At 43.0% G+C, this 67,180-nt stretch overlaps 1 protein-coding gene and 1 pseudogene across 1 annotated transcript; both read right to left on the bottom strand.

Annotated features, from left to right (window-relative positions):
• Nucleotides 1-527: 527 nt before the first annotated feature.
• Nucleotides 528-54,147, bottom strand: LOC132016354 (serine/threonine-protein kinase MRCK alpha-like). Its single transcript, XM_059397590.1, has 14 exons — nt 54,055-54,147; nt 50,754-51,002; nt 42,903-43,013; nt 32,161-32,244; nt 29,862-29,967; nt 28,237-28,373; nt 27,232-27,371; nt 14,667-14,748; nt 12,630-12,846; nt 11,304-11,366; nt 8,280-8,876; nt 3,256-3,353; nt 2,130-2,214; nt 528-658 (listed from the first exon to the last, which is right to left on the bottom strand). Exons 1-14 carry the CDS (start codon nt 54,145-54,147, stop codon nt 528-530), a joined length of 2,193 nt encoding a protein of 730 aa, XP_059253573.1.
• On the bottom strand, nt 37,623-37,828 carry LOC132016940 (small nucleolar RNA U3; annotated as a pseudogene).
• Nucleotides 54,148-67,180: the final 13,033 nt, after the last annotated feature.

The following is a 67,180-nucleotide window of genomic DNA, read 5'->3' on the forward strand; positions in this document are numbered from 1 at the left end:
CTGCCATATTATATATTTTTCATGTGATTATGGTTCTTTTGAAAGAATTTGCACCACTTTAGAAATGTTTTTATTTGCAATCCAAAGAAGACCAGCCTATTTTTCCACCTATTCAGTTACAGAGATTATTGCCAAGTAGTGGTTCATTACCAAAGGTTATCCTAAAGTCAAAGCAATACACACCCAGAGTCAGAGAGTAATCAATCTACATGCATACACAGTACTATTTATTTGTTTACAAAATGACAATGAGACATACCTTATGATGTGTTCCCTATGTTATATGGAGGCTTACATACTGAATTTCAGTTATTTCACACTCACAGAGAAATGAATCAACATTACACTTCCATTTATACTTACTACGTAAAGGTTTTTTTGAAGTGTCACAGAGAAATAAACATAACACTGATGTGAACAGAGATTTCTGCCCGAGTTTCAGAGATTTATTTCTTTTTCTTCCAAATAACATCAAACAACGTGTGGTTCTGGAGTGCTCCCTCTGGCCCACATGTGAAGGGTGGTGATCAGAGCCCCATGGGCAGATGCCCCTTCCTTCTGGGAACTCTGAAGGAATATCGCCGCTTGCTGTGGAGGTGCCGGACCATTTGTTTCTGATGATTATCTGATGTTTGAGGAAATACCATCTCTTCTCCATCTATATTTGTTTTAAACAAATAAAACAACAGCATCCTTTAAACTGTTAAAATGCATTTCCATCCATTAATTTCATATTAATCTTGCAATTAAAGATCTGCACAAATATACTACTCTAATTTTTTAAATTTGAAACTGGATGCTTATGGCATCCATTATCCATTATCAAGAATATGAAGGGAGCATTAATGAACAGAATTTAATGTTCAGTTTAACCATTAACTGAAGAATAAATCTGTGCTGACTCATATCTGTAAAGCAACATGGCTTCTTTAGAAGGAGGGAGCTGTTGCATTGGTCTCTTTCCACTTTGATTGGCCTTCACATGTCTGTGCTATTTTCCTCCTACCACATTTTTGTGGTGTAAGAGCATTATAATATTCTGTTGTGCTGCAGGGTGAAATGTGATGGGTGAGTCTGTCTATAAATAAAAACAATTACTGTAAAAAAAAAAAAAAACCAAGCTTTTCTGAGGTCTACAATAGGAGAAAGAGGTACAGAGGTGGGGTAAACCCCCCTTCCCCCTCCCGGCCCCCAGCCCACCTCCCCTCTACTGGAGGTAAGAATTCGCCTCTGCTCTCTCCCTGTTCTAAACCTGGCAGAGGATGCAACCCTTCTATAGACCCCTAGGAGACCAGGGCCTACCCTATTTTAGTTCTCAATATCTAGAAGTAAATAAACTGTCACCCAGAAACCATCAAAAAGAAAATAGGAAAGCTTGCTACACATTAAATTGAGGTTCCTCCTAAGAGATTAAATGTCCTAATCTCCAGTACCTGTGAATATGACCTTATTTGGAAATAAGATATTTGCAGATGATCAAGTTAAGATGAGGTCATTGGCGTGACCAACCTGGAGCAGGTTGTCTCTCAACAGCCTTCAAAAGGAACAGACCCTGCTGACACCCTAATCTTAAACTTGTGGCCTCCAGGACTGCGAACCAGTACACTTCTGTGGTTTAAGCTACCTACTCTGTGATACTTGGTCATGGCAGTCCTAGCAAACTGATACTTAGTTAGCTACATGATGTATTCCATCCTATCAGTAAAATAGGAAAAAAAGAAATGAATCCATATGGCTTTTTTCTTACTGCAAATCTAGAGTCTAAAAATACAGGTGGGGGAAGCTGAAGTAGGCTTGGGGATTGGGGGAGAGGATGTTACATCTGCTTTCAGTACCTGAACTGTAGCGTTAGTGAGTGAGTCTGCACAGTGAACACTGTAAATGGGGATTACATTGTTTACAGGTGCTTATGTCCAGCCATGCCTCCACACTCGAAAATAACAAGTGTGCCTAGAGTAAATGTTGTATCTATACAGATATGCAACGATGACGGACAATCACTTTTTGCCACCAGCACAGTGAATCAATGTCAGATCTTCTCCACTCGTTTGTTCTCTGACCTTGGGAAGTCAGCTAGAGACATGATCTCTTAGAAGTAGTTCTAAGAGGAAGAAGAAGTTGTTTCTTACATGTCATCTTCTTTTTGAAATATATTAATCTTTTTGTCTCCGAAAGTAAAATATTTAAGGATCCTTCACTATTTAGGGGTCGAACCTAAAATAATAAAAAACAAGATTACCATCTCAACAAATACTTTTTAAAATTAAGCTGTAAGTCTGTTTGCTTATATATAAAGCATTAGTTATTAAAATATTCTAAGTGCTCCCCTCAAAATATTCTCAAAAACCAATGAAACAAGTAAAAAAAAAAAAAAACAGAAAAATACCAGTCAAAGGGATAAAATTTCAGAAATATGAATATCACAGATTAAAGAAATCTGAATATTGGTAACATAGAAATACATTCAATTTTTAAGTTAACTTTTTAGAAATTATGAGTATTAAAGTTATCTTCAGAAGATTCATCTGCCTAAATAAATTCATTTTATCAAATAGTTAATGTTACTCATTCACATTTAGAATGCTAAAAAATTTTCATGTTTAATGTAGTCAGGTAGTCCTTGCAAAAGCTTTTCCCACAGCTGATACTGTTTAAAGCAGGACAAAATCTCACATAATTTGGACTACTTTCTTCATCCTATTCCAATATAAATTTTTTTGATACATAGTTCATCTTATGTATAAATATCCCCAAATTTATTCTTTAATCTTCAGTGATCTTTTCTTACAAAATGGCAGTCTTTTATGTTTAAATTTTGTGTTTGAAATTATTTGTAGTAGAAGTATACTTTTTTATTATGAATTTTATAAAATTCTAATTGAAAATCTTAAACAGAGCTTTGGTTTTGATTTTTTTTTCCCTTGGTCTGTAAAATTATCTTTTTCAGGATACACACGTATACTAAGTGAAAATTAATAACAAGTAAAAGTAACTAAACTGAATGAGGGTTGTAGCATCTATAGCATATGATATAAATGAGTACATATAAATGTACTGTTTGATCATAACAATGCTACTTTAAGTATGAATCACAAAATACTTTTGTACTAATAATTAAATTAACCATTTGGGGTTTTGCTGAGTATTTTCTACTCTCAGTTCAGCCTCCAAATTAGCAGATGTACAAATGAATATTCCTGCTTCCATTTTCAGTCAATAATTTTCATTAGTCACATGATCTCAATGTCAAATCACCTTCTTGAGAGGGACAGTCTGGATCCATTCCATGGAGTTCACATTAAAGATGTCCACTGCATTTTCACTGTACACGGAGAGATATGGGGCATTGTAACCTGGGAGATGGGGAGCAGGTGACAGCAAGTATGGGCTTCAGGATTCACTTTTTAACTGGGTTTTTTATTAAGATAATTATAAATTCACATGCAGTTTTAAGAATACAGAAAGATCTCTTGCACACTCTGTCTAGTTCATCCCAGTGTAACATTTTGCAAAACTAGGATACTGACATTGATAGAATCAGCCTACTCATCCTGGGCAGATCTCCCCTGTGTGTGTGTGTGTGTGTGTGTGTGTGTGTGTGTGTGGTGTGTGTGTAGGTCCGTACAATGTTATCACCTGTGTAGGTTCATGTATCCATAAGTATAGTCAAGATACAGACTATTTACACCACCACAAGTATCCCTCAGGGTTCCCTTTTATAATCCCACCCACATCCCCCTCCTTCCCTAACTCCTGAGAATCAATAGCTTGTCTTCCATTTCTAAAATTTTGTCATTTCAAATATGTTGTATGAGTGGAATCACACAGCATTCATGATAAATTTTATCTGCTAAGCCTTAATACATTTAAAAAAAAAAAGAATCCTTCAGATTGGAAACCTAAGAGAATCTCATACCATTATAATAGTCTAATTATCATATTGCTGCCTCAAATATTTTTAATATGGTTAAGATAAGTAAAAATATAAATGATGATGTATATGGTTTACATTTTAGAATATGACACAGTGAAAGCCTGACAAAAAGCTTTCTAACATTTTCATCTAATGGAAGCTTTACTAAGTAATTGCATAACATTTCAAAGTTTGTGGCTCCTAAACTAATTGAGTTCACAGCACAAACACAGTAGAAGATGAGAACAGTATATGTGGAGAATTATGTTCACGAGCAAAGCAGCGAACACTGGCAGCCACTAGCATCTTTGGAACTTTCTCCGTGGCTAATAATGACTTACAGTTACGAACTTCTCATATGAGCGTCTCTCCATGAAAACAACAGCAATGTAACAACCCTTCCTCTGTGTACTTGTGCCATCTTTCTCCCTTTTCTAAGAGCCGTGCTCTGAAGAGTGCCAGCCACCTTTCTTCCCACTTCCACACCTCAGTCCAAGCAGTCTGACCTGGGCCCTCACTCCTGCATTAAACTGCTCTCACAGCAAGTCGTCAACCACCCATTATTGCTGAAGCCAACACACACATTTTAGTCTGTCTTACTTGACTGCTCAGTGATGCTTGCGGGCTTCTTGCCTCCTGACCATCCCTCTGACATTTGTGATGCTTGGTTTTCTAACCTGTGCCCTCTTAACCTATTTACTGTCCCACTGTCAGTACACACTCAGCATGTCCAGGGAATCAGGCTGACAACATCAGAAACCAGGAACCCATTTTAGTGTTGCCATGAGTAGATGAGCAGACATCACGTGCCCGAATGTGCTTCAGTGGGACATGTACAATACTATTAATGAAGTATTCTTCATAATAGTCTTTAGAGCTTGTTTTCAGTTACAGGAAATTTAGAATATAAAGGAAGATGCAAAGCACCATGAGGAAACATCCAGATTGTGGAGTATCCTGCAGGACAGCAAGTCAGCGGCATGGAAGACCACTCAAGATTAGACAATATCTAAGATGTAACAATAACAAGGAATATGTGGACCTTCAAATTTTGATTCCAAGAAATGCATTGTCAAAAGAGACATCTTTGTGATAATCAGGAATGTTTGAATATGTATTTGATGATAATAAGAACCATGGGTAACTTCTTCAGGGGTGATAATAGCAATGTGGTTTTATGAAAATGTCCATATTTTTAGAGGTGTAATGTAAAATATATAAAGGTGGAATGATAGTGACTTCTGGGATCTGATTTAAAAGATTTCCACACAACAAAAAAGAAAGAAGTTGAATGAGCATAACCTTCATCCCCTGTCCGAATCCACTCTTCCTTTGGTTTTTTTAGGAGATATTGGCATCTGCTCATTTGCACAAGTTCAACATCTGAGAATCATTGCTGATTCTCTTGACCCACCACTTCCACTTCCAACCAAGCGTAAATTTTGTCAGTTATATCTTCAGTATCCCTCAGATCCTCTCCTTTCCACCGTAACTGCCTCTGCCTTACGCAGCTTTAATCCACAATTTCTACAATGACCTCCAAGTTGGTCTCTTGGTCTCCAGTCTCACCTTGCATCATCTTTAATCCAACCATTGGAATCTAGGGGTTTTTCTGAAATTGCAAATCTCACCCTGTGCCTACAGAACAGCTTCTGTGGTGTGGCTCATGAGGACCCCTCCAGCCCTGTCTCTTGAACTGTCATCTTGAACTCCATATCTGAAACACTGAACTTAGAGTTCTTTATGAAGTGCAGTGTGGATGGCCTGTTCCAATTAGGACAGAGCAGCTGATATTGGACATACCCTGCCACCATCAATAATTATAAAACTGGAAAATATATATATAAGAAGTAACTTTTTAGGTATTAGTATACAGCACAAGATTGCCATTCCTTAAAAAAAAAAAAAAAATAGAGAGAGAGGAAGACATGAGGTAGATCCTACATTCCCCTAGCTTTCTACTAGGGAAAATTTCCAAACTGCTGTGCAGAAAAAATGGAGCCCAAGCAGAGAGTGGAAGTTTTGCTGGGCAGAGGAAACAGATACTAATGTGTCTGGAATTTACAAGGCAGGATACACAGAGGAAAGAGCCACAGAAAAGTTGTCACAGGTATGTGTACTCTGGTTCCCTCAAAGTCCCTGGCCAAATCCAAAGCTGCTCATGGACAGAGCAAAACTCCTTGAGACCTGCTCAGAGTCTTGAGGGATGAACAAAAATGTAGTAAGTAGTACTGTGCTGGAGAGAGATTTGATTTCTGACATAGACAAAGTGGAGAGTCAGTGGACACTGAGTGCCCAGAAACCCTGGGCACTCAGTTGAGACCCCCAAAAGGCCATTATTTAGGAGTAAGGACTAAAAGGCCAAAATAGGTCCATCCTAACAAAGTCTAAAGTCAATCCTCAGCAAAAGCAGGGTGACTCATCCATCAGATTAAGATTAATTGCCTGTCAGAACAAAACACAGCCCTCCATGTTATGTATAGTACAGTCCAGAGTCCCTGTGTCATAGCATCCATAACATCCAGCAAAGGGCAAAAAAATAATAAGATGTAAAAAGGCAGGAAGATACCCTTAATTCAGAAGGAAAAAAAGTCAATGGAAACACCTGCAGATGAGCCATATGTTGGAATAATTATAAGTAATTATTGTAAGTAGTTCAGGACTTCATGAAAACATAAATGTATTAGAAGATAGGACAATTTCACTAACTGGAAATTTCCAAAAAAGTTGAAATTATAAACAGAAGAATACAGTATCTGAAATGCTTAATTCCTGGATAAACCAGGGGGAAAAGGTCAGTGAAATTGAAGATGGGGGGTCAGTAGAAATTATCCAAACTAAAGGACAGAAAAAAATATTTTTAAAAAAGTCTCAGTGACCTATGAAACAAAATCAAGAGGTCTGGGGGCACCTGCGTGGCTCAGTTAAGCTTCTGTCTTTGGCTCAGGTCATGATATTGGGGTTCTGAGATCCAGGCCCAATTCAGGCTCCCTGCTCAGTGGTGAGCCTCCCCACCCCACCCTGCTGGTACATGTGCGTGCACACTCTCTCACTCTAAACAAATCTTATTTTTAAAATGGAGAGGTCCGATAAACATGTATTTTGATCTGCAGAAAAGAGAATAAGTTAGAAAAATTTGCAGAAATTTAATGCCTAAAATTTTTCCAAAATTAATGAGAGATATCAGTCTTCAGATCCAAAAAGTTCTGAAAACCCCAAGGAGAATATATACCAAAAAAACTGCATGTAAGCCCATCATAGTCAAATTGCTGAAAACCAAAGATAATGAAAAAATCTTAAAAACTGCTAAATAGAAGACATGGAGGGAACAACAATGAAAATGGTTGCTTTCTCATCAGGAATGGTGGGAGTCAGAAAACAGTAGAATGTGTTTTTAAAGAGTTGAAAGACAAAAGCACTTTACATTTCTTTAGCTGGCCTTCCCTGGCCTACTGTGTTAGATTAGGCATCCCTCCTGTGTGCTCTTGTAGACTGTTCTGCTCCCCTTTCATAGCACTTGCTTGATTGTTGGTCTCATGTCATGATTATAATCTCCATGTGGACACAAACTAGCCTGTTTTATGTTTAATACTGTGCCCTTAACCCTTGGAAGAGTAAGTTGCTTATATTAAGTTCTCTGTACTATTCTGTAAGTGAATCAAAAGGCTGTATTTAATTTACAAAATGATGACTTGTACCAATAAAATATGAAATAAGCTAAAATTATTTAGGAGCATTACAGGTACACTTTACATAAACTAAATCCAAAAAGCAAAAAATAGTAACTGTTTCTTATGACTTATTAATGTGTATGTGATTTTCAGTTACCATGAAGATAACCTGTTTAGGAGCTTACAGAAAACAACAATTTGGATTAAGGATATAAGCAGCGTAAATTTTCCTATGAAAAAATAAAAGATAAAGGCTAAGTTATCACATGTATGACCTAGATATAACTTCATTACAGCTGTTCTACTTGAAAAGACTTAGAAAAATCAGGAAATATCTTCAGTGGTGTTGTTTTCAGAAATAAAACCTGTCACTAACAATAGTTAGCGGAAATAGAAGTAGAATTAAAAAGGCAAGAAAGATGGGACGCCTGGGTGGCTCAGTTGGTTAAGTGGCTGCCTTCGACTCAGGTCATGATCCCAGCGTCCTGGGATCGAGTCCCACATTGGGCTCCTTGCTCGGCAGGGAGCCTGCTTCTCCCTCTGCCTCTAGCCTGCCACTCTGTCTGCCTGTGCTTGCGCTCTGTATCTCTCTCTTCTCTCTCTCTCTCTCTAACAAATAAATAAATAAATCTTTAAAAAAAAAAAGGCAAGAAAGATACAGAAAGACAAGGGAACAAATTGTAAGATAGCCTTACGGCAGTAAGTTGGAGCTGCTGGCCACATCAGCTCAACTGGCCTAGATCGGAGGCCCCTGCTGTCAGTGTAAATGCCAATGCTCTTAAAACATAGCAGATACTCAATACTGGAGATCTCGACGGCACAGAGAGCGTCCATGGGCTCGTGTGCAATAAACGATAGTGTCGGGTCCTGTGAGTGGAGCATCCTGTATGGGACTCCTTCTTTCCTCAAGGGGCATCTCAGGAACCCCGACTGGAATCCTACACAAAGCTGCTCATTGAAGATGGCCATCCACTGGACACTGGTTGGGATCTGGAGCTCTTTAAATTTTCTGTGAGAAATTTTCTTGCTCTGAAACAGCTCATAACAAAAGACTTGGCTTTTCCTTGCTACACAGAGGCATGTGTGGGCCCCTTGGCACACTGTTCCGGAAGTCATTGTCTGACACCCTTTTGTTTCTGCTAGCTTGTGAGTGTCAGTCTTCCGTCCATCCAAAGCTGACATGGGAAACAGCCGCACGTGGTGACTTCTCCCAGAGATCACCGCAACCATCTGGCCATGGGGAATGAGCTCAATCTGATGAATCTTCTTCATGTTACCAACCCGAATAATTTCTACACAAATCAACATGGTTATAAGTCATTGTCAAGTTCAGAATAAATCTGTTTATTTTGAATGTTCTTTTCAGTTTTACATAAAAACAATTGAAAAAGGTCAATAAAAATGATCTCATAAATCTTAATGTTCTGTGAATAAATTCTTTACAAATAAGATGGCCACTCACCTGCAAATTAGCAATGTAGCTTATTTTTATAAATTTTTTAATGAGTTATAATTGAGGTATACCATTATATTTAAGGTATACAATAGAATGATTCAGTATTTGTATAAACTGCAAAATGATCACCATAGTAAGCCTAGTTAACATCCAGCACCATACATAGTTAACAAAATTTTTGTTCTTATGATGAGAATTGCTGAGATCTCCCAGAAACTTTCAAGTAAACAATAAACTATTATTAACTATAGTCACTGTGCTATACATTATGCCTCCAGGACTTACTTTAGAACCGGAAACCTATACCTTTTGACCCCATTCATTCATTTTTCACCCTCCATTCCTCGCCTCTAGCAACCACCAGTCTGTTCTCTGTTATCCATGAGCTGCTGTGTGTGTGGGGGGGGGGGGGGTTGGCTTTTTTTTTAGATTCCACATAAAAGAGCCATCAAAATTGATCTTTGTCTGATTTATTTCACTTAGCATAATACCCTTGAGGTTCATCCATGTTGTCACAGATGGAAAGATGTTCTTTTTACGGCTAAATAATATTTCATTGTATAGAATACCACATTTTTTTTATTAATCCATCCATTGATGGACACTTAGGTTGTTTCATATCTTGATTACTACAAATAATTCTGCAGTGAACGTGAGGGTGTAGATATCTTTTCTAGTTAGTATATTTTTCCTTTGGATAAATCACCAGAACTAGAATTGCTAAGTCATATAGTAATTTGAGGAACTTCCATACTGCTTTCCACAGAGGCCGAACTAGATTACATCCCCAGCAATACAGTATATGAGTTCTCTTTTTTCCACATTCTTGCCAACACTTGTTAGTCCTTGTCTTTCTGATAATATCCATTCTAATAGTTAAGAATGATATTGTATTTTTTATTTGCATTTCCCTGATGATTCAGGATATTAAGAACCTTTTCATGTCATGTTTGCTGTTGGGCATCTATATGTCTTTTTTGGGGAAAAATGTCTATTCAAATCCTCTGGCCATTTTTAAATTAGACTGGAGATTTTTTTTTTTTTTTTTGCTAGTGAGTTGTAGGATTTCTTTATATATTTTAGATATATACCCTTATAAGGTATGATTTTGCAAATATTCTCTCATATTCAGTAAATTGCCTTTTCATTTTCTTGAAAATGAAGCCTTTTGAAAAATGGTTACCTTTACTGTAAGGGGAATATTTTCTTATTTTTAAATTCTCTCCCAATTACTATTCTATTGGATCTAAGTCATGCTCTAATAAAATCACAGACATAATCTCAGGATAGATTTGAGAGGGATAGAAAAGGATAGGAAGGAAAGGATAAGAGATCAAAAATCATATATGTTCAAAAAAGTAATTACTCCAAAGACAACAAAATTACCTTAATAATAAAGTTAACATAATAAAGCATAATAAATATTTACTTATTTATTTTATTCAATAAATTAGCTTAATAACCTTAAACCCTGATAGTCTAGGCAGCAGGCCAAACACCATTCAGTGTCCAACAAATGCTAACATACTACTTTTTTAGGGGGGATAAAGTATCCTTTTTTCTTCTGGCACTACATTGAGTCCTTGATAGTCCTCCAACTATGTGTGGAGTAGTTCCTGTGTGCCCAGCACTGTTCTAGGTGCATGGAGTGCATTGCCACACAAAAAAGAGACCCATTCCTGTTCTCATGCTGGACTCCTGCTTTCATGGCCCTCCTTGGCAGGACTGAGTCACCCACACAGCACAGGAGGCCTTCAACGCAGGACACAGTTGATGCCCTTCAAATGTGGGTTCTCCTCTAGCTAAGCCACCAGACAAGCACCAGACATTCACGGGGACAGCGGTATAGAATGGTATAGATGTTTGACTTCATCTAGTCCTCCATGTTCCCTTCAAACAACCCTGAGCACCCAGACAAGGACAAAGAACTCTGCTCTCTTCTCCAGGAAATACCCAGTTATATGCTCACTGCGGTGCCAGCAGGGGTGGGACAGGCTAGCAAGCAGAACCATGTGGCTTTTTTTTTTTCAGGTGCCAATTCGAAGACAGTAAACTGAGTTCTTAACAGTAGATTCATTACATAAAATCACCCATGAAGATACTTAGACTCTGGGAAGATTATGGATCTCTGGATATTAGAAAAGTCATCATTTGACTTGAAAATATATCAAACCAGATCTGGAAGATTTCTTTTACAGAATGAAAGAACAAATCTAGTACTGTATTTTCAGAGTTATGGCAGAACAGTAAAGACTCTCCTTACCACCTATGGTAACGTGCACGACAAAGAACCCTTCTTCATTTCCCAGAGCGATTCTTTTGTTATCTGTATATGACACATAAATACAACGTCAGGGTTTTTTGGGGTGGGGGGGCGGTGAACATTAAGTAAAGCTATTAGATTAAACTGGACAAATTTATCAATATGGAAAAAGTTTAAAAGTCAAATTAGATACATATTTAGCATATATAAAAATGAAAAACATAATTTGCAACATTTTGCTTTCAGCTTGTAGAAGTAAAAATAAAACACGAATTTTCTCAACAGAAAGATCATTACCTTTATGAATACTTGAAAAGATAGTTTAAGTTATGGTATATTTTTATTTATTTATTTTTAAGATTTTATTTATTTATTTGACAGACAGTTCACAAGTAGGCAGAGAGGCAGGCAGAGAGAGAGAGGAGGAAGCAGGCTCCCCAAAGAGCAGAGCGCCCGATGTGGGGCTCGATCCCAGGACCCTGGGATCATGACCTGAGCCGAAGGCAGAGGCTTTAACCCACTGAGCCACCCAGGCGCCCCAGTTATGGTATATTTTTAAATTTGCTCTCAATAAGCTACTGTCTCATGAATGAAAAAACTGCATTTAATTTATCAGTGCTCCTGGCCTGAACTGTAACGCACTGGTGTGTGTCAGGACATAGCTAGGACTAAGTCTCAGAGTGGAAGTTCAGCACTTAACTGAGCAACTGCCTTGAGTACAGAGCACAGAACTATGTATTAGCTCACTTAATCCCCTTCATAGCTGGAAAGCAGGAACTGTGTGCACTTAACGCATGGGTACGGTAGTAACGGGTTCCCTCTTATACAGCAGTAAATAGCAGGGTGGCTCTAAGGCAAAAAAAAAAAAACTGTTTGGGCAATAAAAATATACTTGTTTATTCAGTACTGATCTTGGCAATTCATTCATTTGCTCACTCATTTTTCATTTGTTTACTGAGTTCTGAGCATTGGGAATACAGACACAAAAGACGGTCTCTGCCCTCGAGATAGGTGGTAGTGCACAATTAGTATACAGGGTCACACTGTTGGTGTGTTAGAGCCAGCTGGGTTTGGGAACTCAGAATTATTCAGACTCAGGACAGGTATTACTGAACATTAAAGAGACATCGTTTTGCATGGGGCCTGGGGAACCATCATAGGATCAAGTATACTAATATTTTTGCAGAGTACTAACAGCAGGTGGGCTGTGGGGAGACCCCACCAGCCTTGGCCGGGTTTGGCTGACACACGAGTAGTGCATCAAGTTACTGTTTTTGGATTTCGAGCTGGAGACTGGGGTGAGGCGCCTGTGTGGCAGGTCTGTACCTATGATGGCAGCTGTCCGGCTGGTTCTGATCAAGGGCAGGCTGCCATCATAAGCCTCTTCCAGCACATAGACTGAGCGGTCTCTGGAGGGGCTTTTTCTCAGCGTCTTGTGCAGGTCCCTCAACACTCGCACCCACTCCCACTTTTCGTTCTCGCTGTCTGCTAGGATGGGTACCGAGTACTGGTTGCGAGGTGCTGAGAGCTGCGATGCCGTGACCTGCAATGATTTAAGGAACATCTCAGTTATCGAAAGCAGAACTCTTCATGCCAGCCCATTCAGCACTTTTCATCAAAATCACCATTGGTAGATGTCACTTCTAATACCGTTACCCTCTACCCGGTTAGTAGAATAAATGACTTGAGCATCAGAACCCAGGCCAAAAGCAAAATGTCAGAATCACCTCTATTGTGATCCTCATAAGAACGCTGGATACTCTGTCTAAATAATACTGAATTTCATCAGTGAAAATAGGTACCGTTTATTGAGTGTTGACTCCACGGGGAACTGCTCTAAGAAATGCACACGTGTTAATTGATCTAATCCCCCATGGAAAAATTCAGCAGGCCGACACCACTGCTCTGCCCATTTTCCAGGTGAGAAGGCAGGCACAGTGGGGAAAACTGCTAGCAGTGTGATGCCAGAACCCCCACTCTGAGCCTCTCTGCTTCTTCACTCCAGACACAGCTGTGTACATTTTGGTGTCTTCTTAAATGCAGTCAGGCAATGTGTCTCAATCGCAGTCATCATAATCAATTCTGCTATTATTCAACATTCAGGGGTTCTTTGTTGTTAAGTCGCAGATACTTAGAAGTGCTTATGCTTTCCTGGCTGCTGCGTGCCTGTAGTATACATCATTACTAGTGAATGACAAATAAAATTTAAACTTAAAAATACATACTTAGCCTAGCAGTGCTCTAAATTTATATGTAAAACCTTCTTTTGTAAACATCAATTAAGCAGCAGTAGCGTAATAAATTCCTGCTTCCTAAGTCAGTGCCAATGGCCAGGCCTTTGTAGGGTTTTTTGGTGGCTGAGTCGAGTCTGCATGGACGTCTCTCCCGGGACTAAGGACCCAGGAACACCTTTGTGCAGCCTTTGTTGAATACAAGAGTCACGGATTGACTGTAACCATCTGGGTCACAAGGGGACCGCAGTCCTTTCCTTTCTCTGTCACTTTATGGATAAAGAATCACTTCCAAGATCACTTTAATTTTGTATATGAATTCTAAAGAGCAAAGTGTTCATTTTTTAAGAGATTGCAGGGCGCCTGGGCGGCACCATCAGCTGAGCATTGGGCTCTTGGTTTTGGCTCAGGTCATAATCTCGGGGTTGTGAGATGGAGCCCCAAGTTGGGCTCCCCGCGCTCAGCAGGAAATCTCCGTGTCCCGCTTCCTCTCCCGCTGCCCTCCCCCTGTGCAAGCACTTTCTCTCTCTCCCTCTAAAATCAATCTTTTTTAAAAAGAGAGATTGCAAAAGGACATTCTTGCTTGATTTTTTATTTTGTACTCTTGGTTTGAATTTGAATGGACTTCAAAAGGTTGCCTCAAAGGAAACATTTTTCAAAGTGCTTCTAGTTTCTAGTTTGGGAAGCCGCACACTCAGCTGCTGCAGGTCCACGACGAACCACTGGTCATGATGACCTTGAAGGAGGTCATCTCTCTTTCTCTGTCACTGTTCCCCCTCTTCATTCGTACTCTCAATACTGCTTTGCTTAGTCAGCCTCTGTTTCAGCTACAGATCTGACACCTGTCCTGTTGGCTAGTACTGTAGAGTGAATGGGCCGCCTCAGGAACGTCTGCATTTTCAGGCTCAGATTTAACTGTGGGGTGAAACCCTGTGGCTCCTGTAAAAAGCCCTTTCCATTATCCCCAAATAGAAATAGGGGAATAGATTCACTGTGGCAGGTGGGAGGTAGGAAGGGAGACATGATCCCCCAGCACATCTGAAACCTCAGCCTCCCGGGACCTTCTGCAGCACACAGGCTGAAACAAGGGGCACCGCCCCCACCCCAGACCCAGGGCAGCAGGAGCGCTTACTGTAAACACACAGGGCATTTCCTTTCTCCTCACAGGAATAAAATTGGAGAGCCAGACAGAGCTGACAGAAAATGCTCCATCCCTGAAGGAAAATCAAGACACTGAAAGTGAGTGGAATCACCTGAAAGTAAGAATATATAAACATAATCATCCATTTTAATTTTGTTGATTTTTTACTTTCTTTCCTGCAGTAACTGATCGCAATCAGATTGTTGCATCAGCAGTGCTTGGCCAGAGCGTACTGGAAAACCCAAGTAGGGGCAGCCGGGGGCTCAGATGGTTGAGTGCTCTCTTTTGGGTTTGGTTTAGGTTGTGATCTCAGGCTTGTGGGATCAAGCCCCACAGCAGGCTCCCCTCTCAGCAGGGAGTCCGCCTCTTCTCTCCTCTGTCTTCCTCCCACTCACGAACTCTCTCTCTCTCTCTCTCAAATAAATAAATCTTTAGAAAAAAGAAAAGAAAACCTCAGGAAACTCAGGCTGACCCCAATTCAGACAGTCCTCAAGGACTGGAATGGGAGCACCTACTGGCTCCAAAGGCCTAGAGTAAGGGCCTTGTGCCCTCAGATGAGATGATTGGGTAGGTTTTTCACCTGTTACCGAGGGGTACCTGGCCTGTAACTGCATGTGTGTTCAAGCGGACAGTTAGGAAAGTTTGGTGTGTGTGTACACCTGTGACGCCATCACCACAAAGTGACGAGCATGCCCGTCCATCACCAGAAGAAGGTTCCTGGGACTGCTTTGTAATCCCTCCCCAGTCAGCCTCTGATCTGCCTCCTGCCGCTGTAGTTTGAATTTTCTAGCATTTTCTATAAATGGAGACACACGATATGTAGTTTTCACGTGGCTGTTGCTCATGTTGTTGCACGGATCTGTCTGCGTTTCCTTCGCTGGTGAGCAGTATTCCGTGGTGTGGCCAGGCCACAATGTACCCGCTCTCCCAGTGCTGGTGTCGGGAGGCTTTCAAGTGTGGGGCTTTTGTAAGTACAGCAGCTGTGACTATCCAGGCACATGTGATTTCTCTTGGGGAAAAAAATTCCCGGGAGGATTTCCAGGTATTCCAGCCTCTCCAGAGAGACAGGATGCTGTAGTAGGCGTGCATTTAACTTCATGACGAGCTGCCAAACGCTTTTCCAAAGTGGTTACTCGATTTACAAAGCAGAGCAAGAATGTTCCAGGTCCCCACATCCTCCCAGCACTGGAAATGCTCAGGGTTTTCAATTTTAGCCTTTCTTAAGGATGTGTGATGGCATCACATGGTGGTTTTATTTAAATTTTCCTAATAATTAAGGATATTGAGTATTTGTTCACATGCTTACTTGCCATATGTGTATCTTCCTTGTTAAATTATCTTTTCAAATTTTTGCCCATTTTTTGAAAGTTGAGCTATTTACTCTCTTATATTGAGTTTTAAGACTTATTTGTACATTGTGTACATTGCGTCCTTGTCAGGAGTTTGATCACCCCCACGCCGCAGCTCATTGCTTCTCACAACAGCGGACTTCAAGGAGCCGAAGTCTTAAATTTGGGTATCATCCAATTTCTCAAATTTTTTTTCTCATACATGTTGTGCTTTGGTGTTATATCTAAAAATTCTTTGTCTTATCCAAGATCAGAAAGCTTTTCTCCTATGTCTCTTTCTGGGTAATTTATAGTTCTACATTCTCCATTTGGTTCTGTGTTCTATTTTCAGTTAATTTTTGCATATGGTAAAAAGTATGGATCAAAGTGGGTTTTTTTTTTACATAAATATCTAAAATTCCAGTACCGTTTGTTGATAGACTTGGCAACTGTTAGAAAATATTGTATATAGTTGATCTGTGAACTGTGTGGGGGCTAGGAGCACTGAGCATCCCCGTACAGTCAGAAATCGCTGTGTAACTTTTAACTCTCCTGAAACTTCATTGCTAGTAGCCTACTGTTAATTGGAAGTCTTTCTGATAGCAGAAACAAGTAGATTAACACATATTCTGTATTTTATAAATGTTACATACTATATTCTTATAATAAGTTAAAGAAAAGAAAATGTTATTAAAATCATAAGGAAAAGCAAATTCATTTATAATACAGTATGCTGAACTCTTCTATTTATCAAAAAAAATTTGTGTGTAAGTAGACTGCACAGTTCCCACCTGTATTGTGTCAGGATTAGCTGTTTATTCATAGGATAGAAAATCCATAAATATACACACAACCCTATTGTGTACACATATGTAAGTATATCTCGTACATTTGCAAATACATTTTGTATGTATGTTTCAAATGTTTTATATATGTATGTATTTGTGTATGTATTTCTGGATTTGTTCTTCTTTTCAAAATTGTTTCATCTCTTCTACCTCTTGGCCTTTCCCTATGAATTTTAAAATTAACTTTGTCATTTTCTACCAAAAGTGAAAATGCCTCCTAGGATTTTGATTATGATCATGTTGAAAATATAGATCAATTTTGGGAATGCTCACATTTTTAAAATACTGACCTTTCCAGTGCATGAACACAGTCATTCTCCATTTATTTAGGTCTTCGTTAATTTTTTAATCAATATTTTATTGTTTCAGTGTACAAGTCTTAGACATCTTTTGTCAGATTGATTATTAACTTTTAATATGTTTTGGTGCTATTGCAAATGCTCTTATTTAATTTCAGTTTCTGATTACTTGTCCTTGTACAAAGAAGTGCATCCATTTTTATATATTGATCATGCATCCTGCCACCTGGCTAAATTCGTATATTAGTTCTAAGAGCTTTTCTATAGATGGGTTTGGATTTTCTTCATAGATGTTCATTTTGTCTGTGAATAACTTTGCCTCCTTTTTTCCAACCTGGATGTATTTTATTTCTTTTTCTTCCCTGGCTGGGATTTCCAGTACAATGTTAAAGAAATCAGGGTGGTGAGAGTAAACATCGTTGTCGTGCTTCTGCTCTTAGAAAGAAAGCACTGAGTCTTTTGCCACTAATTATGATATTAACAAGATTTGCATAGATACTCTTAGCAGGATGAGGAAACTCCCTTGTTAAGAGTTCATCAAGAATAAGTGTGATTTTGTCCAACACATTTACTGTATCTGTTGACATGATCCTTTTTCATTAGTTAATGTAGTAAATTGATTTTGGAACATAATCCAGCCTTCCTGAGATACACCACGCTTGTTCATGATGCAGTGTAATTTTTATGGAACACTGGATTCGATTTACTAATGTTTTGTAAAAACTTCTTGCACCTAAGTTTACAATCAAAGAATATTGGTTTATGTTTTTTTAATATTTTATTTTATTTTATTTTATTTCGTCATGTAAGTGTACTCTTAAATCCCCATCCCCCATTTCCCCCATCCTCCCACCCTCCTCCCCTCTGGTAACCATCAGTTCTCAGTAGTTAGCGTCTCGATCTTGATTTCATTCTCTCTCTCTCTTTCCCTTTGCTTCTTAGTTTCTTAAATTCCACATATAAGTGAGATCATATGGATTTGTCTTTCTCTAACTGATTTTGAGCTCTAACCATGTTGTTGCAAATGGCAAGATTTCATTCTTTTTTATAGCTGAGCAGTGTGCGTGTGTGCGCACTCACACCACATCTTCCTTATCCATTCATGTATTTGGGCTGCTTTCATAGTTGGGCTATTGTAAATAATGTGGCAGTAAACATAGGCATGCGTGTATCCCTTTGAATTAAGTGTTTTGGGGTAAATACCCAGTAGTGCAATTACTGGATTGTAGGATAATTCTATTTTTAACTTTTTGAGGAAACTTTATGCTCTTTTCCATAGTGACTGTACCAATTTGCATTCCTACCAACAGTGTAAGATGGGTCCTTTTTCTCCACATCCTTGACAACACTTGTGGTTTCTTGTGTTTTTTATTTTAGCCATTCTGACCAGTGTGAGGTGGGATCTTTTGATTTGCATTTTCCTTTATGGGTGATGTTGAGCATCTTTTCATGTGTCTGTTGGCTACCCAGATGTGTCTTTGGAGAAATGGCTGTTCATGTCTTCTGCCCGTTTTTAAATTGGATTATTTGATTTTGAGGGGTTGAATTGTATTAGTTATTTATATGTTTTGGATCCTAAGCCTTTATCACATGTGCCGTATGCAGATATCAGTTTTGTTGACTGTTGTTCTTGCAATGCAGAAACAATTTCTATAACTGTTTTTGCTTTTACTTCCCTTTCCTCAGGAGACATAGCTAAAAAAGAGTTACTTCAGCTGACATCAGAGAAATAATTGCCTATGCTCTCCTTGAGGATTTTTATGGCTTCTGGTCTCATGTTGAGGTATTCCATCCATCTTGATTTTACTTTTGCAGATGGTGAAAGAAAGCGGCTCACTTTCATTCACTTTTCCCAGACCCATTTTTTTTAAAGATTTTATTTATTTATTTGACAGAGAAAGATCACAAGTAGGCAGAGAGAGAGGGAAGCAGGCTCCCTGCTGAGCAGAGAGCCCGATGTGGGACTCTATCCCAGGACCCTGAGATCATGACCTGAGCCGAAGGCAGCGGCTTAACCCACTGAGCCACCCAGGTGCCCCCACAACCCCATTTTTTGAACAGTCTTTTTCCTGTTGTATATTCTTTCCTACCTTGTCAGAGTTTAATTGGCCATATAATTATGGGTTTATTTCTGGGTTTTCTGTTCCGTTGATCTGTGTGCCTATTTTTTTTTTTTAAGAGGTGTCAGTTTTAATCTCAGCTCCATGTACCAGTTTTGGGGCTTATAGTAAGTTCACTTAGTCTCTCTGAAGGTCAGTTGTTTTTTTCAAATATAAAATGAGAATATACAATACCTACTTAATAGAGTTCTTGCAAAGGTTTTAAAAGATCTAATTGGTATACTAGTATTTATTTGTGAATATTTCTATAATTCTTAAAATACTGTCTTATTGTTAACATTATTTTTCATTTCTTTTTTTTTATTTTTTATTTCTTTTCAGCATAACAGTATTCATTGTTTTTGCACCACACCCAGTACTCCATACAATCCATGCCCTCTCTAATACCCATCACCTGGTTCCCCCAACCTCCCACCCCCAGCCCCTTCAAAACCCTCAGATTGTTTTTCAGTGTCCATAGTCTCTCATGGTTCACCTCCCCTCCAATTTCTCTCAACTCCCTTCTCCTCTCCATCTCCCCTTGTCCTCCATGTTGTTATCCTCCACAAATAAGTGAAACCATATGATACTTGACTCTCTCTGCTTGACTTATTTCACTCAGCATAATCTCCTCGAGTCCCGTCCATGTTGCTACAAAAGTTGGATATTCATCCTTTCTGATGGAGGCATAATACTGCATAGTGTATAAGGACCACATCTTCCTTATCCATTCGTCCATTGAAGGGCAACTTGGTTCTTTCCACAGTTCAGTGACCGTGGCCATTGCTGCTATAAACATTGGGGTACAGATGGCCCTTCTTTTCACTACATCTGTATCTTTGGGGTAAATACCCAGTAGTGCAATTGCAGGGTAAGGAAACAAAAGAGAAAATGAACTTTTGGGACTTCATCAAGATCAAAAGCTTCTGCACAGCAAAGGAAATAGTCAACAAAACAAAGAGGCAACCCATGGAATGGGAGAAGGAAGATATTTGCAAATGACAGTACAGACAAAAGGTTGATATTGGGGATCTAAAGAACTCCTCAAACTCAACACACACAAAACGGACAACTATATTTTAAAAAATGGGCAGAAGATATGAACAGACACTTCTCCAATGAAGTCATACAAATGGCTATCAGATACATTAAAAAATGTTCATCATCACTAGCCATCAGGGAGATTCAAATTAAAACCACATTGAAATACCACCTTACACCAGTTAGAATGGCCAAAATTAGCAAAACAGGAAACAACATGTGTTGGAGAGGATGTGGAGAAAGGGGAACCCTCTTAGACTGTTGGTGGGAATGCAAGTTGGTGCAGCCACTTTGGAAAACAGTGTGGAGATTCCTCAAGAAATTAAAAATAGAGCTTCCCTATGACCCTGCAATTGCACTACTGTGTGCCTATTTTTATGCCAGTACCATACTGTTTCAATTACTAATACCTTGTAGTATAACTTAAATTCTGAAATTGTGATACTTCCAATTTTTTTCTTTTTCAAGATTGCTTTGGCTATTTGAGGGCTTTTGTGGTTCCATACAAATTGTAATATTGTTCTGGTTCTATGAAGAAAGCTGTTGGCATTTTGATAGGTATTGCATTAAATCCAGATTGCTTTGGGTAGTATAGGCATTTTAACAATATTTGTTCTTCAGTCCAAAAGCATGTAGTATCTTCCATTTCTTTGCATTGTCTTGAATTTCTTTCATCAGTGTTTTCTAAGGGTACAGGTCTTTTACTTCTTTGAATAAGCTTGTTCCTAGATATTTTCTTGTCTTTGGTGTAATTGTAAATGGCGTTATTTTTTTTTAAGATTTTATTTATTTATTGGACAGACAGAGATCACAAGTAGACAGAGAGGCAGGCAGATAGAGAGGAGGAAGCAGGCTCCCTGCTGAGCAGAGAGCCCAGGCCCCTGGGATCATGACCTGAGCTCAAGGCAGAGGCTTTAACCCACTGAGCCACCCAGGTGCCCCATAAATGGGGTTATTTTTTAATTTCACTTTCTACTGCTTCATTATTAGTGTATAGGAATGCAGAAGTTTTCTGTACATTGATTTTGTATCCTGTGACTTTACTGGATTCATTTTTTAACTCAACCAGCTTTTTGGTGGAGTCTTTAGGGCTTTCTATACATAGCATCATGTCTTGTGCAGATAGTGAGGGTTTCACTTCTTCCTTACCACCTTGGACAGTTTGTACGTCTTTATGCCATCTCATTGCTGTGGCTGGGACTTGCAGTGCTGCGCGGTGTAGCAGTGGTGAGAGTGGACGTCCTCGTCTTGCTCTGGGCCTTAGGGGAGAAGCTCTCTGTTTTTCACCATTGAGTATGATGTTGGTCATGAGTTTTTCATATAAGGCTTTTACTATGTTGCGCTATGTTCCCTCCAGACATATTTTACAGAGTGTTTTTTATCATGAATGGACATAGTACTTTGTCAGGTGCTTTTTCTGCACCTATTGAAATGATCATATGGGTTTTACTTTTTCTGTTAGTGATGTGACATATCATGTTGATTGCTTTGTGAATATTGAACCACAGTTGTGTCCCAGAAATAAATCCTACTTGATGTGTACTATATGATTTTTTTAATGCATTATTGGATTTGGTTTGCTAATACTTTGTTGAAGAATTTTGCATTTATGTTCATGAGAGATATTGGCCTGTAATTCTCTTTTTTTGTGGTGTCTTTATCTGGTTTTGGTATCAGGGTGGTACTAGCCTCATAGAATGAATTTGGAAGTTTTCCTTCCTCTTGTACTTTTTGGAACAGTTTGAGAAGAAGGATTTGTACTTTTCTTGCAATGTTTTTGTCTGGCTTCAGTATCAAGGTGATGCAGGTCCCGTAGAACAAGTTAGGAACCTGCTCCTCAGTTTCCTGGAAAATCTGATGTAGAATTGGTATTGCATGTTCCTTAGACAGTCAATCATTAGGGGAAAAAAATACCTCGGTGAAACTATTTGAACTTGGAATTTTCTTTGTGGGATCATGTTTTATTAAAATTCCACTACGAACAGATACGGAGTTACTCAGTTATCTCAAGGTTTGCGTTCGGCTGGTTGGCACAGACACTCTTCTCTCCAGCCCTTCAGGTGGTTCTGTCACTGGCCTCTGGTGGTTTCCTCACATACACACGCTGACCGGTCGTCTGGTGACTCCTCGAATGAGGTCTCCTCCATATCCCCGGGAAGGTCTCTCTCTGACTCGGCACCATGTCTTCAACTCTAGGAGTCCACCTGGCTCTGCCTGAAATTCCACTTCCTGCATCATGTCCCCGAAACTCTCACGAGGCGGTAGCCTGAGGAGAATGCACAGATCACCTCACTTATTTCCACCTGTTAGGGATCACTGCCTTTTATTATCTGGTGTCCAGCACCTTAAATCGGTTTTGTGGTTGTTTCAGAGGGAAGGTTAAATATGGTCCCTGTTACTCCATGTTTTTTTTTTTTGAAGTTATTTCTAATAATCTTTACGCCCAATATAGGGCTCAAACTCACAACCTGAGAGCAAGTTCCGTGCTCTTCTGCCTGAGCCATTCCTGCACCCTGAGCCCCTGTTACTGCATTTTGGTTGAAAGTAGAAGTCTGTGTGATCCAGCTCACTTGCTGATTTTCTGCTCCTTCAACATCTAAAACACACTTACATCTTCTCCTGGGATGATGATTCTCCCTTACAACTTACTGCTGTTCCGCTTTCTTAGTCTTCACGACTTAAAACCTCAGTACATCTACTCTTGTACCCTTTTCTTCATTTTCCTTTCTCTGTGCAATCACCTTGGGCAGGGTTTCTTGTACCATCTCTTCTGTAATTCCCAGAGCCATCGCATTAGTGCAGACACTCATTCAGGCTGAAGAGAGGATGATTGCCTGCGGGACTTGACTGCAGCATTGCTTTCATTTCCTGTCCCCACCACCAAACGTGCTCGCTCACTCCCTCTCTCCCTCTCTTTCGCATAAAAAAATGTCTACTGCCAGACTAATCTTTCAGAGTCCCCTTCAAAATCACCTGGTTTCCTGTGCCAGTTGCTCAGGGTACCATCACATTTCTGACAAGGGTGACATTCACTAGTATGGAGAATATAAAACGGAATTTTTGGGCAACGTATCAAAAATACGACATGGAGACATGGAGACCCAAATAATCTGTGATAGAATGTTCAGGCAGGGCATGTCGTCATGGTGCAGGGGACACCTGGAGCCATGGGAAATGATGGGGAATGACAGGATCACACTCAGTGTGTACAGAAGGGAGAGGAGTAAAAGACCAAGGCAAGATGCCCAGATACACCACGAGGAATGTATAAAGGGGCTTAAAAGATTCGGAACAGGCAGGGGGGAGGAGAGAACATATTACTGCAATTCTTTCAGTAAGATACACTTGCTCCAAGTTCACTGATTGTTACTTAATAGTAAACACTTAGAGAGACATCTGCAAAAATGGCAGAGTAAGGACCTCTGAGGATTCTCTCCTTCATTAAATAAAAAGGGGGGGGGGACAGTAAAATTCAGCAAAATCAACTTTTTCAGAACTGTACAAACTAACCAAACTTTGTGGCAATCCAAGGAGGATTTATTCAAGAGAAACAGGTAAATCTTGGTAGGAATCATGAGCTCTGTGCTGATCTAACTTGCCCTAGTTGCATGCTCCATTTTCTAACTCCTCAACAGCCTTGAAAATGGCAGCCTGCGTTTACAGTGCATCCTAGAAGCCAGGGGCTACTGGGGAGCAGAAAAGAGGAGGAGGTGTGGGAAAGAAATTGCCATATTGGACTTAACTCAGAACTCCCAAATTTGAAAAATCTATCCACAGGGGGCACTTATAGAAAACAATGGCCTAGAAGCATCTCAACTACACAGCTGCCTCAGCTGTGTTTAACAACTAGGGAAAAAAAGAGAAGTCAAAAATGTTGAAAAGATAAGATAGGACGTGAGATGTCCATAGGGCCTTTGAGCAGCTCAGGCATGCTGCTAGGAATCGAGGAGTCGATGCACATGTGCAGGTCTGTGAACATTCCTGGGGCTGTGCTATTCTCAGGAAAGACCTGAGAAGGCCCTAAGTGCTCCCTTCTTGATGCCTTGGATGTGTAGATTAATGTTTTACATTAAATTGGGGAAGTTTCCAGCTATTTCTTCTTCCCTTATTCTTGAGGACTTGTACGGGTAGAAAGTAAGGCTAAGACAATATTGTCAGCTGCCTGGCTGAGTGCTGAAGGAGCGCCCCAATTTGCACACAAGTCCTTTAGCAAAGACTGGGAGATATACCCGGTCCAGATGCTTAAAAAAAACCTCTGTACGATCATTAGCGGACCACTAAGCTAACAAAGTAGACACTTCAGTGACCTCATAGGACCAAGAGTAAAGACTTTACAAATGAGTTCAGAAAAGTCACCAAAGAAACAAACAACAATTACAAGTAACAACATCAACAAATCCTGGAGAGGTGGTGGGATTTGATACCGGAGCTGCCAGTTTCATTATTTGAAATGTCTAGGATTTTTTGTTGTTGTTGTTGTTGTTTTTTAAGATTTCATTTATTTATTTGACAGACAGAGATCACAAGCAGGCAGAGAGGCAGGCGGGGGGGGGGGGGGGGGGCAGTCTCCCTGCTGAGCAGAGAGCCTGATGGGGGGCTCAATCCCAGGACCCTGAGACCACAACCTGAGCTGAAGACAGAGGCTTAACCCACTGAGCCACCCAGGTGCCCCAAAATGTCCACTTTTTAAGAAAAATTTGTAAGACATGGAAAGAAACACAAAAGTATGAAAAATACACAGGAAAAACATAGCCAGTAGAAACTGTTCCCCAGGAAACCCAGATGTTGAATTTATTGAACAAAGATTTAAATCATCCATTTTGAATATGTTTGAAGACCTAAAGGAAGCCATGGCTAAAGAACTAAAGAAAATTATAAGGATGTGGGATGCCTGGGTGGCTAAGTCATTAAGCATCTGTCTTTGATTCTGGTTATGATCCCAGGGTCCTGCGATCAAGCCCTGCATCTTGGGCTCTTTGCTCAGCAGGGAGTCTGCTTCTCCCTCTCCAGCTCCCCCTGCTTGTGTTCCCTCTTTCGCTGTGTCTCTGTCATAGATAAACAAAACCTTTTTAAAAAATTATAAGAATGATGTCTCACCAAATAGAAAGCATCAGTAATGAATTTGAAATGCTAAAAATGGAACCAAATAGAAATTCTGAAGTTGAAGAGTGAAATAATTGAAATGAATAATTCACTAGTGGGGCTCGAAAACAGTTTTGAGTAGGCAGAAGACCAAATTGCTGACTTTGAAGACGGGCCGATTAGTATGATCCAGTCTGAGGAAAGGAAAGAAGGAACAATGAAGGAAAGCGAAGAGAGCCTCAGAGACCTGCGGGGCACCATAAACAGCACTAAGATACACATCGTGGGAGCCCTAAGCAAGGGAAAGGATGAAAGGGGACAAAAGAAATAATTGAGGATCTCAACTCAATAACCTAACTTTCCACCTTAGTAAACTAGAAAAAGAAAAGCAAACTAACCCAGAATTAGCAGAAGGAAGGAAGTGACAAAGAACGGAGTGTGGGAATTAAAGAAACAGAATGTAGAAAAAAGAAGAGAAAACCAAGAAAAGCAAAAGTTGGTCCTTTAAGATTAACAAAATTGGTAAGCTTTAGCTAAACTAAGAAAAAAATTAGAAAAGATTCAAATTACTAAAATCAGAAATGAGAGAGGGCACATAACTAACTGACCTCTCAGAAATTAGAAGTGTAAGGTAATATTATGAGCAATCACGTGCCAAAAAAATTAGAAAATCTCAAAAGAATAGAAAATTTCCTAGGAAACACAAAATATTAAAGCTGACTCAGGAGGGTATGGAAATCTGAGTGGATTTATAACAAGTAGAGATTGAGACAGGAATCAGAAAACTTCCCTTTAATAGAAGTTCAAGACCAGATGGCTCTGTTGGTGAATTCTACCAAACATATTTAATACCAACTCTTAACAAACTCTTCAAAAAAAAATAAGAGGGGAAAGTGTACTTTTCAACTCATTCTGAGGCCATTATTACTCTAACACCAAAGCCAGGCAAAAATATCTAATGAAAGAAAACTATAGACCAATATTCTGTATTAATACAGACAGGAAAATCCTCAATAAATTCCAGCAAATCCAATCCAGCAGCATGTAGAAAGGATATTCCTGTTTTTTCCCACACCATAACCAAGTGGGATTTATCCCAGGAATGTACAGTAGGTTCTGTATTCTAAAAAATCGGTGTAATACAACATGCTAATGAAGGAGGGACCATATGGTCCCCTCGACAGTCACAGCAAAAGAATTTGCCGAAACCCAACACCTGATAAAAACACTTAACAAACTAGAAATAGAAGGGAATTTCCTCAACCCGAAGAAGGGCATAAGCCATGAAAAGTAATGAAATAGGATACAGGCGACATGGAGGAGGCTGGCAGACAGCGCAGTCCGTGCAGGAGGCCCGCGGCAGGCTACCCCTGTGACTGCAGTTACGTGCCATAACTGGGGCAGCGGATCCAGACACAAAGAACTAGCTTCCCCTTGCTGGGGGCTTGGGGCGAGGGAGAATGGAGATAAGGCAAATATGGTTTGTTTTTGGCCTGACAAAAATGCTCTAAAATTAGATGGTGGTGGTGGTTGTACGAGCTTGTGAACATGGGAAAATCAGTGAACGGAACACTTTAAAATGGTGACATTTATGGTGTGTCAATTCCATCTCACAGGAAGTGTCTGGTTCTGAGATGCTGTCATTTCTTGTCACGCGTCTGCACGCGCGTGTGCGCGTGCACACACACACACACACACACCAAGAAGATAACTTCTGAGTAAGAACCTTACAAATACCCCACTGAATTATGATCCATACCTTAGGGCTGGTGATGTAAACTTTGGGCAAAAAAGAAAATATCAGAAGCCATTTTTATTCCCATTTTTTTAATTAAAAAATTCTCTCTTTCAAAGTTTACCTCATGTCAATCACTTGACTGACGACAACGTTGGGTTTGGAGTCTTTTTCTTCATCCATGTTGTACAGGAAGAGCTTGAAGTCACAGACGACAGCCAGGGCTCTCTGCCATCCCTTCCTCGCCCCTGCCTTCTTTGGGATCTTTAGTTTGGATTTAAAAACATCAACAAATAAAAACGGTATGAGCTAAATCATCACATGCTATCCAATTATTGCACATACAATTAAAATAATAAACATGTTATAAATCTGTCACTTTTCTTGTTAAAGATGTGGGACAGAACTGTATATTGAAATTTCAAAACAACAGGGAATTCCTTTGAAGACAGAGCATCTCTTCTAAAATAAGACTGGCACCATTTCAGTTTACACTAGTGATATATTCAAATAATTTCTTTGTCTCTGGTAACATTAAATTCAAACTTGGTAACACCATGCCTCAAATTCAACTTGATTTTAAATATTTATCAAAAAAGTTATTTTACTTTTAGTCTTAAAATTTGTCATTGCAGATTGGAATTCAGAGTTCCATCACAGTTTCCAACATTTATTCATCACAGGATGAAGTTTGAACAGAAAACTTTGAGACATTTAAAAATACCCTACTGATGGGGCGCCTGGGTGGATCAGTGGGTTAAAGCCTCTGCCTTCGGCTCAGGTCATGGTCTCAGGGTCCTGGGATAGAGCCCCGCACCGGGTGCTCTGCTCAGCAGGGAGCCTGCTTCCCCCTCTCTCTCTCTGCCTGCCTCTCTGCCTACTTGTGATCTCTGTCAAATAAATAAATAAAATCTTTAAAAATATATATATCCTACTGGGGACAACTGAATTTTGTTCTCAAACTGTTTTCTCATGATGGAACAAATATGTTCATTTGCTCATAATTTGCACTGCATAATCCGTTATAGATATTACATGGATATAATTTTTTTCCGAATGTGCTCAAAGAGTGCGAGGTGATTGATAAACTTAATGAGAGTTCATCTAAACCCCAAATATCGACACTTACCCAGACACGGCCTTCATAGGCTGTTCCCATGCCTGCCTGTGCGTCTAGACAGAGGGCACCTTTCTTCTGCTGAGAAGGCACTGGACAAGCTCTGGGAGCCTTTTCTACACAGGTTGTGTGACATGAGAACCCACATGCTTTTTGGAGGGAATAAAGAGACGTGACAGCAGGAGACACAATGGTTTCCCTCCCTCACCCTCCACTGCAGTTTGGTCCGCTCTTGGAGCATCAGCACACTGAAGTTGCACTTCCCAGCCTCCCTTGCAGCAGAGCTGGCCTGCTGGAAGTTGCACCAGCAAGAGGACAAGAGGACTTCCTGTGAGACTGAGATGAGCAGCCTGGCTGGGAGCGGTGCCAGCTGCCGACCACCCGCTGGACTGCGTGTACCCTGCCTGGACGGGGGTGAGGTGCCAGCTGCAGGGCGGAGGCTTTATTCTGTGAGGGATGTCCTGATGCTGCAGACAGGGCAGGGCCTTTCCTGATCCTGGCAGCAGTAGCGGGCACAGGGAGTGCAGCAGTGGTGGCGGCTTCCTGATCCTGTCCTCTTTTTCTGACCCTGATAGCCGCTGAAGCACTCTGCTCAGAGCCTGCCCCCTCACCCCGCCCTGGGAGGATATTATAAGCTCCGAATTCCCCATTTTAGATCCCGTTTTGTCTCATGCACCAGGTTGCATTTATGGTAAAGGGGGTGTGACGGTGGCAGTGCTGAGGGCAGGAATGTTGTCCTGCTCAGCACCGTGTACTGGAGTGAGCACTGGACAGCGCTGGCAAAGGAACCCACCACAGCACAGGGTCTGTTGCCTAGAAGTTTCCCTCATTCCTCGTCCTAGAGCACAGTGACCCACTGTCCGATATTTCCAAAAGCACTTTGCTCCCTGAGAGTAGTATTTACAGTAGATTGAATGAGTCGGATAAAGCAGCTACAGCTCACGGATAGCGTCCGTTTCCTGCCGCATGAACTCCTGAATCTGGTCATCGTGCTCTAGCAGTATTACAGGGAACGAAATATTCCTAAATGCATGTTCTTAAAAGATGTGGCCCTGCCTGAAGGCTGCACAGCAGGGCTTCCGGGGATAGCGCGCACAGGCCGCAAAGGCTGCCGTCTCACAGTGCCACAGTCCCCCTAACATTCCCAATGACCAAGGATCCAATCTTTCCAAAATGCAACAGATTCCGAGAGATTTTTAGCAAAGGAATCCCTTTCCTGCCATGCTTCTGCAATTCAGAGACAACAGAATGTTTGCTTAATGACGTATTGCGACGGACTGAATGTGTCCCCCCAAAATCCATATGTTGACATTGTACCCCCCAATGTAGTGATGTTTGGAGGTGGGGCCCGTCCGTGGGAGACGCTAGGGAGCAGCGGGCAGAGCCCTCATGCTTGGGATGAACGCCCTGATGAGGGAGGCCCCTTCACCCTGTGGGGGCACAGGCAGAAGTCCGTGCTCTGCCCCCCTGAAGACCGCTCTCACCAGAACCAGACTTCCGGCCTATGAGCAACACGTCTGTGTTTCTACCCACCCGGGTGTGTGCTTTGCTGCGGGAGCCCCTGCAGACAAGGGCACGTAAGAACCACGTAGAGACACCGGCCTTGGCCCCCCGCACCACTCTTCCCCGGGTCTTACCGTCGCAGGCACAGCCTTGTCTTATCAAACCCACCATCAGAGACGTGCACTGGTGACACTTGGTGGGGGCCGTGAAGGACGTGAGGAAAAACCGGTGGCTCTTACTCTATAAGACAGACCAACCAAGCACAGGAGGTAAAATCACACTGAAGCGGTGGTTCTGGTCACAGATACCATTTTATGCACAAAGAAAAGCAGCTCCCCGACTTTCTCACCAGAACGGAAGATCTTGTCCCCTCATTCCTTCCTAACTATGAAATGTTGAGCAAGGGATCCCAAAAAATTACCAAGGAAAGAAAGAGGAGGAGGAAGAGAATCATCTACTGGTGATCACATACTCATTAATACTGTTTGGAACCGAATAAATCGGGCCTGGCTTTTATTTGGTCCAGTATATTCTGAACCTTGCAACGATGCTGTCTCAACTGACAGATGCTGCCGTGGCGGGTGAGACGGCCTCTGCCTACATACTTGAATGAGGAGAAAGCCAGAAGGAACACAGTTTTTATACCTTCTGTGGAAGGAAAGAATAATTTTAAAATTTTCTCTCTAGCAAATCATGTGTTTCATTGTCTACCAATTAAAAAAAGTCGTGAATTGGAGGGTGCAGCGAAGCAGGCTGTGTGGCTGTGGGACAGAGGCATCCTGAAACTCCAAACCAAAGCCCCACTGAGGAGAGCTGCATGTGCCGTCACCATGAGCAGCAGATCGGTAACCCGCCGAGGGTCGGCCAGTCCCTGATCAGTCCCCTTTGTCCTCAAAATTACTGTTACCGTAAAAGGGCAACACGGGAATCCGAACAAACTCTGGCTTCTCCAAACACCCGCTGGCAAGTCTGCCGTCCTTCGTGTATCTTCTTCCTCATCATACCATGGACAGAAGGGCAGTCTGCTTGCCCTGCCCTGGACCCCGTGTGGGGTGGGGCTCCCCACACCCCCTATTCAGGTCTTCGGTTTGCCCCCTTCTGCACAGCTGCACAGCACCCTCACCTCCTGGGGGACCTGGTGTCTCCAGTCCCTGAGTGCTTCTAGGCTTCTAAGGGACCCGCTGCCTGGTCAGTAGGCGTCCCCATCACTCAGCGTTAAGATCCCTCAGCTCTGCCCATCTCACCCATGCTCTCACCTCCCGCCTGAAGCTGACATCTGCACCTGCTCTTTTTCTCCCTTTCTTGGCTTTTCTTAGCAGAGATGTATACCTTTTCTAATACACTGCGATGAACCGCAACAAAGGAAGGAAAACCAGAAAGAAGAAAATAAAATACTTTCGATATTCAGATTGATACTGCCTTACATTCATTTTGACAGAACACTCATCGTGTTTTATTCTGTTTTCCTTAATGTATATTTTTGTTGATCTTGGCATGGAAATGTCTTCTATTTCTTTCCTAGATATTCATTATATTACAGAGATAACCCATGTTATTTTATATATTTACCTTATTTTCAAATTACCTTATTAATTTTAGTAGGTTATTTTTCTAAACCAGAATCTCTTGGGTGTTGTGGGCAAACAGTCATACTGACCTTGTGAAAGACCATTATGTTCCAGTGTATATTCCAGCCATTTTATTTTCATTTTTATTGCATTTCCTAGAAATGACTGAATACTAATGGTGATATGGGGTAATTCTGTACTGTTCCTGGTTTTAATTGAAAAGATTTAGTGTTTAATCATTTATGATAGTATTTGCTATCAGGTTTGGGAAAACAGGTTTATTGTGTTTATGAATTTCCTTTTTATTGCTGTTTGTTACAGCTTCTGGTTACTTATTGCTAATAAAAAGGAATGCTTTGAATATTTTGGTCATTTTTAATTATTTGTTAAATAGGCAGTACATTGATTCAAAAAATGAAGGCTTTCCTCCAAAATTATAAGACTTTCTAATGTATTTCTAATACGTGGTTTCAGTTTTACATTTGAATTATGGCTGAATTTGGAATTTATCTGGGAGTAAGTTATGAGATACAGGATCCCTTGAGTGGATTTCATGGCAAAACTCAGTTAATTAGTTTACCATCATCCAAGATTTCTAAATGAGACTTGACAGGCATGCAAAGCCCATTTAATAGAAAAGACATTCCCCTGAAGTAGTCAAAATGTTTCACCCCTGTGCTGTAATCAAACCTTAAGAAGATTTTTATAATGGAATTTTCTGTTGTGTTAATTTTTAAATCTGATTGGAGGCTTGATGAATGTAACTGCAAAAAAAAAATTTTGGTAAATACCAAGGCAGTAACAGCAAAACCAGTTTATTCTCATTTTGAAAGGAACCCGCTCAGCTTATAATTAAATCAAGTACCTTAGTTGGAAGGCGGATGCTACTGTGATATTCCTTTCTCTTTATTGTTGGAGTGTGGACCGGAAGATGAGCAGAATCTACAACCTGAATCAAGGGAATGAACATAGACAAGGACACGTTACATAGATCTCCAAAACTGTGAGGATGGAGTAATTCCCCCAATGAGGCAAAAGGATTATACTGGTTAATAGACAAAAACATAGTAAAATTAAAATTCTTACAGTGGGGAAAAGACATTTTAAGTGATTTAGTATATGCTTCCCTTCCCACAAACAAAGTGTGTGTTTATCTTATACAATGTGTTGCAGGTTGGTATATTATTATTTCAAATAATATGTCGTAGCATGTGGACCACGTTAAAAGAACACCCATCATAAGTGTATTTGGAAGGGACTTTTAATAAGTAGATATATGATCAGAGTCCTCAAAAGACTCTTTGAAATACCTGTTTTGTAACTGTGAATAAGAATTTAATGGCTGTACATATATGGAAATATATTAAAATCAATTACAGAGGGTTCAGCAAGATTGAGTTAGTACTAATTATCTAAAAATATTCTTAGATAATCTAGATCACCTTTATATAGTTAGACTTCAACAACTGTAAAACTTAGCTGTCTATATGACATACAATATTCCTTTCCTGGGAACTCAGAAAATATTTCTTGAAATGGGAAGAATTGGATGCTTACAGGTGTTACTAGTACACTTAGTTGTTAAATGGTTAAGCAGAACATGTAGGTATACAGACTTGAGGAATGTCCGTCCTTTCAGGATGGCACATACCGTGGAGAAAACCTACAAGTTTGGTAGTAAATGCAGGAGGTAGGGGACATGTGCCAAATTTACAAAAATACTTTCAAAAGGGCTCAAAAAAATGAAATCTTGCCATTTGCAATGTTGTGGATGGAACTAAAGAGCATTATGCTAAGTCAGATAAGTCAATCAGAGAAAGACAATTATCATATGATCTCATTGATATGAGGAATTTGAGAAAGAAGACAGACGATCATAGGAGAAGAGAGGGAAAAATGAAACAAGATGAAACCAGAGAGGGAGACAAAGCATGAGAGAGTCTTAATCTCAGGAAACAAACTGAAGGTTGTTGGAGTGGGGGTGGGGTTGGAGGGATGGGGTGGCTGGGGGAGGGACATTGGGGAGGGTGTGTGCTGTGGTGAGACTGTGAATTGTGTAAGACTGAGAATCACAGACCTGTACCCCTGAAACAAACAATACATTATATGTTAATAAAGTAAAAAAAAAAAAAAAAAATCAAGGCACTTTAAAAAGAAATTGATGGAGATTCACTGTGCTATTTACTGTGTCCCATTAAATAGACTTTTTCATATGAATTTATAAAAATGAATATGATAAAGATTTTCTCTTAAATATTAGATATTTATTGATGAATTACCCTTGTTTTAATCTTCTTTTGTTTAAAAAGAGACTATCTTAAGTCTAAAGAAGAGATACCACATCGTACCAGTTGATGCAAAAAGCGTTTGACAAATTCAATATCCATTCATGATTAAACTCTCAACAGACTAGGAATAGGAAGTATTTCCTTAATCAGATGAAAGGCATTTACAAAAAAACAAAAGCAAGCATTACCACTCAGGGTGAAAAATCGGATGCTTCCGCCTAAAAATGAAAACAAGGCAAGAATGACCCACTACCACCACTTTAATTCAACATCAAGCTGAAAATCCTAGCCGGTGTTCTAGGTTGAACTGGGAAAGAAAGCAAACTGTCCTATTTGCAGATGATATGATTGTGTGCATAGACAATTCCAAGGAATGTCAAAGGAAAAAAATCTTAAACTGGTAAGTTTGGGAAGATCACAGGACACAGGGTTAACACAATTGATCATATTTCTGTATAACACCAATAAATAATTGGGAACTGATTTTTTTTACCAAGACAATATTTCAGAACAGTTTAAGGTTCATAGAAAAATTGAGGGAAAGTACAGAGATTTCCTATCCCCTGCCCCCACACATGCACAGCCTCCCCAGTTATCAACATCTCCCACCAGAATTAGAATCCATGAAATACTGACACATCATCCCTCAAAGTCCATAGTTTGCGCTAGGGTTCATTCTTGGTGTTGTATGTTCTGTGGATTTGGACAAATGTGCAGATATGTGTCCACCAACATGGTACCGTACAGAGTATCTTCACGACCTCCGAAATCCTCTGTGTGTCACCTGTTCACCCTTTCTCCCCCGAACCATGGCGAGTGCCGATTGCTTCACTAGACCCGTGGTTTTGCCTGTTTCAAATGTCGTGTGGTTGGAATCGTACAGTATGTTGCCTTTTCAGATGAGCTCTTTTATGTGTGAATACTTTAAGGTCTCTTCATGGCTTTACATGGTTTAATAATTTGTTTCTTTTAAATAGTGAGTAATGTCCCATTGTCTGGATGTACCATTTTTCCATCACCTGCTAAAGCACATCTTGGTTGCTTCCACCTTGTGGCATTTACGAATAAAGCTGCTATAAACATCCATGTACATAATTAGATAGAGGGATTAGTTATCATTTTATTTAGGTAAGGATCGAGGAGTGCAGCTGCAGGGTAGTATGGAAGAGTGTGCTCAGATCTGTAAGACACAGCCAGACCGCCTTCCAGGTGCTGCACCATGCCGCACTCTGAGCAGCGACGGTCAAAGTCGCTGTGGCCGCATGGGCGTGAGGTGGTGTCAGCATTCCAGGTTTTGGCCAGGCTGACAGGCATGGAGTGGTGTCTCGTTGTTGTTTTAAGTTTTGCACTTCTCCGATTACATCGGATTGGAGATCACATGCTTATTTATAATCCATGTATCTTCTGTATTGAAGTACCTGTATAGGTCTTTGGCTCTTTTTTAATTGTTTTGTTTTTTTATTGTTGAGTTTTAAGAGTTCTTTGTGTATTTTGGATAGCAGTTTAAATTTGTCTTTGCAAATACTTTCCCTCAATCTGTCAACTGTCTTTGCATTCTCTTGACGTTGTCTTTATAGAGGAGTTTTTCATTTTAATAGAGCCCAGCTTATCTTTGGATACTGTGTCTAAAAAGTCATTGCCAAATTCAAGGTCATCTAGATTTTCTCCTGTGATCTCTTCAATGAGTTTTATAGTTTTGCATTTTACATTTAGGTCTGTGGTGCATTTTGAGTTAATTTTTGTGGAGCGTGTAAGCTCTGAGTCTAGATTTATTCTTTTGCAGGTGGATGTCCTGTTGTCCCAGCACCGTTTGTTGAAAAGCCCACCTTCTCTCCATTGTTTTGCTTTTGTTCTCGTGCCAAGGATCAGTTGATCATATTTATGTGGGTCTATTTCTGGGCTTCCTGTTCTGTCCCATCAATCTGTCTGTCTTTGCTTTTACCAATACCATGCTGTCTTGGTTACTGTGGCGGTATAGTAAGTATATAGTTGGGTAGCATCAGTCCTCCACCTTGGTTCTTCCCCTTTGATATTATATTGATTATTCTTGGTCTTTTGTCTCTGTGTATAAACTATAGTATCAGTTTGTCAACATTCACAAAATAACTTGCCAGAGTTTGGACTGGGATTGCATTGAATCTATAGGAAACTGATTTTAAAGTACTATTTAAGTACTATTCACAGTACCTCTAAAATTTAAATATATATATATATATATATATATATACACACACACATATATATATAACTAAATAAGTAAATATATATTTATAAACATATGTAAATAAGCCTAACAAAACATGCACAGACTCTGTTGCCTGACAACTACCAAGCACTGATGAAAGCAGTTAAGCCCTAAATACATGGAATGGCATACCATGTTCATGAATTGGAAGATGCCATATAGTGAGTATATTAATTCTCATTAATCTATTCATTTAATGCAACACCAATCAAAATCCCAGAAAGAATTTTTGTAGCTATAGACGAAGAGATTCTAATTTTTATATGAATCAAAGAAACATTCTGGCAAAAGCATTTTTAAAAAACTTGTAAAAAGTCTCAGTAAAGAAATAGAAGCTGTAAGGAAGAACCAGTGGAATTTGAGAAACTTAAAAAATGCAGTAATCACTATTAAAAATTCAGAGGATGGCTCAAAAGAAGAACAGAACAGAGGAGAGAATTCATGAACTTGATAGAACAATATAAATTATCCTATATAAACATCATAGACAAAATAGACAGGAAAAATAGGACTATTACAAAAGATCTAACATCAGAGTCCCAGAAGGAGAGTATAAAGGGTGAGGCTGAGAAAGTCCTCAGAAAAATAATGTCTAAAAATCCTGAGTTCAGCTAAAGACATAGACAATAGATTAAAGAAGCTGAGTTCTGAATAGGATAAATCCAAAGAAATACATTCAAGACACAATGTAGTAAAACTTCTGGAAATGAAAGGCAAAAATTTAAATTAAAAAAAAAAACAATAATGAAAGCAGCCAGAGGGAAAAAATGTATTAAATGCACATTGTGAAATGAAAGAAACCAATCTGAAAAAGCTATACGATTCCAGCTATATGACAGTGGAAAGAGCAAAGCTGTGAAGACAGTGGAAAGGCTGATGGTTTCCAGGATTTGAGGTGGTGGAGAGAGGGAGGGAAGAATAGGTGGGGAACAGGTGTCGTTAAAACAGTGAACTGCGCGTTTCTGATACCATAGTGATGGATCTGTCTGTTACCCGTTTGTCATTTATCTGGTTGTACATTCATAAAGTGTGTAATCCAAAATGTGATCCTTAACGATAGACTTCAGTTAATAATAATAATAACGACTCATAACTGTAACAAATGTACCAAACTAACGCAAGTTGTTAACAATGGAAATAACTGGGATGGGGGCGGGTGGGTGGTGGTGAGACAGGTAAGTAAGAACTTGTATTAGGCACTAAATTTTTCTATGAATGTAAAACTAGCCCCAAATAAAGTCCACTAAATTTTTCCGAAGATTTTATTTTTTTACGAGGTTCCTTGGGATGCCTGGATGGCTCAGTTGGCTAAGCATCTGCCTTTAGCTCACGTCATGATCCCAGGGTCCTGGGATCGAGCCCCAGGAACCCTGCTTGGTTCCTTTGCTCAGCGGGGAGCTTCCTTCTCTCTCTCTCCTCTGCCCCTCCCCCACTGCATGTTCCCTCTCACTTTTTCTCTGTCAAATAAATAAATAAAATCTTTCTGAAAAAAAGAAAAGATTTTATTTTTAAGTAATCTCTACACCTAATGTGCAGCTCAAACTTAAAATCCTGAGACCAAGGGTTGCATGATCTACAAACTGGGTCAGCAAGGTGTACCTAAAGCCCACTAAATTTTTAAGTGATTTTTAAATCAAAACAGTCTCAAAAACGTGGAGAGTACTTGTCTGCAGTATACCTGGGATGGTTACAGTAAGTTCTCTACACAGAAGGGAAATGAAAGAACCAAAAGGAAGAAAGAATGTGGCAAGAGTGAAAATACAGGTAAATAGGATAGATTTTTTTTTTTTAGAAGCCTCTCAAAGGGTGTCCCTTCCCTTTTACTCCCCCAGAGGAGGAGAAAAATGATCATCAGTGGCAAAGGGCAGCTGGAGAAGCAACATCCAGACCCAGTGGGAAAGGGACACTGTATCTCCTCCTTGTGGTTTTGGACATTCTACACGTGGAGAGAAACTTTTCTAGGAACAGACTGTAGAGATGATCCCTGAAAGTATGGTCTTGATAGATTTTCTAAATTATGTTAGCTGGTTGAAGCAGACATTGTAACACTGTCTAATATCCCTCAGTACATAGAGCTAGAGATGTAACACAATTCTATTACAAGTGAGGAAGAGTAAAATGATGTAAAGGGAGGTGAAGTTGCCACACTTTTTTTGATCAGATAAAGTGTTGACACAATAGAGTAGTAAATTATATATCCACAATGAAAGCTCTTAAATAAAATGGACCAGTTTCTCCAAAAGTACAAACTACCACAATTCACCCAATAGGAGATAAGTAATTTGAATAATCTGATATTAAAGAAATCAAATTTATAACTTAAAAACTCCCAAAAAGAAATCTCCAGATTAGCTTTATTCAAAAATTATAGCAAATGCTTAAAAAATAATTATAAATAATATCCTACAATTTTTTTCACTAAATAAAAGAGAATACTCTCCAACACATTCTATGAAGCCCATATTACTATGATGGCAAAATCAGACAAGAGCAGCTCATACACGAAAACACTGCGGACAGACATTCTGGGTTAATGTGGATACAAAAGTCTTACCAGTGTATTAGCAAATAGAATCCCACAGTGTACACAAAGCATATACATTATGAGTATTGTGTTTATTTCAGAGAAGTAAAGCTGACCCAGTATTTGAAAATCAGTCAATGCTATCTGTCATATTAACAGGCTAACAAACAAAAATTCATCATAGAATACATTAATGCAGAAGTAACATTCCAAAAATTTAAATTCATTTGTGATAAAAACTCTCTGCAACCTAGAACGGGAGAAATTTCCTCAAATTAGTAAAGAGCATCTACAAAAATCCTACATCTACCATCATAATTAGTGGTGAAAGATTGAGTTGTTTTCCCTTAATGTGAGTACAAGAGATCTCCATCATTCTGTGATAGCAATGGAAGTTCTAGCCAGGGCAGTAGGGCAAGAGAAGGAAACAAAAGCCATACAGATTGGGAAGGAAGAAATAAAACTATACCAATTTTCAGATGAAATGATCATAGAAAATTCCAAGGAATTTACACGCACAAACAAAAACATCCTAAGAAATTAATGAGCTTTAAGGTTCTCAAGATACAAGATCAACATACAAAAATCAACTATACTTTGACAACACCATCTACAGTTGCTTAAAAAAAAAAAAAAAAATACTTAGCTGTAAATCTTACAAAACACGTCCAAGACTTGTGTGCTCAAAACAACAAAGTGCTGTTGAGAGAAGTCCAAGAATATGTAAGTCAGAGGAGAGGCATACTGAGCCCATGAATGGAAAGACTCAACATAGGAATGCTGCCAGTTCTCTCTAGATTCAATACAGGTTTTGGGGTGCCTGAGTGGCTCAATGGGTTAAAGCCTCTGCCTTCGGCTCAGGTCATGATCTCAGGGTCCTGAGATCAAGCCCCGCATCGGGCTCTCTGCTCGGCAGGGAACATGCTTCCCCTCTCTCTCTGCCTGCCTCTCTGCCTATTTGTGATCTCTGTCTGTCAAATAAATAAATAAATAAAATCTTTTTATAAATAAATAAATACAGGTTTAATGCTGCCTCTCTCAAAATGCTAGTACTATAACGCTTTGTTACAGATATAAACAATATTATTCTAAAATTTATACGGGAAGAGGACCTGTGTACATTTATTCACAGATGACATGATCATACATGAAAAAGCCCCCTTTGTAATAGCATGGAAAAGAAAAAAATGCTTAGGAATAAACTTAACCATGGAGGCAAATAATTTGTACACTGTAAGCTACAGAACATTGGAGAAGGAAATCCAGAGGATGCCAATAAATGGAATAACATCCCATATTCATGTATTAGAAGAATTAATATTGTTAAGATGTCCATATTACCCAAAATGAGCCACAGTTTCAGTGCAGTTCTTATCAAAGTCTCAGAGACACTTTTGCAGAAATAGGAAAATTTATCCCAAAAGGCATATGGACTCTCAAGGGATCCAAATGGCCCAAACAGTATTGAAAAGAAGAACAGAGTTTGGAGTGGGGGGGGTCTCACACTTAGAAAGCTAAGTGTGGTACTGACATACAGACAGTTATATATACCAATGAAATGCCCAGAAATTAACCCTCACTTATACAATCAACTGATTTTCAACAAGGATACCAAGACTATTCAGTAAGAAAAGGATGGTACAGATGGGGTTGGGAAAACTGGACGGCTACATGCAAAAGAATGAAACTGGACCACTTTCTTAGACCATACACAAAAATAAATTCAAGATGGGTTTAAGACCTAAATGTGAGACCTGAAACCATAAAAACCCTAAGAAAATATAGGCAGTAATCTCTTGGACATCACCCCCTGCAACATATTTATGGACATGTCTCCTCAGGGAAGAGAAACAAAGCAAGCATAAACTATTGGGAGTAGACCAAAATTTTTTAAAACTTGCACGACAAAGGTAACTATCAACAAAATGAAAAGGCAACGTGCCGAATGGGACAAGATACTTGCAAATACTATATCCAGTTAGGGTTAATGTCCAAAATATATAAAGAACTCATGCAACTCAACACCAAAAAGCCAAATAATCTGACTTTAAAATGGGCAGAGGACCTGAATAGACACTTTCTTTTCCCAAAGAAGACACACAGATGGCCAACAGACACATGAAAAGATGCTCAATATCACTCATCATCAGGGAAATGCAAGTCAAAATCACAGTGAGTTCCCACCTCACACCTGTCAGAATGATTATTATCAAAAAGGCAAGAAATACGTGTGGACAAGGATAGGGAGAGAAGGGAACCCAGATCCACCATGGTGGGAATGCAGACTGGTGCAGCCACTATGGAAACCAATGCAGAGCTTTCTCCAAAATTTAAAAATAGAAGTACCATGTGATCCAGTAATTCCACTGCTGGGTATTGACCCAAAGAAAGTGAAAATACTGATTTGAAAAGGTATCTGCACTCCTCTGTTTATTGCAGCATTATTTACGGTAGCCAAGACATGGAAGCAGCACAAGTGTCCCCCAGTATGAAGGGATAAAGAAGACGTGAGTATAAATATCTCTGAATTAAAACAGAGAACACACTGGTGGTTGGCAGAAGGGAGAAGTGTGGTGGGATGGATAAAGTGGATGAAGGGGACCAAGAAATACAAACTCCCAGTTACACGCAGCCACTGAGTCATTGAACACTACATCAGAAACTAGTGATGTGTTAGATGTTGACTCATTGAATTTAAGTTAAAAAAATAATAAAAAATAAAAACTCCCAGTTATAAATAACTCATGCAGATGAAAAGTGCAACATAGGGAATATAGTCAATAATTTTGTAATAGTAAATTACAAGTAGGCTAGGAAAACTAAATTCATACCGTACCTGCAAAGCTTCCATAAAACCTGCAACTATTCCCTGGAATTAAAGCACTCTGTTGCCAAAATTTTACATTGAAAATACGCATGTATGTGAAAATAGTGAACAAACTCGCCCGTATGTAAGCAGACCCCCCAGTGGGTACTGAAACCACACATAGTACCAAACCTTATATACATAAATACATTTTCCTATTCATACACACCTGTGAAGAAGTCTGCTTTATAAATTAGGAACGGTAAGGGATGAACAACAATAACAAATTTGACCAGTTTGAACAATACACTGTAATAAAAGTTAGGTGAATGTGGTCTCTCTCTCTCCCCCAAAACATCTTCTTGTCCCATCCCTTCCCTTCATCTTGTGATACGGGGGGTGCTGAAGTGTCCGTGGGATGAGATGACACGAGCTGAATGCTGTAGGCCCTAGGCTCGGGGCCTGGGGGCCTCCTGAGCATCTGTCAGGCATCCTGAGCACCTGTCAGGCAGAGGTCACCTGCTCGGGAGCCTGGTTGGCCGCAGATGGCTGAGACCCTGGACTGGGGAGAGGGGACACCGTAGAAGCATCGGGGCCCAGACAGGCTCACTATAATGGAGACACTGCAGTGGTGAGACAGGGCAGGAACCCAGACACGCCTCCAGAGGAGAACCGACCTGTAGATCTAAGCGCACGGGCCCAGGCACGCCGGAACACCACTCGGAGCAAGGGAGGCGTCTCAGCACTGCCCGCTGTGCAGGAGCAGGGACTCCGTGTGCGCGTGCTTCATGCCGGCTGAGCAGTCCCCAGCGGTGGGGGCAGGGGCGTCCCAGGGGGAGGACAGTGCCAGTCACACGGGCAGTGCCTTCCATTTCATCCTCGTCTCTCTATCTGATACAAAACTGGCTGCCTCATGGGCAGTAGACCTGGGGATTCATGGTGGGTTATTTCTCTATGATAGAAAAGCTTCAGTCACTAAACTTTTAAACCAGTAAGATAAATGGTCATCAAAATTTTGGAGACTCCAAGCAGAGCAGAATTTGCAGGTAAGGTCTGGCACCACTAGAGGCCACACTGGAGCCTTCCCGACTAAACCACACGTACGCCTCACACAGCCTCCGGCCCAGCCCCTGGCCCCAAAGCCGGCAGCAAAGAACCCCTACCCAGATTAACCGGGGTGCAGGGGCACAGCGTTTCTGAGCAGGGAGCGCCTGAGCAGAGAGGCACCGACCCCTTCACCTTCTGCAGGAAACATTTTCTCTTGCAGAGACTCAGTCTCTAATTAACGTGAAGGAAGAGCTAATGAAACGTTGTTTTACGCGCCATCGTATAGAAGAAGAGAAAATATTTCCAGCTATGTTTATGTTTACATAAGCATATATTACAGATAGTTTACAGCTTACTAATTACACCGAGCCCTGGACTGGATGCTCCAGTGCAGGTTCCTGCTCTACCCTGATTCCCGAGTGCTCGGAGCAGACGCAGTCGCAAGCTGCTGTTCCTCAAGAGCCCATGGAGGCTGTGTTGTCTGTCACAGGCTTTGAGGAGCAGAGTTTTCCTGTGAGCACCAAATCCCCCAGCGCCACCAGTTAACCTGAGGACCCGCTAAGGGACCAGAGACCATGCCGGCCCCGCAGTGCTTTCCATGAGGAGAGACACGGCGCCGTCTGTCTGACCGGGGCTCGTTCTCCCTTTGCCATGTCACACGCCGACAGGGTGGGAGCCAAGCTCTCCCAGGTGGCACCTTAACGGGGTTGGCTTCGTCTCCACTGTGTGAGGACAGAGATGCGGGTCCAGAACTGATGTAGAACTTGATCTCGAGGTTCTGTTCAAACATGTTCTCAACCGGATCTGTCTAGAAAAAAAACGAAAAGCAGGAGCTCAGTGTTTAGAGTTCATGGTTCTTAATGTCCACCGTGAACATTACAGTATTTCTCAGTAAGCGGCTGTAATTCTAGCATTTTTGTTAGACATGTTTGAACACATGAGGCTGCTGCCATCACGCCGCCGCCAGGAGCGATCTGCTCCCACCACGGCCCCGAGCGCTGCTCCACATGCTCCCGCCTGCCCTTCCCCTGGGAAACACCAGGACAGGGACCTGGGGGGCTCAGCCCGTGGGGCGTCTGCCTTCCACTGGGGTCGTGATCTCGGGTTCCTGGGATCCAGTCCCGCATCCGGCTTCCTGCTCAGTGGGGAGCCTGCTTCTCCATCTCCCTCTGCCCTTCCCTGCTCGTGTGCACTCTCTCTCAAATAAGTAAAATCTTTAAAAGGAAGGAAGAAAGAGAAAAGAAAGTGCTAAGAAGTCGAAAGAAAAGTGGATTCCATCCAGAGTGGGTAACCGAAACGTGGACTAGAAACTAAAGAGAATTCTGCCCACGGGTATCTATTGCAGGTGTCCCACTCAGGCATACGGATGTTTTGAATTAAAGGCACCTGAGAAAGAGTCAGTGCGCGCAGGACAGTCTGACCTTCCTTTGTCCTGAAAGCAGGCAATCTTCTCCCTGTGAAAGGTGCCCTCCCTATCCCAGGAGAAGGGAGGACATTCCTGTCACTAGAGAGGGGACATCTGGGGCCAGGAAGGTGGTGCAAACAAGCCTCGTCACACTAGCCCGTGTCTTCCTGGTTACTTCTTCCCCGTTCACTGCCTATAGCTCCAGCCCCTTATCATGAACATGTTCTTGGGCAACAAACCACAAGCTCTTCAGTCGGGCCGAGTAATTAGAAGCAGAAATCATTGACGATACGCAAAGCAACGCTCTCTGCTAGTAAATTACTCCTGAACTTGTTTTCCGTTCAGGGCCGCTTCAGATACATGGCTTAAATCCCCAAATGTCCTGGTTTTTTCATTTCTCAAGTTGGAGACAGTGTCTTCTGCCATTAATTCGTGTGACCCTTTTTGTGAAATAGGACGCACTATTCACGTAGTACTTGATGGGTGCCTTTTTGGCGTGGAGAATTCAGAAATCTGCTTGTGAATTAGTTCCTATTCATTAATCTCGTTTTCTCTGTGGCTAATAGTGAAGAAATCAGCAAGGCTCCCAACAACGTCCTTGGGCTTGTTGCTGAAGACTGGAACTCAAAGCCTGGCAACGCCTGGCAGGGCCCCTCGTGCGCCGTGCTCATCCTGCGGTCATCACAGGGCACACAGGAAACTCAGGGCCTCCCGCCTCGCTCTCGGCCGGCCCTGCATCCCCCCTCCCAGCCTCTGATCTTCACCGCAGGTCTTCACCCTCTGTCTCGCCGGCCGTTCTGTCCACACTGGTTTTCTCTTTGTTCAGAGAATTGTGTTATCAGCGTGAGATGCAGCAAATACAGGGCAAGGGCCTGAGTCACAGAATGTTAATCACTGCGATGCACACATCCTGGAGCATGCCGCTGGACATCCTGTAAGGACCTATTTTACAGTCCCTGCTCCCCTCCCCCAGGGGAGTCCCAGAAATCAGCTGCAGGTGTGAAGGCCAAGAAAAACAAGGCTGTACCCACCTCGAGTCTAGCCCTGACATAAGTACAGCCATCTTGGCAAAGCAAAAGCTGGCACCTTGCACTGTAAGAGTGGGTTAGCATAAGAATGGCCATCCTGAAGGCCGAGAAGCCATTTTACTGAGCGTCCCTAACCAGCCCACAGGGCACACGTAACTTGAGATGAGAGAAAGTAGCTAAAACCTGAAAAAACAACTTAATCATATACCACCAGGGAGGTTAGGTAATGGTGCCATAGGGACCAAATGTTAAAGAAAAACAAATAGTTAACTTGCAGAGATCACAATCCTGCAAGACAGGAGTCTCCCTTGGTTTGCAAATGTCCTGGTGATTAACAAAAAGGGCTATCTCTTCAATGGCCCAATTTCCAGTGACAAAGGGCTCAGTTCCTCAAGGCCTAAGGTTGCACCATAAAACGGAAGGAGGCTGAGGCAGAAGGAAATGTAAATAAAGTTAAATTTCCTCTAAACCTAAATCTCGCTTAACAGCCAGGATGACGCCAGGGTGACGCTGGTGTGGCAAAAGGTTAAACAAAGTTAAACTGTCAAAGTGGGGTGCATATGTATGTAGCTATGAAGAAGTGCCTTGAAAATGCTATATAAACCCTTGGCTTTGAGTGCTCGGGGTCCTTGTTGAAACCCGCTGCGCCGGGTGGATACTTGGACCCCAGCTAGCTGGAAATAAACCTCGCTGTGTGACTTGCATTATCGAGAGTGTTCTCTGTCTAATTGAGGGGTGGTCGACTCCGTACCCTAACAATCCGAAATGGGACGCTGGCGGCCGGGAGCCACTCCTGCGACCCAGTCACAACCTCCCTCCTCCCTAAAGGAAACCCTCTTGGGCACAGTAGTCACCTCTTTGCATTTGTTTAGAAGTTTGCCACATTAAGTATGCATCCCTAACCCTGCAGAGGGTCAGTGCCTGTCTGGAGATCTCTGACCCTAATTTAAATGCTTGACTTTCTGCGAGGACTGCGGAGGCCTCGGTTTCAAAAGTCATCCATCCCGAATAATCATACCTCCAGCTGCAGCACACAGCGAGGAGCCACATGAGCAGGAATTAGACTGTTCCCCACTCCCCCCACCGGCGTCAGGGTTAGGGCTTCTCTTTCAGAAAGCCCTGGGTAGCCTAGACACCTGACCGCTTGGGTGACCCCGCTTCTCCCTCCCCACACCCTAATTCCTAGGCTTGTGCTTTAAATTCGCCAGTAAAAAGTGGCTCTGGGCACATGCGTGTTCTCCGGGGCTGTCAGTGATCAGTCTCAGTCCCCAGAGGTCCCTGGAGATTGGTGCGGAGATGAGTCTCGCAGTCCCAGCGAGAACCACGGAGGCCAGTCCGACCAGCACTGGCAGCGGGAAGTGACCGCGGGCTCTGCTAGTGGTGCTGCCAGCTGAGTTGCCCCAGGCCTGCAGAGCAGAGGGCACCCCTGCCAATGAGCTGAGGGGGGCTGTAGTCTCATTTGTTCCCGGCCTGTGCTCCTGGGTGCCTGGCTTTCTCACTCAATGCCGTGGGGTTTTTAAACTTTAATTCAATTCAGTCACTTAACATACAGTGCGTTATTAGAGTTCCTTGACTCACTGATGCCCATTCCATCATGGGCCCCCTCAAGCCGGTCACCTAGTGACCCATCCCTCGACACCAGGTGGCAAGACTCGTCCGTGCGGTGCGCACCACAGTGGCTCAGTCGTCTGTGCTGCTCAGCTGGAATTCATCGTATGACAAGACCCCACCATTCCTCTACTCACTGCCCAGCGGCCGAGCGTCTGGGTTTGTCAGTCGTGAAGCTCCTGTACTTTTGGACAGAGGAGCAAGGCCACCGCAGCATAAGGTAGGGCACCCAGCAGCCTCAGGCCCCCACGGGCCCCCCAGCGCTTGCCGGCCGAGCATTTATGAGCCCTGCAGTCTCGTGCCTCAGGGGGTCTAGCATTTTTTCACGTGTTTATTGTCTTTGGATTTCTGCTTCTGTGAATTGCCTGGGAAGTGTCCTGCCCCTCCCGTGCTGAGCGGACGGCTTTCTCTCTCTGGCGCAGGCTCTTCCCAGACTCGGCACACAAGCCTTCGCCTGTTGTCCAGGAGCAAGTGTCTTTGTCCACTCTGAGCCTTGTGTTTCTGTCGTCCGCCTTTGTACCTTTTTCTCTAGATATTGTTCTGTTCCATTGGTCTGTGTGTCTGCGCGTTTGCCAGTACCCTACTGTTTCAACTACCGTGGTTCTTTTTCAAGATCTTTTTGATTTAAGAGAGAGAGAGAGAAGGAGCTGTGGGGAGGGGCAGAGGGAGAGGGAGAAGCTAACTCCCCGCTGAGCAGGGAGCCCGATGCGGGGCTCGATCCCAGGACCCTGAGATCATGACCTGAGCTGAAGGCAGAGGCTTAACCCACTGAGCCCACCAGGTGCCCCGCATTACTGTCGTTCTTTAACATCTTGACATTTCATAGAGCAAGCTCAGCCAATTTCATCTTCAAAAACATTCTTTCTTGCTTGGTCTTTTGCGTTTCCATGTACATTTCGAGTTCCATGGGGGGGGAATTGGGATTTTTATCAGGATTTTATTGAATCTTGATATAGTCTTTTGAATCTTCAATCTTGATAGAATGTTGGTTGAACTGATACACGATCAGTTAAGGGGAATTGAGATCTTTACAGTGTCAAGTCTCAGTCTAGGACTAAAGCACTGCCCTATTTCATTCAGGCCTTTGCAGATGCCCTTCCTTTCAATTTTATAATATTCCTTCCCAGGGGTCTTGTAGCTACTATTAGAGTAATTTCTAAATACTCGATTTCTTATGCTATTATTAATGATGTCTGTTTTTAAAAAGGGTAATTACATATTTCTCAACTGATATAGAAATCCATTCAATTTCTGCATATCAACATGGTAGTTGCAGTATATTCTATACTTAAAATTTATTCCACATACTGACTTTTGTATATTGATTTCTGTATTTCTCTATATGTATATATATTAGCAAATCAACCATCTTGCTAAACTTTTTTTACTAATTCTAATAATACATTGAAAAGTCCCTCCATATTACATCGAATAGAAATAGTCACAACTGGCATCTTTATCTTGTTCCTAAATGCTGCTGGGTGGCTTAGTGGGTTAAGCCTCTGCCTTCGGCTCAGGTCATGAACCCAGGGTCCTGGGATCGAGGCCAGCATCGGGTTCTCTGCTCCGCAGGGAGCCTGCTTCCTCCTCTCTCTCTGCCTGCTTCTCTGCCTACTTGTGATCTCTCTGTCAAATAAATAAACAAAATCTTTTTTAAAAAAGAAGATATTGAATTTTATAAGATATTTTTATGATTTTATTGAAATCAGACCTTTTTTTTTTTTTTAATCTGTTAATATGCTATGCTGATTCATTTTCTGGTGTTGAACTTTGCCTTACTGGGTTGGCACCAAATCAGCCAGATTGTGGTTTTTGGCTTTTAGTTTTTTATGTATATAACTGGATTCAGTTCAGCAGTTTTTCAAAATAATTTTTCGTGTTCAGCATCATGGGAATTTCCATTGTCTAGCTAGGCTCATTCAAAAGGTCAGATTTGGTGTTTCACAAAGATGTTCTACCTTTGGGCAATAACAATGAAACATACTGAAAACAACGTCTGTTATCTTTGATTCACTCCAAGGAATACCATTGCCATCAGCACAGGCGAAACCATGCATGTCCTTGTTAAAATTCAGAACTATAGCTTGAAAATGCGTCTGTATTTTCAGCCAAAATGCCGGGTTGTATACAAGTTTCTTTAATAACCATGGGAGCATCCTTATTATAGGCTTACCCTCAACAATTGTTTAAATCTGTAGTTAAAACTTAAGGCTATGTTCTCAATTAAAACAAAAACCTGTATTTTCCACAGCAGATGTAAAATACTAATTAGGGGCGCCTGGGTGGCTCAGTGGGTTAAAGCCTCTGCTTTCGGCTCAGGTCATGATCCCAGGGTCCTGGGATAGAGCCCTGCATCTGGCTCTCTGCTCAGCGGGGAGCCTGCTTCCTCCTCTCTTTCTGCCTGCTTCTCTGCCTACTTGTGATCGCTCTCTGTCAAATAAATAAATAAAATTTAAAAAATAAAATAAAATAAAATACTAATTAAAAAAGAATTCTTTTCACTGTAGTAAGATTAGACTGTAATCTTTCCTTCTAATAGTGTCCTCACGAAGTTACATTAGCCACTGAGAGTGATCTGGGCGTGTTTTAGTTAACTAGGGCTGCCAGAACAAAGTACTGTGTCTTGGGGGACAAGAGGAAGGTCAGCACAGTGGGGTTCTGATGAGAGCCTCTCCCTGGTTTACAGGTGGCCCCATTCTCACTGCATTCTCACTGGGGAGTGGGGAGGGTAGTTAGAGGGGAGGGAAGGAGGGAGAGAAGTCCTCCAAGCTCATCAGAGTAGAGCCCCCAACCTTATTATCTCATTTAACCTTAATAATCTTGTAAAAACCCCATCTCCAAATGCAGTCACATTGAGCATCAAGGTTTCAACATAAGAATTGGGTTGGGGGGTGGGGGAACACAACTTGTTTTATAGTTACTGTCCCCGGTCCCCCAAAATTCACATCCTCACACACACAATTCTTGCATTTCACCCCAGCATCCCTGGAAGCCTTTGCTCAGCACCACCTCTAAGTCAGAAGTCCGAGGTCCTGTCTCAGAATCACCTAAATCAGGTCTGGGAGGGATTGGAAGTAGATTCGTCCCAAGGCAAGTTCCTCTCCAGCGGGGAATCTTTGAAAGTACACGTTACTGCTTCCAAAATACACTGGTGGGACAGGCCCAGGGGGAGACCTTGCCACTCCAAAAGGGGAGAAACGGGGAAGAAGGAAGGAGTGGCAGGTCCCGAGCAAGTCCAAACAGGCAGATACCAGCCCATCTTAAGGCTGGAGGATCAACCTGTTTGGCTCCCTGTCCTCCCATCCAGGCCCACCGAGGTGCCAGCCTCCCTTCCCAGGGCCACCTGGTGCTCTGTAGCTTTTCTGCCCTCTGAAACCAAGGACAGACGCAGCCTTGTCCCTGAGCTTGCGGTGAGAGGGTCAGCCCTTATGGTCTGTTTGCTTGTTTGTTTTTAAAGATTTTATTTATTTATTTATTTATTTATTTGTTTGTTTGAGAAAGAAACAGAAATAGTGACAGAGAGCTCGAGCCGGGGAGAAGAGGGAGAAGCAGCCTTCCCACTGAGCAGGGAGCCCGACTCCGGTCTCAATCCCAGGACCCTGAAATCAAGACCTGAGCCGAAGGCAAACACCTAACTGACTGAGCCCCCCAGGCGCCCCAGCCCTTAGGGTCTCTGAATTGCCCTCAAGGTCATTCTCCCCTTTGCTGAGGAACAGTGCACGTTCACAGCCTGGTAGCTCTGTGGTCCAGCCTTGTACAATCCAGTCCTCCCTTCCCGCAGCCGGCTCTGTCTCTTTCCCTCCAAACCGGCAGCCTCTCTGCTGTTTGATCGCCGTCTCTGTTCCTGGCCCCTGCCGACAGGGCTGCTTAAATCCTGAGTCACAGCCCTGACGTCTTTATCGAATGGTGACACAGGCACGCCCTCAGTGTTCTCCGAAAAAGCTTCCTCCTTTTTAGCACTATGCACGGGCTCAAGAATTTCCTAAAGTTCTAGTTTCTGATTCCTTTTCTTTTTTAATGTGAAAAATGTTTTATTTCAGTTTGCAGAAGCATAGTCTATTAAATCCAGGGTTAGAATGGGGTCAAGAAGAAAAGGTTTTTTATCTCCTCAGCAACACAACAGAGAACAGGCGGCACAGCAGCATCCGTGTAACCGAAGACGTGACGGTGACATGACCCTGACGAGATTCCCTTCGTGCTTCGTTTCGCTCCCTTCCCGGTCAGTCCTCACTCCCCGTGTGCTCCAGCAGAGAGCGGGCTGCTCCCGGGAGTCGTCTGTTTCTCGGCTGATACAATCTTCATTTCCACGGAGCCTGGACACTGTCCTTCCCTGCCCAACACTCAATGTGTCTATCCTGTGCGTCCAAGCCTCAGACAAGCCTGCAGAGAGTGGAAGCAACCCTCGGACGAAGGTAGAAGTTCTAGAGGCTGGAGGCGCGCAGGCAGGGCCAGGCTCCGTCCAAGTTCCCCAGAGAGGATCCTTCCTTGCCACCCCCCTCCCCGCTACCGTGGCCCCAGGCAGCCCGGGCTCCCCACAGCGCAGCTTCAGCATCTGGTCCGTCTTCCTGGCCGCCTCCTCCCCTGGAGTCTCTGCCCCTCCGCAGGGTGCATTCCCCTCTGGCTCCGGCTGCTGGACAAGTCCTTCTTTCAACTCATTCCTCTCCTCTCGCGGCAATGAGGACCCAAGCCAGACCTCCAGCACTTGGCCTCGAAGTCCCCTCTGCCCAACAGGGCACGTTCTGCCCCCCACAAAACCCTAGAACACAGTTCAGCCGTGTTCTTTGCTCCTTTACCACAAAGTTTGTCTTCCCTTGGCTTTCCAGTAAGCTCTCCCTCCTTTCCGTCTGAGAACTGTCTAGAACAGCCCTTCATGTCCGTATCCCACCAGCACTCTGCCGTGATGATTTCTGTTCTCTAAGAAGATGGAGGCCTCCTACCCAGCTCCCCACGTTCCCTCCCGGCTCCCACCAGAATCACCCGAATGCCTATAATCTACTCACAGACCCTTCCTGGCAGTCCGGGCTTTTTCTGGCTGTGCTGCAAGCCTCTCCTGGCCTCGCCCATCACCCAGCTCCAAAGCCACTTCCTCATTTCTAAGTATTTGTTGGAGGAGACTTTACTTCTGGGCCTCAAAATCCTTCCTGGTCAGAGCTGTCCAGAGGAACAGATCCGACGGGGGGAGTACATCTAGATCTGTCTCTTGTCAGTTCTTTACCATAACGATGTGAGCTGCTTCCTCGTAATAAATAAACATACATATTATTTGTTTATGTATCTTCATATGTTTATATGTGTCATCCTAACTTTGTAAACATACAAAGAGTTATTGAAAGGAATTAGTTCACTTGCTGATGGAGGCTGCAGAGTCCTGAGGTCTGCAGTCAGCAAGCTATAAGGTGTCAGTCCCGGACCAAAGGCCAGCAGGCTTAAGACCAAAGAAAAGCAGTGTTTCTATTCAAGTCCAAGAAACGACCAATGCCCTGCCCATTTGGTCAAGCAGAAGGAGTTCCCTCTTTTCACAGGAGGGTCAGTGTATGCCCTCTATCCAGGCCTTCAACTGATTGGATGAGGTCACCCACACTGGGTAGAGCAATCTTTTCTATTCAACTGCTGTCTCATCCCAAACACCCTCACAGACTCGTCTTGACTAAACGTCTGGGCACTCTGTGGCCCAGTAAAGTCGACTCACAAAACTAACCATCACAGGAAGTATTTCCTCCTTTTCTGTTCTCTGGAAGAGTTCCAGAAGATTGGAATCATTTCTTCTTGAATGTTTGATAGAAGCTGTCTGGGCCTAGAATTTTATCGTGGGAAGATAATTAACAACAGATTCAGTTTCTTTAATAATTATAGGAATATTCAGGCTTTTCACATTTTGGAGTTGATTTGAATAATTGATATTTTCTAATTTGTCCAAATTTTTCTTACACGTTTTTCATATTTTGAAATGGTCCAAAGTTAGGATGTACTACATTATCTTTAACTATCTGCGTCAGATATGATGTCCTTTTAATCATTTTTTTATATTGGCCTTATGTGCCTTTTCTTCCCATTTTTGTTTCTCAGTGAACCATCACATGCTTTTGTCACTTTTATTGGTTTTATCCAAGTTGAAACTGTTGGCTTTACTGTTCCTTTCTATTTTGGTACTTTCTCTATATCATAAAGTTTTGCTTCTAAGTTACTACTTTTTTGCCTTCCACCCTCTTCAAGTTTAAATTTCTGTTTTTCTGTAACTTCTAAAAACAGATGCTTAGCTCATTAATTTTTCAGGCTTTCTTCTTTAAATTTTATGTACAGAAGGCTATGCATGTGTTGTAAATACTGCTTTAGCTGCGTTCCACAAATACTGAAGTGCGCTGTTTTTGTTATTAGTCCAAACTGTCCTCTCACTTCTATTAGAATTTCTCCTTTGACTCCTGGTTTACTTAAAAATGTATTTCTTTATTTGCACGTAGGAGTTGAACATATATTTTTTAAGTTTTTTTTTATTTATTTGTCAGAGACAGATCACAAGTAGGCAGAGCAGCAGGCAGAGAGAGAGAGAGACGGGGGAAGCAGGCTCCCCACGGAGCAGAGAGCCTGATGCGGGGCTCGATCCCAGAACCCTGAGATCATGACCTGAGCCAAAGGCAGAGGCTTAACCCACTGAGCCACCCAGGTGCCCCTAACATATATCTTTAAAATACTTAACTCTAACTTTGTTCTTTCACCTTCAGAGAACATACTCTCCATGAGTCCAACCCACTAATGTTTGTTGAGCCTTAGTTTGTAGTCCGTCTGCTCGTTTTAAAAAAAAAAATTCTGAGATCTTAAGAAGAAAGTGCTTTCAGCATTTGTTGTGTGTCCTGTATTTGTTGGTCAGTTTTGTTATCATTTTATTCAAATATTTCCTATAAATTACTGAGTAATTCCCTATCATTGAGAATTTGTCTACTTCTTCTTACTATATACATCTAAGGTACACTACTTGTTCGTATATATTTAAAACTGGTATGACTTCTAGGTAAAAGTAGCTTTTCATTATATAATCACGTGACTTTTACTGCCAATAATACTTTTTGTGTTGGGTTTTATGATTATTTATATAGTGATCTCAGCCTCCCTTCAGTTAATGTCGAATTGACATTAAAACCTTCTTTAGTTTAAGTTCAGAGGTTTTCCTCATGAACAGTATGTAGTATGTGTTAAGAGTTTATTGTATCTATTCTGACGGTACTTTTTTGTCCCTGGAGTGTTTCTGTCTCTTGTAATCAGTTTGGCTAGTGGTTACTGAGATGTCTTTCCACCGTCTTGGTTCTTGATCACCATCTGTCCCCTCTGTTCATGGTTTCCTTGCCTCTCCTGTCTCGTCTTGTTAGATTAGCTGACTCCGTGAGTGCTCCTTCTGCCTTTGAACCTCATCAGACTGTTCCTATTCTATTTGTAGTTTCCCTGGAAATTAAGACGTACCCTGCTAACTTTGCAAATCCAAATGTGATCCAGCCTTTCCCCTCCTTCCTGGGCAATGCCCAGATGTTAGAATGTTGTAGATTTGCTAACCCCTCTCCTGAATTAACAGGTTAAATTCGTCTTGTTTTGTTCTGCAGTCCTCTAGACACTGTGTCCACTGTTGCAGTCAGGCAGTGTTCATTTACATCTGCTTATGTGTTCACCTTTGTTCTCGACTCTTTCATCCTAGACCCGTCCTTCTGGACCACTTTCTTTCTGCCCGAAGTACCTTCTCGAGAATTTCTCTCAGTGGGATTGTGTCGCTGACAGATTCTCTTCTCTTAGTTCTCATTAGTCTGTACATGAGAGAAATTCACCCTCATTCTTGAAAGGTACTTCTGCTGTGTTTCTAGGTCGCCAGCGATGCCCTTACGGCACTTGAGTAGGTCTTTCTTCTCCAAGTTTCTCATGATTCTGACACCTTGCCACCTGCCATCGGGTTTAGGCAATCTCTCTTTTTGCACTCGGGATGACATAAGATGCATGTGTCTGGATGTGATCTCATTGTTCTCATTGCTGTTCTCATTGCTCACGCCTGGGATTTGCTAAGCTTCTTGAGTCTGTGGATCTACTCCTGAGTCTGAAGAAGTCTCCCTGTTATGTTTTCAACTATTGCTCTGTTATCTCCACTCACTCTTCAGAGCTTGGACCAAATGCTGTTTAGAACTTCTCCCCTCACGCCTGCTATGTTCATCGTCTCTACTGTATTTTCTAGAATTTTCTGTCTCCATCCTGTTCTGATTTGTCTTATAATTCATTAATTCTCCCTTCTGTCTGTTCTGCACATTTTTCCTGCCAGCTATGTCCATATAATTTTCATTTCTGGAAGATCTGTTTGATTATTTTCTGAGTACGGCATGCCGCATTTTCCCTGCAGTTATTTTCAGGGTTTTCATTGGCCGTATTTTACAAACTATAATTTGTACTTTTTTTTTTTTTTTTACATTTTAACATCTCTGAAATAGATATATGTATGGAAACTAATGTTGTTTTATAATTCCTACCAGCCAAAAAGCAGCTATAGGGATCATTAATATGCTTACAAAATGGAAATTAGCAATTGGTGTAAAAGGGAAAAAAACATCTGTAAGGCAGCAGCTAAGAAGCAGGTGAGCTCTTCTTCTCCGGCAGCGGCACCAGATGTGCAGCCGCAGCTGCCACTGAAGTCACTGTGTAATGACGTTTCAGTAGACTCTCGCACCGAGCGCGGCCCATGTGCTGCTGCACAGAGCAGGCGGGCAGTGCGGGACCCTGGAGACGAGCCACCGGCCTCGGTCGGTCTTCATGCTGCACGCTGCACCTGTTCCTGGACACAGGACCCCCTGGGCTCTACTGCTCGTCTCCGCTTCCCCTCGCTGACACACAGCAACATGGCTGGCATTGTCGCTCCCTCGAACAGAACCTGTCTGTCCGCTCCCGGTGCTGGGCCCAGAGCCTGGTGGGCACGGCGGAGCTTGGTCCTCTACCGAGGGTCTCCTAAGGCTGGAATCAAGGCGTTGGAAAGGGTTGGGGTGTCACCTGAGGCTTGGGCTCCTTCTGTAGCTCTCCTGGTTGTTACAGAATTTGTTTCCTTGCAGCTGTCAAACTCAGAGGGGCTGAGTTCTTCAAGGTCAAGGGGAACGTCTCTCTGACACGAACTTCGTGGCGAGGGTTCGCTTGACTAGGTCAGGTCCACTGGGGGTAGTCTCCCTTCTCATTCACTCAGAGTCCACTGATTGTGACTTAGCCAAGGGAGCTGACTGTCCCTCTCCTTCTCTCTCACCCTGCCCAGACTAAGGCAGGGGGTATTTTCTAGCATCTGTGCAGCAGGTGGCAGGGATCTTCAGGCTCTCTTGGAATCCGCCTGAGAGAATTTCCCACAAGGAGCTGCCCCAGGCCATGGGGGTCATGCATGGCTCATACAGTTTTTGAGTGTGTTTATTCCCAGCATGCACTCAGTGACCGTGGACCTCACCACAGATTAGACACAGGGACCACTGGGTCTACTGAGAGACAGTCCCAGGCCAAAATGTCATTTGCCCACGGTGTGCCCCAGCTCTGTGCTGACTACCATGGTAGGGGGACCAGAGTAATCCCCAGGAATTAGCGTCGAAGATCTCTGACTTCGGGTGTTTGCTCTGCTTGGGGCACAATGATTTTAGAATCGCCCACAGAGCTCTACCTCCCAGGGTCACTGGCCCAGTCTGCAGTTCCCTTCCACACTCGGTGACTGTGAAGCAGCCTGGCTTCCAGGCTTCTGGGTTCTGAACCCCAACCCCATCCATTTGTCTCGCAAGCCACAGAGATGGTAACTTCTCCCTGCAGTTCCTACCTTGGTGTTGCCTCACTGGTTTTTTGCCTTAGTCCTCTGATGCCTGTTTAATCAGGCCTCTGTTGTAAAATGACTTTACTGCATGGATGAACCCAGAGGACATGCAGAGTAGAATAAGCCCATCACAGAAGAACAAATACTGCACAATTCCACTTAGATGAGGAATCAGCGACGGTCACACTTGCAGAAGCGCACAGTGGGATGTGGTCAAGAGAGCTCAGTAGGGGAGGACAATGGGGAGATGTCAGTCAAAGACATAAAACTTCATTTTTGCAAGATGAGTAAGTTCTAGAGATTTGCCACATAGCACCGTGCCTGTAGATACTGATACTGTATTGTGCACCTAAAACTTGTGAAGAGGGCTTCTCATGTTAACTGTTTTTACACAACAATGAAAAAGAGGCATCAGGAAGCTTCTGGAGGTGATGGGTACATCTGTTAGGTTGGTGTGGCTTCCCAGTCCTGTGTGTCAGATCACATATATTAAATATGCACATCAGCTGTATATCAATCAATTACACCTAAATCAGGCTGTTTAAGATAAATTAATAAAATAAAGTGTCTGTCAAAATAACTGATACATGGTGTGCCCGGCTGGCTCAGTTGGTTAAGTGTCCAACTCTTGATTTTGCCTAGGTCATCATCTCAGGGTTGTGACATTGAGGCCAGCGTGGGGCTCCACACGGGGCATGGAGTCTGCTAAAGGTTCTCTGTCTCCCTCTGCCTCTGTCCTCCCCACCGCCTGTGCACGCGTGCTCACGCTCTTTCTCTTTCTTTAAAAAACCCTTAAAATGAAATAAAACAACAAATACAGTTCCTGGTTTCCTGACTGGAGCCAGACACATGCCCAGAGTTTTCTGCACAATGGAACAGGGACGGGAGCTCCACCATATTTGTATAATGGACCCCTGAGCGGAAAGACAGCAGGACACACTGTGCTCCGTGTGGGTGACACACAGCTCTGCAGCCCACAGCAAGGCCCCACTGCCTGCATTCTGAAGGAGGACCCTACACGGGCTGCAACCCTGTGGCAGGAGGTGAGGAAGTCAGTTCCCCGAGCAGCAGGACGCCCCGTGGGGAGGGAGGGCTTGCCACCCGGCAGCCAGCATCCCTGGGTCAGCCAAGCCTCCACGTGCACCCGGGCGTGGGCGACACAGCTGTCTGGTGCCCTTCTCTGTACACGTGGCACAGTGCACCACGTGAAATGTTGTGTTGGTTATTTTACTCGAAAGACGAAAACAACTTTTCATCCTACCATGAACTTGCAGCCTTGTTTCCACCACACCCGGGTCTCTCCCGTGCGCTTGCAGAAGCCCTTGGGCATCTCGCTGGGCAGGTGCGACAGCGGTTTCAGGGCGTCAGCACAGTGCAATTCAGAGAATGTCAGGAACTTCTAGAAGGCCGCGGAGCCGGCTCTGGGGGCTTTGTGCTTACCTGGTGCGGAGCCACAGCATCGGTGGGCGGGGCACCGAGGGCCACAGAGGGTAAACCCGCGTCCTGTCGCAGACTCCCTGGAAGATAGTGGCAGACGTGCTTTATGCAGCAAACTAAAACTAACATTCATACCTTTTTTGGTCTTAATCTATTTAAAATTCTTCTCAGCCTGTATTTTTCAGAGGTGGTCTGGTTTCTCATGTATTCATATTTAAATCAGAATGTTTGTATTTATTCATCTGAATTAAACACATTTACTGTATCTTAGAGATCTGCATCGCAAATGAAACTATTTTTAGTAAGTTGTGAGGAAAGTACAGAAATAAATTATCTAAGTTTTCACGAATTTAATTCCCGCGTGTCATACCTTTGCTTTCTTTTTTTCAAAAGTATTACATTTAAATAAAATGTAACACATTATTGAAAGACCCGAGGGGATTTCAAAAACACAGTCATGCAAATGATGGCTACTTTTTCTGTGTCAGCCTGTCCCCTCTTTGGGAATCAATGTCACACTGCACCCCCCACCCAGGGAACCTAATGTGCACTTCTTAACCTGTGTTATCTGTGGTAAGAACGTTCGCAGGTGCAGAACAATTAGTTATACTTAAAACTTCTATCATAGTATCCAGATATTATTTCTGTAGACAGAATATAGTATCCAACTGTGAGTTTTTTCCTCAAAGTTTTTTTTGTTTTGTTTTTTGTTTAAAGGAGGCTCTACACCCAGCGTGGGGCTTGAACTCACAACCCTGAGATCAAGAGTCGCATGGTCTACCGACTGAGCCGGCCAGGTGCCCCTCTGCAAAGGAATTTTAAAGAAATTCCATACTTTATCATCTACCAATTGTACCAATTTGAAATATACTGTATTCAAAATGAAGTCTTGAAGTATGATTATAATTCCACTTAAATATCAGAGATGGAAAAGCACAGACTGAGACTAACAGGCATGCGTTCAGCAAGTGACAGAGCTAGCAGTGGCTTTTTCTGCTATAAACCCTTGACACGGTCGCTTAATAGTCAGATGAGGAAGTGTGTTCAGAAATGTCACAGAACACTGAACAAGGATTTTATTGCTCTGCAGCATTCAGAGACGAAATAATGGTAAAATAAAACTCGAGGTTAAAATGTTAACTTCATAAAGCGTGGTGATAATATACGGCCTTTCTTTCTTTAGGTTCCTTAGCAATGTCAAGCCCATCAGGACTCCCACCAATCAGTGTTTTGGCCCCCGATATACCGATCCAGTGGTGTTCTGCAGCCAGCAGGACCGCGGCCTTGACGTTGGAGCAGCCGCGCCGGGCCAGCCCCCACCCGAATGCTCTGCGTCTCTTCTCCCACATTCAGTGCCTCCTCACATCTCTTGAATTAGAACCCATCCTGGTTCTCACCTTCACAAGGGCACTCGCGTTCTCTTTAACTGTTTCATCTACTGTCCACAAAAAAGTCAGTCCACACGTATTTCTTCAACAGCCACTCTGCTTTCCAGAGTTTGCCTGTCTCAAGTTTCTTAAGAGCCTGCTCCCTGCCTTCCAGAATATTCGTCCACTGGAGCAAGCCCCTCATGACCCAGTCCAGTGTGAGCCACAGAACCGTGCAGTAAATGGAAAGGAGAGCTCAGACATACGAACGTCCTCTAACTGACTTGTACAAGAGATGGCCTCGGTTAGAAACACAGGCTGTCCCCTCATTTAAAGGTAGCATTCACTGCTTATTTTTATTAAATTCTCGTATCACTAATACTATCTTGGTGGAAGAAAATTTAAGGAGTTTATATATTAAGGAGTGTGACAATTCTTAGCTTCCTGATTCATGGGAAAATGTCCAGGAAATCTTAATGAGAGGCAAGGGAAAGGAGTTAATAAGTTTTTGGAAATGGCTAAAAGCAGGTGCTCCAAAAACCAGAAGGGGAGGACAGTCACTAGCATTCCAGGGCGAGTCTGGGTGTCTCCCTGGTGTCCCCCACGCTGTGCAATTTCTCCCCACACCCTCTCAGACAGCTCAGAGCACACAGACATGTGATACCCCAGCCTGACCCGTAGCCAACTCAAGACGGCCAGAGCACCCTCGCCTCAGCCTGCAACAGATGGCAGCCTTCCAAAATCAGGCAGTGACTGGAGCAACATAAGAAAGTTGTACTGATGACAAAAGCATTCTTATAAACTATTTCATGGTACTGAATAAAGGTAGTTCCACTTAAACCTTTTACAGTGATAGAAAAATCTCCAAATCGTATTAAACTAGACCAAAGAAAATGGCTCTTTCAACATTTTATCAAGAGTACACACACACACACACACACACACACACACTGACCTGGGATTTCAGACTGCTCCCACCTGAGCAGGAAGCTGGCTTTCACGTGGCCACACGGACCCATGAGAGTGGGGGGCAGCAGGTCCTGACCTAGGCGACACCTAGCCCCGTCCCTTTGAGATCTGAGCTACTCACCCTTGGTCAGGTGGTCAGTTTCTAACCATGTGTCAGATCGGTACTGCTCTTTGGCTTTCATTTTACTAAAAGAGGCAGAAAGAAAGAAAGATGTCATTAAGTGCTGAGTGCTGGAGACGACTTAAAATTGGATCCTATAGAACTGGGGGTGGGGGTGGGGCTAATTCAGTTAGAATCCTCAATCAAGCCCAATTTTGTGCTTGAAACATTTCAGATAAAAGAGATCTGACAACCGCATCAGGGTTGTTTAATAGGAAACCAAAATAATGGAGCAAATAATGAGTAATGAACACACACACACATATATGTATGTATATCTGTATACACTACTTTATATACTGTACACACTGCTTTCCATCACACACATACACATGTATGTACATGTATCTGTGTACACACTACTTTCCATCACACACTTTCATGTGTATATGCATATACCTGTGTACACTACTTTCCATCACACATACACATGCATGTACATGTATCTGTCTACACCACTTTCCATCTGACTCCCATGCCTGCTTTTGAGCAGAGGTAAGAAGGGTGACACCCTGGGAGTGAGTTGAAATACCACGTTTATTCTGAAACAAATAAATAGCAGTAACAGATGGTATTGACAGTTCTGAGATGTCTCCTTCTCATACCGAGACCTGTCTTCTCTCTTTCACCTTTAAGTAAAGGATACCGGTCTTCTAACCGAATCGTCTGTAGCATGTGAAGCTTTTAGCTCTCAGTAACTCGCCTCCTCGCCCTGAACCTGACCCAGACGTGATGTGCACAGTCACGTGCAGAAGGCTTTAGGCACAGTGTGGCCCTCAGAGGCATGTCTCTCCTCCCCCTCACCCAGGGACTCTGTCAGAGCACATTTATGTAGGAAACAGGTCATATGTGTATATTTACACCAGTTTGAATTTGGGTTTTTCCCCCTTATGCTGCACTGTTCCACCATCTCACCTACGCTGATGTATCGTGAGCTACAACTCTTGTCGGTTTGTATGATTGTTACAACTGTCATTCACCTTGTTGGGGGCTAATTCACCTATGTTTGTGTTAAGAAGGGAACAGAATTCTCCACTAGCCGGAATGAGGAGAGGCATCTTTTAAAACATACACATATTGGAGTACACAAGCCAAATTATAAGCTACAGTTAAAAATAGGTGGAGGGGCACCAGGGTGGCTCAGTGGGTTAAGCCTCTGCCTTCGGCTCAGGTCATGATCCCAGGGTCCTGGGATCAAGCCCCACATCGGGCTCTCTGCTCAGCAGGAAGCCTGCTTCCTCCTCTCTCTGCCTGCCTCTCTGCCTACTTGTGATCTCTGTCTGTCAAATAAATAAATAAAATCTTAAAAAAAAAATAGGTGGAAACCAGCACCAGTGGGCCCTTCAGAAATTAAGGATCTGTGGGAAATGGGCAAGAATTTTTAGCTTCCCTCATTCTATCCTCATTAACGGGTGTTTTTCTGCATAGACAGGGTGTTGCTTACAAGATGATTTCGGTGCTTGTGAATCAGGAACTTGTACAAATAAGAAGGAAAAAACAGCAGAAACCTTCATCACAGATGTATGAGTTTCCAGAAGTATTGACAGCATTTCGAGGAGATGCCCCAGTCAACGAGAGCCTATTGAAAGTATCTAACTGCTTTCAACTTTTTCTTAACTTTCCATTTCATAGAAGAAATCTTTTCTTTCTTTTTTTTAACTGAACTCTAGCTCACTGGAAGAGATTGAACGTGGCAGCGCACAGTGAGGACTTTGAGACCAGACTTCACGTCCTTCTGAGAGTGGCACGGTGGGGCTCACCTGTCTGTAGTGCCTCTGGGGGCACCTGTCGGGAAGCTCGATTTCCATCCAGAGCCGACCCTGGCTGGAGTGGGGCCAACTCGCCCAGCGTCTCAAACCTCTCCATCGCCCCAGTGTCTTCTACAAAATCAGTTAAGTATGCTTTCATCTGTCTTCTATTTAGGATGTTTAAATCCCACCCAGAAAAATTTAGGAGGTGCTCAGGACTGTTACTTGTCTTGAATAGTAAATAGAAAAGTTACTCTTTACTAAGTTGGGCACAGTATTAAGGATTCCTAAGAACAGCCTCATTTGTATATGTACCAACATGATAGCTGTCCCCCACCCCCCACCACTGCTGCCACTGGCAAAGAACAGGGCCGACTTCTTAGGAAGAGACTCTTTGTGGGTTGAAACCCATATATATTGACATCATTCAGCAACTTCATCATCATGGTTTCCAGCGTCTGTCTTTTCTGCCCTGTGCACCTTGCTGGACTATGAGTGACGCCCACCCTTGGTCCTGGAGTGGAGTGGGAACTTCTGGAAGACTCCACTCCTTTGGTTATTTCTAAGGTCAAGCCCTGAGTATCCCTTTCGCCCCTGATGCTAGAATGTAGAAAGTAAAATATATGAAATGCTAACGTGGAAAAAGTAAATCAACGTAAGTAAGGGCAGAAGCCAAGATACGTGACAGTATCACGTGACAGGTCACAACATGAGACTACTGAAGGAGGCCGAAGAACTCTTTTTACTACCAGCAAAAAAGAGTAAAAGCCTCAAGATGGTACCAGTGCAAACACAGGAGTAAAGACCTCGAGATGGTACCAGTGCAAACACAGAGCCCTAGATCCTGACAAAGCTCCTAGGAACTTAACACACACTGGGCGGGAGCAGCGTACTTCCCGGACTCAGAGTGCGTGTCTGGTTGGAGAAACCATTCCTTCTCTCAAGGGGGAGACAGACTGACAGACCTGATTGAGAAAGGGCACTATTCTGAACATTTTACTCCTAGAGATTAACTTAGATACTGGCACAGGCACTGAAATTCTAGTCGGCCCATCCGTGGTGCAACCGCCTGCCCAGTGGTGTGTAGAGTGCACACCGCTCGGTGTTGTCACAGCGTTAGGCCTCTGTTCCAGAAGGATTGCCCGTCACTGGACAGGCCCAGCGGCAGCTGAGGCCGGCACAGGCCAGTCTGGGTGTGAAAGAAACGAAAGGCGTTTGTACACACAGGGATTTATCATGCACAGACTGTTCTGAAATTCCCCCAGGCCGCTCGCTGGTGCAAAGCAAACAAACTCTGACTCCAGGAAAGTAGGAAACAAAGGACCCAAGAAGAGTAGCCCAGCCAGTCACTTCCTGTTAAATCTACAGGACTGTCCGTGAGGAATTATCTGCCTCCGACACCCCGGCAGTTCAGCCCTGGGACTGGAGCGGACATGTCAGCGCTCTTGAGCCAACACAGGCGGAGCGCAGCCCTCTCAGCGTCTGCACGGCCCCGTGGTTTCCGGACGCCGCAGTCCCCACACATCCATGCTGCTGCAGCCCACAGGGGCCTCTCACCTTTCATCCTGCAGAAGGAGGGAGTTCTCTCTTTGCTCGTAGTGATGTGAACACGCCCAGGTTTCTCTTCCTGGAGATCTTGCTGGACAAGGGCGTCCTGAAAGCCTGGTTCCCGGCCCTCCAGCCGCCCAAAGGAGCCACTGCCGGCAGGCCAACTGCTGCTCCCCGGGGGTTCCGAGGCTGGCTCCTGCCCCTGCGACAGTTACCGGTGATGGCTCAGCTGTGCAGACCAGACGGGGACCTGTGTGTGTAATGGTCCAGCCTGGGGGGAAGGAGCTCATCCTTCCCTGGGGGGTTAGGGTGGGAGAAATTAGGAGGACACTCAGGAGATGACATTGTGATCCTGGACTGTGACACAGCCTCTGAATTACGAATGTTCAGATACGTATGTACGTGAAGCTGTGTATCCGGACAGACGGCCGTACATATGAAGCTGTGTATATATGAACTTGTGTGTATATACAGGATAATAGGAATCGCAAGTTCTTTTATAAGTTTTGTTTTACTGTGAGATTTTCTTTGGTAACTTTTAATTCTGACATGATTTCAAACTTGCAGAACAGTATGAGGAGACAAAGAGCGCCTATAAATTCTTTTTCAAATTTACCATTTTAAACATTTTGCCCCATTTGCTTTCTCTCTCTCTTTCTCCTGCATATGTAATATGGACAGGTCTTTCCTGAACCATTTGAAAATACGGTGCAGACACTGAATTTCAGAATAAGGACGCCACCAGGGTGCCTGGTGGCTCAGTTAGTTGAGCATCTAACTCCTGGTTTCTGCTCAGGCCGTGATCTCAGGGTCACGGGATAAAGCCCCATGCTGGGCTTACTGCTCGTGGGGAGTCTGCTTCAGGATTCTGTCCCCTCTCCCTCTGCCCCCCATCCCCCGTTCACTCAGGCGCTCCCTCTGTCTCTAAAATTAATAATCTTTAAAAAGGGGGGGGCACCACCTGCATAACCACCCCACCAGGATAAAACCTGGAAATTCAGCATGGACACACCATTGATGAAACTACCGACAGAGAGAGGGAAGTGACGTTTTACCTTCAAAGGAATAACACATGTTTTTCACACACATTATGAAACTAAGAAAATGCATAACGGAGCAGCATCTTCGAAGCACCTCGTGAAACCAGCCGCCAGCAGGCAGCTCTGCAGCCAGTTCGGGCCGTACTTCCCACACGGAGGGGGGCCTGCCACCCCACGTCGACGGATGACCGCGGCCAGCTCTGAGAGGGGACGTGGAAGTGGTGGAGAGAGCAGGTCCCGAGACTTGTCGTCACAAGGAAGAGACATCTCCCATCCCCGCGAGGTGACAGATGTGCACTGACTGGCGGTGGCCTCCGTCGCCCCCTCACCATGAGGCCCTTGTGCCGAACACCAGGAGCTTGGATGGCGCTGTCCCCCAGGGGTCCTCGGTACGACTGGGAACCAGGGGTCAGAATGTCCTGCACATGGACGGAACTGCAGGATGTCCTTCCACAGGCCACACTGGAAGAGATGCCACAGGGGAGTTTTGAGTCCCAAGGGAGGGAACTGCAGATGGCGGGACGGGAACGGACACAGGAAGGATGGACACAGGACTGCTGCCGTGTGGGGGACTCTGCACCAGCACTAAGGAAGCGAGAGCCAGCGTGGGCTCCACGTCACGTGGGGCCTGGAATGAATGACAGCGCGGGAGCCAGATGGGGTTGGGGCTTCGAGGTCCCACACAGTCCATCTATTCTTTTTTTTTTTTTTTTTTTTTAGATTTTATTTATTTATTTGACAGACAGAGATCACAAGTAAGCAGAGAGGCAGGCGGGGGTGGGAGAAGCAGGCTCCCTGCTGAGCAGAGAGACCGATGCAGGGCTCGATCCCAGGATCCTAGGATCATGACCTAAACCAAAGGCAGAGGCTTAACCCACTGAGCCACCCAGGCGCCCCCCAGTCTGTCTATTCTAAAATCCACGCAGATGGGGAATCCAGATGTGAAATGTGAAACAACAGAATGTTTACAAGAGAAATCATGACATTCTGATGACAAGCGGGGTCACAACAAATACTCTGCTGGCGAGAGTTCTCTCCACAAGCGCCTTCTTGGGAAAAGCCACCCCCAGCCCTCCTGAGACGAGCACACAGGAGGCACCTGTCTGCCCGCCCGACCTGGAGGCTGAGCGCCTGCCGCCCGGGTTCGCATCTGAGGTGACCGGGAGCGATGGTGTCCAGGCCCAGCTCCTCCTTTCCCTCTCGGGATGCAGAGAGGCAGCCACCTCCAGAGAAATGTTACCACGCAGGAAGCCCTGGAAAGCTCTCGCATCAAAAAGCAGACCACAGACGTCACCAGACGTCCATGCCCTCCCTTGTAACTCGTATAAACTGTCTCCTGAGAAGAGAATTGTCCAGCCTTGTGGTCTCCCCAAGTGACAGCTTATCTGATCTACCTCTTCTGTGATGAAGGACGGATGGTTACAGCTCAGATGGCCAGAAGGCCTGTCCTGCAAAGTGGTGTCTTCCAACGGTGTCCTGCACACCAGGCAGACTTGAGTCCCCTTAACAGAATCCCAGACCATTGTCAGGGGAGCTGTAGCCACACTGGGCTATAGCCCTGACCTCTGGCCTCCAGTCCCCAGCACCCCCACAGGCCCCAACACAGCTGTCCAGGCTCTCCTCCTCTGTGGCCTTGTCCCAGCCGATCTATTTGCTTATGTCTGTCCCCTTCCACTTTGTTTGTCCCTGCTCACGCCCTCCAGTCCCTGTCACTCCTCCCTATCCCACTGCTTCCTTCCCACAGAGTTTCCTGTCCTTCCTTTCTCTTCTGAACAGTTGTTTTCTATTCCTCTGGTCCCTGCGACTCACCTGCTCATCGATGGAAGAACATGTATTGAGAAAGGTAATAACTAATGTTGGCAAGGACATGGAGAAATTGGAACACTCGTACACTGCTGGTGGGAATGCATCAGACAACAGTGGCCTTTTTGGCCTGGCAGGAGAGGTCTTGGGGAAGACCATGGGGTAGGAGGCCCTGGGAGTCTGTCACCCAATCTAGATGATACTTGCACTGCCAGAATCTGTCCGGGGTAACCCCTTTGGAAATCTGGTGTCTAATGAAGGCTTGCAACTTCCAGGAGAAGGCCTGGGTGGCAAATTGCATTCAATTTTGAGCGGTTTCAGCTCTTAACACAGTAGCAACTATCCATTCCCTACCCCCAGCCATTCCTGAAGCAGCACACAGTTTGGGGAACATAGAGTAAGCAGAAAGGGCCCTGTCCTCCAAATACTGGGGATTTGTGCTGTGACCACCGATGGCTGCTGCTTCTCACAGAGGCGCTGACAAAGAACTCTTATTTTTCTTCCCCCAGTGTTGCAACCCTCTCCGCTCGGGCTCAAGAGACCTCCAGAGGATTTCAAGGACCAGTTCCACTTTATTCCCCCTTCATTTTTTTGCTCTTCCCCTTCAGGAGCCAGATATTAAAGACTAGGACATTCCAAAAGAAATGCACATGCAGGGGAAAGTAAACACAACTGTGTCTGCCGAGGAAAGGCTCAGAGAAGACCCAAGAAGACATTATGTTTATGCTGCAAGCTGATCCTTGGCACAGAGAGGCTACAATTTAAAAAAAAATTTTTTTTTAATTAAAAATAGCAAACCCTGGGGAAAGCGGAAAGTCTAATTTTCAGACTTACCACATTGTTAAATTCAAATGTCTGGTTCTCAACAACAATATAACATAGCAGATGTACAAAACCCAGGAAAGTATGCCCCATTCCAAGGGGAAAAGTAAGTCAACAGAGTCTGTTCCTGAAAAGTAGTAACTATTAGACAAGGACTTCAGAATCATGCTCTTATGGCTCTTAGGGTTGCTCAAGAAGCTAAAGGAAGACTTGCATGAAGTCAAGGAATCTACCTGTGGATGAA

The sequence above is a fragment of the Mustela nigripes genome, chromosome 4 (assembly GCF_022355385.1).
Source record: "Mustela nigripes isolate SB6536 chromosome 4, MUSNIG.SB6536, whole genome shotgun sequence".
NCBI lineage: Eukaryota > Metazoa > Chordata > Mammalia > Carnivora > Mustelidae > Mustela > Mustela nigripes.

Bases quoted from the DNA above. Each gene is read 5' to 3' on its own strand.
- LOC132016354 (XM_059397590.1), bottom strand. From the start codon at position 54,147: ATGAGAAACTTGGAGAAGAAAGACCTACTCAAGTGCCGTAAGGGCATC. The intron at 29,968-32,160 runs GTACTTGATTTA...TCTGTCTTATAG, and splicing joins GCATCCGCCTTCCAACTAAG to AGTAAGAGCCACCGGTTTTT. The intron at 659-2,129 runs GTAAGAAACAAC...AAACAAATATAG, and splicing joins TTTCAAAAAGAAGATGACAT to ATGGAGAAGAGATGGTATTT.